Source organism: Anguilla rostrata, chromosome 4, assembly GCF_018555375.3.
Source record: "Anguilla rostrata isolate EN2019 chromosome 4, ASM1855537v3, whole genome shotgun sequence".
NCBI classification, from domain to species: Eukaryota; Metazoa; Chordata; class Actinopteri; order Anguilliformes; family Anguillidae; genus Anguilla; species Anguilla rostrata.
Window position 1 is genome coordinate 62,533,793 of NC_057936.1, and position 60,948 is coordinate 62,594,740.

Genomic DNA, 60,948 nt, shown 5'->3' on the forward strand with positions numbered 1-60,948 from the left:
GGAAACACTGTCTATTATTATTATTATTATTATTATTATTATTATTATTATTATTATTAATAATAATACTATTGTTATTATTATTATTATTATTATTATTATTATTATTATTATTATTATTATTATTATTTATTTTTATTTTTATTATTTATTTATTTATTTTTTGGGGGGGGGGTGGGGGTGGGCGTTTGGACAGTCCCTTTGATTGACAATAGGTCCTGAAATGCCACTGGCAACATTTTATTCAGTTTGGTTCATGCAAAGACTCTGAGTTCGTCATATCTGAGAAAAAAAAAGAAATATAATTTTAATTTCAAAACGTCAACATAACAGGTATGGGACTGTTTGATTTTAGCAAACAGATAAATGTATGTATGTTATGCTTGGCTGGTTTTTTTCTTAATGAATGCACAATGATACATATATTTGTCTTTTATTTCACAAAAATGTCAGTTGTTTCTATTTTAAATGACCAAAGCAATCTACCAAACATTATGAACAACATATTTACATAAATGTTAGGTAGATCACATTTAATTATGGCGATGTAAGTATCATAATAACGTCCTTTATACTAGATGTTGGAGCATTGCTGCAGGGATTTTCTTCCATTCTCCATTCAGCCAGAGGAGCATTAGTGAAGTCGGGCACTGATTGGGCGATTAGGCCTGGCTCGCAGTTGGCTTTCCAATTGATCCCAGAGGTGTTGGATTTGGTTGAGGTCAGGGCTCTGTGCAGACCAGTGAAGTCTGTCCCGTTATAAAAAAAAAAAAAGAAACATTTCTATATAGATTTTAATGTGTGCCCAGGGGGTACTGTCATGGTGAAACAGGAAACGGCCTTCCCCAAACTGTTGGGAAAGCACGGAATCATCTAGAATGAGTTATAATGCTGTAACATTAAGATTTGCCTTCACTGGAACTAAAGGGCCTAGCCCAAACCATGAAAAGCAGCCCCAGACCAAGGGGTGTCCAGATACTTTTGGCCATGTACACACATACATATATACATACGTGCGTACGTACATACATTCACACATACATACATAATATTCTCCAATATGTTTTTATTTTTATTTTTAAGTATTATTCTTGCAGGACACTGAGAGCATCCTTTCCTTAGAGCCTCTCCCCACTACAACCACTTCATCGCAAATGTGCTCTTCTTGATCGTTGATCTCTCTTCCCTTTTATTTCCCCTGAGTAAACGGCAGGCCACGTTGATAAAAGTTATCTTCGCTTTGCAGAACAACAGCGTGTCTGAGTCTTTAGGAAAGACGGAAATTTTAAAATGGGGGGGGGGTGGGGGGTTGGCGGGGGGATAGGAAGGTTGCTGCTTTCTTTCTACTCCCCTTTTTCACTTTCTTACGTTTCTCTTGATCTGAGAGCTTTGTTTACCTGCTTGGGGAAAATGGGATTTCTGCACGTCATGAAAGTAGTCTCTAAAAGACTTGTCCATTACTCTTTCAAACAGGTCAATGCATGCTCAACCACGGGATATGTGTTTTTGTGCACACCCTCGTTTATCTGCGTCTTCCCTTCTTACCCTCCTTTTCGGTTCTGAATTCTACAGGGGGTCTGCCGTCCTCGTCCTGGGGAGCCCCCGGGCTCTGCTGGCTTGTGTTGTTACTCTGCACTTAATGAATCAGTCAGAGCAGTTGATGACACAGTTGGGTCACTTCACCTGGTTTACTTTGGTCTGAATCGCGTGCTGATTTTAAGGTGAAAGCAAAAACCAGCAGACCGTGCGGGGCCCCCGCAGGGCCAGGGTTGCAGACCCCTGGTGACGTACGTTCTGCGGCCACTTCCTGTGAAGAAAAAAAAAAAAAAAAGTTGCCTCGTGTGTGGAATGCTGATGTGTCGACAGAATCAGCAGAAGTCAGCAGTGTAGAATTCTCTTTTCCTTTGTCCCGCCTCGTCAGTTATTAACAGGATCAAAGACGGGGTCCTGATATGGAGATCTGGTGCCAAAGCTGGTGATGGGTGAGTGTCCTGTGACTCCGTCTCCATTCTACACAGTAAAACGTCCAATTCATTGAACTCTAATAGAGTTCAATTAACAATTCACTGTTAATTGAACTCTGATATGGTTTATATGAGTCCAATAGGGACCGCAGGCACACTGTAAGAGTTAATTTAACACTGAACATTTAACACTGAGTAGGCTCATTGACACACAGGAGACGGCGGTGTGCATTTGTACATTTATCTCTGGGTAGCCAACCGCAAGTCAACAACACCTAATCTTTTTTTTTTTTTTTTTTAGGTTTACTTCAAATTTAGGCAAAGAGAAAAAAAATAAGGTGTAATTTAAGTTCGATTCGCGACTGACCCCCCTGCAACATGAGCGCGTAGACAGGAAGGGAAGGAGGGGGTGCACAGCAAAGCCAAACACCACGTATCCCACAATGCATTCACACACGTAAGATTTCACATCTGCATGCGGTCCTCCCTCCGCTCTCTGGGAGTGCGGTTCAGAAGTCTCTGGGGCACGTCGCTGTCTGCACGCATCTCAGCTTGCCTGAAGGGCCACCAGGGGCTCCGGGGTGCCCCAAGGTGACCGGCGTTACTTCTCCACCCACGTAGCCACGGTGAGTCAGCTTGCCAGCAACCGGTGGCGGAAGCGGGGTGACTTTACGTACTGGCGCCCACTGGTGGTGGGATGGACTTCCTACAGTGGCCGGGATGGCAGAATGACTGGACACCTTCCTGCACAGGCTAACCCACCTGTTCAGACTGCATCTTGGTTCCTCTCCCATTCAGTAACGCTTGCTTTTCAATTAAATGTGGAGAGGCCTAATGGTATTGATACATTAGTAGAAATTATGAGAAGAAGCACGGTCAACTCCGTATGATAATGACTAGAACTGGATGCTGAATCCTAGAAAAAGTACATGATCGAATGAGATCTAGGACAGCACTGCCATTGAGAATTAAAAAAAAAAAAATGCACAAAATAAAAATTCATTAATGGGAGTGCTGTCCCGGATCTCATTGATTGATACTTTAGTACACTAGATGGGCACCAAACAAAAGGGGTGGCGGGGTGGGGGACCCACATATCTCTGCTAATTGGTGGCCCCACTTGTCGGTCTGCAACCCCCCCTCTGTCAGCAATCTCGCCAATGGCTGCAGAAAGGCTGGAGCTAGGCCTGGTTGCACATGCATTGCTTTCGATGTGGGAGAGCTGTTAGCCTGGTCCAGGGGTGCGGCACAAAATTCTGGGCCCTATACATAAGCAAGTCTCTGTGGGCCCCCCTTTCCTCTCTCGATCCATGTCTCTCACGCATCATTCCAGGCTTTTCGAGGGCCCTCCCCCCATTCGGGCCCTGGGTAGTCAGTCCCACTTTCCCCCCCCCACTACGACGCCCCTGGCCTGGTCTATTGCTAACAGCGTTGCTCATGCAACTCATACGGATGCACCTATGTTCTCCGCCATTTTGGCTCTGGATAAGACTGTCTGGAAAAGTGAACGTAACATAATGTAAATATAGGGCATCAGCGTAGTGCAAAGTTTATTTGTTTGTTTTCTCTTTGTTTCACTAGCAGCCAAGCACCCCCCTCCCCCCACCCCCACCACCACCAGTGTAAACAGAGAGTGAAAATCTACATGCATCAGCTGAAACACTCAAAGGGGAAGTGTGGGGGTGGGGGGGTGGGGGGTGTCTGTGATCAATGAAGAATTTCCTTACCCAGGCAACTTCTCCAAAGGATGAGACTAACGGAATAAAACTGGAGCACTCAAAACACAGTGGCATTTGTAAAGCCTAATTAAACAGAACAGGGACCAGTATACCAAAATTATGTTTCAACGCAACAAGCATCTCTCCTTCTTCAGAGACTAACAACCCACTTGTTCAGATACTCTGTAAAAAAAAACTCTTGTTTTTCCTCAAAATGTCAGTCTGCCCTGTTTGTCCCTGTTCTGTTCTGATCAGTACCATTATAAGAATGCATACTACTGTTTGCAACTGGTCACTCAGACCATCTAAGCTCACTATTTTCCAGAGAAAACTAGAGTATCCAGCACCGGATTAAGCCTGCAGTCAGACTTTTTGAGGGTATCTGGCTGATAAGACGATCTTGCCTGCCAAAAAACTTTCCGACTTCAGCGTGGAGGTGGAGGTGACGGGTTATGTTGGCACACAGGGGCTGAACGGAGGGGGGGGTTGTGGTACGGGGGGGGAACAGTGAACAGGTGACGTGATGACACAGGCTGCTTACAGAAGGTCAGGCCAACCGCTCCAGTCCTCTGTTCCTGTGAGTCTGCCTCTTTGTGGGAGCGCGAGAGCGTGATGGTGAGCACTGCGCTTGGGCATGGAAGAAGAGGCCGGGAAGCTTGCCAAACTTCCTTGTACCCGCATGCGACAGCCATTGGTGTAGGACCCCCCCCCCCCCCCCCAACACCTGAGGTGACAGCAGCTTCCACAGTCTCCCCGTGATCCCACTATTCTGGGTCCTGCTACCCAGCTGCCCCCCAAACCCCGCCCACGCCCCCCAACTCAGTCAGAATGAGCTCATTTAATTTAACAGCCGTATCAGAGACTGGCATCGACATGTGAGGCTGGGACTGGTACAAATATAAAATGAATTTGGCACAATAATAATAATAATAATAATAATAATAATAATAATAATACATCTCTGGGTCAGGTGTATCCTGACTGGTGCATCCGCCCTGTTCATCAGCCATGTTGCCATCCGCTCATTGCCCGCGCGGGCGAGTTTTTTTTCCTTGCAATGCTTTAGTCTGCCTATTTTTTTTCTTCTTTTATCAGGGACTCGTGAGTGGGAGCCAATCAGGAGCAGCGTCCCCTCTGCTTTAGCGTCCCTGCCATCCAGCGCGAGGAGTGATGCAGCTGGGGCGAGAGAGAGGGAGAGAGAGAGAGAGACGCAGCTGTGGAGCGGATCGAAAGCTACAGTGATACTGCTGCAGTGAACGGATAAGCATCAGACCACTTAACAAGTACCGCTCCCCTAAGTCGGATTTCCAACTGCACTGAATATTGGGTGAGTGTTCCGTTATATTCGCTCTGGTCTTTCGGAGGAATTACGGGGAAGGGATTGCAGAATTTATTAGTAAGTAGCAGAAAGATGTTTAGCAAATATAACGGCGTGGGCTGTCCATGGCGTTCCTGTGACGATTTGAATTTATACGCTTACAAACGCGGATATGCGATGTGCATCTATACTGAAATAATTAAAAACAGACAGTAATCACCGATATTTTAGAGCGTTTCTGGTATAGTTGACTTTATACCTGCCTATCTGCGGCTACCGATAAGTTTATCGAAGTTGTTTGTTATCAGCTACCTCGTCCTCTATTCTGTTTTCCTGGACGTTTTGAGAAACTTCAATATGCTGCAGGTAACTTTAAAAAAAAAACATATGGTTGAGCAAATTGCAAGCATTTTACAATACAATCTAGAATATAAAGTATTCATCTTAATTTATTTATTTTTCATTTACGTTAAACCTGCTCTATTAGAAAAGCGTTTCCTGCTGAGTGATTCATTCAGCGTCTGCGTTCAGATAATAAAGAAAAGCTACCTTTACTGTATATAATAATAATAATAATAATATATATATATTTTTTTTAAACGCCCATATTATTATATATTATATGTGCTGCTTGTTCTACATGCAAAGTGATGTAATGTTGTTATGTTGAAATGCAGGGGAAGATAAATTGATTGACTAGGCTACTGTAAAAACTTGCATGGATTATGACAATTAATTTTGATTGCATTTTTGAACTTTGAGTTTATGTCACTGAATTGTATCGTGTTGTTGACTGAAACTTTCGAAGGGATATTCTCAACTGTATTTCTTTATTAGACTCTATAGTATTTCTTTATTAGGCTCTATCGTGTACATATATGTAATTCTGTTACGAGAAATCTGTTATGCTTTCTGACAAAAATGCGCTTAATGAGAGTGGCGCTTAATTCTCTCGCTCACCCACACTCTCTTTCTCTCTCCAAAAATCTTACACGGTAGCCTGGCTGCGGCTTTTCCAATTCCGAACACTACGGAGCACGCGCTCAATTTATTTCTGAAGATGCTTAATGTATGCAAATGATGCTCTGGCAGTGCATGGTGTATGGCTTCAAAAACAAGACTGAAATAGATCCGTTACAGAGGTGCGGGTCAGAGTTTCACGCGCGGACTTGTTGAAGAGACAATCCACCAATTGTATGTGCCATAATAAAAATCATATCAATTGTCAATCCAGTCCTTTGTGGCCAACGAAATCGGATCGAAATTTACATGTCGAGGTATTTTGAACAACCCCACTTAATAGATGCATTCTTTTGATTCATCCTCTCTCTGTAAGTAGCCCACTGTTGTACGGCTACAGTGTAGGCGTGTTCTGATGCATCTTAGTACGTAGTTACAGTATCTCCTCAGTATCTACAGTTTCTTTCACTTTTTTAGCCACAAACCTAAGAGTGCACACTCGCGGTATACATTCAGCATCATGCGTGTATAATCTCATGTAGGCCTGCTGTAGATGAAACCAGCAGGCGGGGGTCTAAACTCTCATACCGGGAGAAATGAACGCATACATGCGCAGGAATCTTGTCATATTCGGGCTAATCACTGTTGCTTGAGGAATCATCAATCACCTGCGCCACGTGAAGCTCTTACCGTTGGGTGCGCGTGCAGATGTAAAAAAAAAAAAAAAACTGTGGTAGCCTACTGTGAGTTACAGGGATGATGGGATTAGGGGTAAGGGACAATCGATTAAAATCGTCATTGTTGCATTAGTTTTGCACGTGAGAGAAAGAGTTTATTTGCGGCGCCAATGTTGCGCAACCCTAGAGTTGCAGCCTCTGTTCAGCGCAGATAACGTCGGGGATGGCTAGTTGGGTAATTACGGTCCTGGTGTTGTCAAAGCCTTCTGTTCGTTATAGATTGAGATACCAGTTTTAACGCGTAATCTTAAAGTTTATTGACACTTAAACGTTCGCAAAAATCTAAGTATCGAGACAGAACTGGACCACTGGGTTTCATGTTCCAAATTCCAATCCATTTAGTGTGACTTATCAGCAGATGTGGAGCGGCTTAACGCTCAGAGATGAAAGGAGAGGAGGCTTCTGATTCTCAGCGTGCGGAGGGGTGGTAACATTTTAAAAAAACGTGCCTGATCAAAGACATACAGAGGATATGACAGATGTTAAATATTTAGAAGGACTGGGAATAGATGGCAGCATGTGCACGCGGGTGTGCGTGGGCGCTCACCTGTGTTTATGTTCCAGTTATGCCAGTACGACCACAGTAAGAAATACAGGAGGCCGTGTTATTCATTAAATAATCAAACAGTACCGAAGTTCAGCACAGAAATGAACGCTTTCAGCCCAGTTCCACATTTATGGAAGAAAGATGCTTAATCCCTAAATCGTTTGATTTTTATCGTTTTATGTTCCTCCCTCAGACAGATGGGTAGAGATTTTGGTTTTAAAATAACCATTTAGACAGATGATTCATACTGAAATCCTGTACAGTACATTTTGGGCAAGCTTCAAAAAGAGAGTTTATAATATTGTGTTACAGAGGCGAGACTCACATAAGCATTAGTTTAGCCGATTCCAACTTCCATTTGGTTCAATCAGAATAACATTCACAGTCTCTTACGGATTTTAATGGGCTAAATGAGCTAGGTAATACAGACCACTATATATTATAAAATGGCTCTTTTAACCTACTGCATTAATTTTGGAATGGTGTTACAGAATACAGGGTGGACTGCCCACTGTCTGGTTCTTAGAGACCATATATACCAAAACTAGCCATCCTTTTTTTAATCCAGATGGGCAGGATTGTTTTCACATGTTGGTTTCTATGAAATAATACCATTTATAATGAACATTTATGAGGATACCTCATATACTGTAACTCAACACGGCCCATATTCATCTCTCTCTCTCTCTCTCTCTCTCTCTCTCTCTCTCTCTCTCTCTCTCCCCCTCTCTCTCAGAGGGGTACCTGTTTATTTGTGAGTTTTACCCCCAACACATTGCACATTGATCTGGTAATCTGTTCCCCTAAATCGCATGTCTACTTGCTTCAGTTTCTCAGCTGCTGCATCAGACATGGATTTTCACTTGGTTTCCAATAGGCTGGATCAATTTAAAAAGTGGCAGTCAGCCATCTTTTACCCTCAAAATGTGCTTATGGTTCATTTATGGTTTTTCCTTCTTCTTTTTGCGATTTAAATTTCATAGGTGTATGATTTTCGCTCAGATTTGAACGTCACAGACAAAGGAATTCCAGGAATTGTGCCCCCTTGTGGATTCTGAAGGTCCTGGAAACCTCAATTACTGTCACTGCAAGTAAAAAAAAAAAAATAATAATAATATATATATATATGTAATTATTTTGCTGTTGTTGTTGTAGTTGACAGTCTTTCATTAAGTACATGTTGATACATTCACAACATATTTTACGTTTTTTTTTTTTTTTTTGGGTTGTCATTGTAGTTGCCCATATTACATTTGAATGTTGAAAACCACTAGATGAACAAATTGCAAGGGCTTAAAAAAACAAAAACAAAACAAAAACATGATACTTCCCTTTACTATTGTAGACGTGGTACTGTAGATCACAATAAGAAAGGCCAGACATTGTATTGCAGTGCCACGTTTACCACAGCTTGAAGTGCAGAGCGATAATTTGATATTCTGAAGCCCTAGATAAATATGAGTGTAATCCTGGGCCTCTTTTCAACATGGCGGCATAGTGGTGCTGGAAGGATGTCCTTGTTTCACACCATCGCAAAGGGAAGGCGGTGGTCTGCCTCGCTCGGGCTTGCGATGTTGTGCAGAGGAGTGTAAGTGGGATGGCGTCCTCAATAATGAAGCAACTCAAAGAGGAGGATCAGAGGGCTGCTTTGTGGGAAAAAAAAAAAACGGGCTCGGATTTGGAAGTTTGACTTAATGAGCAGCATGTGAGGAGAGTGTCTGTTTCCAATGCCGAAGAGGCATTCTCCCTGCTCGGTTTGCTGTTTAATACCGTGCAGAATGAGATCATTAACACTTGATTTAACAATGGCTAATTGTTCGTGTGGTTCATATGAGGGGAAGCAATTGCACATATAAGGATTACGTATAAAGTCGACAGCACGTCTGTATCAAATGCTGCATTTTTTGGGGCTCAGGCACAATCTTGCTTAATTTTTCATACTTTCAGTTTTTGTTTTTTTGCGTGAAGAGCCTTTGTGACTGTGTCTTTGTAAAAAGCAAGTTACAAAAAAAACTGCATTACCCTGCATTATCTGAGTTGCGTAGTCACTTCAGACACACAGAAATCATTTAGACCACGCGGCTGGTGGCTCGGTCTGGGACAGGCCTTCTTAGTAAAACTGCAGAGGCAAGAATCACGATCAACATGATCAGCACAGCTCTGGTTGCTGTCCAGACACATTCTTCTCACAGTTTGGTCCGGCTGAGATAAATTACAGCGAAAAGATAAATAACGCCGACTGCCAACGTTTTTCATCCCTTCTTTTAAACACGGCCCAGGTTCACATCGTTAGCGGTCGGTAAATTGTTGAAGGAGAATATCGGGGTGCCGCGGAATGTTTCGGTCTTTAGAGCTGAAACGCAATTTTAGGTGAAACGGGTTTTGTCGAGTTTCGTCAGAGATCAGAGTTTGGTAGGTGGCATTTGAGGCCTGGGTGCAGTTGTGCTTGTGTTGTTACCCTCGGCACAGTGTAGCATGATTCGACGAGGTTCATCAGACCCTCAGATGACAGGACAAATGGGGGTGGCCTCGGTGTGGGTGGGGATCTGATAACCGACTTGTGATGTAAGCATGTGGGCTGGATGTAGCAATTCTGTTCAGTCAATTCACAAAACTGATTCAAAGTCAGTTTACGAATGAAAAAAAATTCCCACAACGTTCTGTAAGAATTTTGTTTGAATTCATGAATTGAATCTCAATATCATGAATAGACTGAATTGAGATAGAAGGGAAGGGAAACCTGTTAGACGTCATGACGACAGGGCAAGCTTATCTCTTGTTCTGTTGATGTACACAGTAGGCCACAGTAGCTGGGCTCCTTGGAGGGAAATTAGATGCCAGCTCCAAAAAAAAAAAACAACTGATGTTATCTCTCAGGATTTGCCCTGGAGAGGATGAACAGATAACGCTAACGACCGATAAGGAATACAACGTGAAGCGAGCGCAGCTCTGGTCTGTGAGCCAGACGGTCTCTCTGGAACGGCCCTGAGGAGGGAAGACCCTGTGGTGGGTCTCCTCCTCTGCAGCAGTTGTGCAGTACGCATTAAGGGAGCTCCTGAAGGTCGGAGGAAGGCGGAGTTTTAAGGGGTTTTAATGAGCGGGGGGGGGGTTTGTGCGTTTGAATAAAACGGATGATGGATGATGGATGATGTGTGTGTGTGTGTGTGGGCACGCATGGGCGTGGGTGTTTGTGTGTGTACATGCACGGGTGGGCGTGTGTGTGTGGGCACGCGTGGGTGTGTGTGTGTGTGTGTGTCGGCGTGGAGTCGGTGGGAGAGTGGGGCTGCCAGCAGGACGCAGTGATAACAACGCTCACTCTTCTCTGTCAGTGAAAAACTGTCAACTCCAGGGGACTGCTGTGATGCTGATGGGGGATGATGGTACCTCCCACAACCTTGAGGAAGTGTGTGTGTGCGTGCGCGCGCGTGTGTGTGTGTGTGTTTGGGTGGGTATGGGCGGGTGGTTTGCTAAACAGGCCTCTGGATTAAAGTAGCAGTCGATCCCATTTGACACGCAACACCCCAGGCCCAGTGGTGGCTTAGCAAGCGGGTGGTGTGTGTGTGTGTGTGTGTGTGTGTGTGGGGCAGGATAAGGCAGATTAGGGCCTCTTCCCAGGAGCCCCTCAGCTAACTGGCTGCTCTCTGGTGGAGTTGGCCGCTCCCTCGAACCCAGGACCGAGGTCACTGCATTCAATCTGCACCAAGGACCAGAGCTACACTGTGAATTTACCTCTCCTTAGGTATCATAAGGCCTGGTTCTCTCTCCATCTCTCTCTCTCTCTCTCTCTCTCTCTATTCTCTCTCTCTTTCAGAGGGATTCTGGGACTGGTCTGGTTTAAATCCGGATGAGGCAGGGCAGCTGTTTGGTTTGGCTTAAGGGAGATGGCACACGTTTGCTTCCCATACACAGTTTAGTCTCGCAGCGAGCAAGATAACAAACACACATGTTCCTCGCCCGGAATAACAGTCACGCACCAATGTTATCTTCAGCGTGACTGTTCATATATGCAAGAAAAAGAAAAAAAAAAAAAGGAATGGAATTTTGACAAAAAAAAAAAATGACAAAGAGTTCTATATATTATGATAGCGTGGAGTATTGGAGAAGACTTCAGGCTGTTAGAAGCAGGGTTCCCTGTCAGCCGGTAATAACGGAGGCCTCTCTCTTACAGGGCCCTGCGCGCGAGCGAGCCGCGACTCGCACCGCCGTGTAAAGGTCAGCCAATCGGGGCCTGCGACAGGTGCGCGGCGCGTCGCGTCACTCTTCCCTGACGCGCGGGGTTTTTCGGAAAAAAAAAAACGAGCTCCGCCGCTTCCAATTACCGCTGGAGACGGAGAGAGAGAGACTGGGCTCGTCACCTTAATGGGGGGGGGGCGCACCGTCTCAAAGTCACTTTTGACACGTCTGAAGGGGAGCCGGAGAAAAAAGAGAAAAAAAAAAACATTAATTGAGGCTTTTATTTAACGGGGGGAGACGCTTGGGAAGGTGACTGTTAAGCACTTGTAAAATCTGACGAATCGTAGCCTGGAGGCGGGTTAAATTAGCCCTGCTCTGTTCCCTCTGATAGACAGAAACTGCAGACAGACAGAAAGGGAGAACTAGCACTTATTTGTCACGTTGCTGGCACAGAACTGGCGTCAATTTTCACTGTTCTTGATGGGGGTGCTCATTTTATTGTCTCAATATTGTTTCTCAACCTCAACCTGACATGACTGGAAAACACTTAACCACCTGCTTTAATTATTCTTCCCCCGATTGAATGAGATTAATGCCTTCTCACCTATTTCCAGGAGTCCAAGTACTTTTAGCTAAGATCCCCTGGCGCCAGACGCGCACTTCAGAGGGGTGGAGCTCACCCAGACTGAAGCTCCACAGCGCCCCCTCTGGTGCTCTGAAGAAGGACACCGAGTCCATTGAAGGTCGCCTTGCCCATTGCAGTTAGCTTTACCTTATCGCCCTGTCCAAACTCTGTCAGCTTGTGCAAGTTCTGCCATGACAGTGGAAACCAATGGGACGTAATGCATTAAGATAACCACCTTGGGCATTGTGGAGGCCTTGTTTCCCCAAACCTGGCATCTGACAGATCCAAACAGTTAACTTTGTCTGGTGACTCAGCGGGGGAATGACTCTGTAACGGTTAGCATTGGCGGCGCATCCGCCGCGTCGCTGTGGGAGGAACGCAGGGGAAAGCAGCCCTTCCGAATAAACAGGCGCTTTCTCAAGCCGCCCGTGTTTGTAAACTCCCGTCAGGCCCCCCCTCAGAGCGCACGTACGCGACCCGCCGTCCCCTCCGCTCGTGTGGTTCGTCCGAGCGCCGCGCACTGGGTTATTTACTTTCTGTAACGGCGAACCAGCTATGGGGCTGTGCAGGTCAAAGATACGGCCCCCGGCCCCCGGCCCCCGGCCCCCGGCCCCCGGCCCCCCGGCCCCCGTCGCACCCGCGAAATGTCACAGGCAGCCGCCCAGGTGCACCTGCCACCTATCAGAACACAACGCTGCTTTTTTACCTGCACTGTCCTCACAGTTCAGGGTGAATCTCAAGGACATGGACTCAGCATAAACACACACACACACACACACACACACACAGACTCTCTCACACACAAACATGCACACACACAAAGACTCTCTCTCTCACACACACACACACACAGACTCTCTCTCCCTCTCTCTCTCACACACACACACACACAGACTATCACACACACACACACACACACACACACACACTGACACTAAAAAGGCGTAACTGCCAATGGTGAAGGTGAACAGGGGTCTGTACGGCTCCCTGAGTCACCGACATTGAGATTTTACCGTGCGGAAATCGCATGGGGTCGGGAGGGGAAGCGAGGGGAACGCTCGGCTTAAAGTACAAAAATACCAGTCGCATAATGGAAGCAGCGCCAGGAGAAAGTTCACCGCTGAATTTTAATTCTCGGCAAGCTGCGATTAAAAAATAAATAAATAAATAAATAAATCTTTTTCTTTTTTTGTGTACGGCTCAGCCCTTCTTACTTTTATGGACTCCTGGCGTTGTCATAAAGGAGGATCCGCGCTAACGACAGTAATGAAGGCGTAAATCAACAGAGCGCGCGTCTGATCTGCCTGGGGCCGCCCGCATCGCAGCGAGGACTGCCTCTGCCTAACTGAGCCCAAACAGAAAAGGGGAGGGGGGGGGGGTACGCATGCCCTGCCATCGTCCCCCTCCCCGGGCACGTGGGGGAATGGGGGAGAGGCAAGCCAGCTTTTTGTCAGTGATGATGTGTGTGTGTGTGTGTGTGAGTCTGTGTGATGTGTGTGTGTGTGCTTGTGCTTGTGCATGTGCGTGTGAGTGTGTGTCTGTGTGCATGTGTGCATGTGTGTGTGTGTCTGTGTCTGTGTGTGCATGCATGTGTGTGTGTGGGTGTGTGTGTGTGTGTGCACGTGTATGTGTGTAAGTCTGCGGGTGTGTGTGTGCGTGCATGTGTGTGTGTGGGTGTGAGTCTTCACGTGTGTGTGTGTGTGTGTGGGTGTGAGTCTTTGTGTGTGTGAGTGCATGTGTGTGTGTGCGTGTGTGTGTGTGCTTGTGAATGTGTGTGCGTTGATGTGTGCATGCTGTGTAGTGGAGTGTTGTGCTTGTGCAGCAGTGTGTGAGTGTGCGTGTGTGCTTGTGCATGTGAGTGTGTGAGTGTGTGCGTGTGTGCTTGTGCATGTGCATGTGAGTGTGTGTGTGTGCTTGTGCATGTGTGTGTGTGAGTGTGTGTGCTTGTGCTTGTGCATGTGTGAGCGTGTGTGTGTGCTTGTGCATGTGAGTGTGTGCAGAAGAGGAGACTATTGATCGTATGCAAGCTGTGCAAAGGGCACCACCACAGTTCACTGCGGCAGCAGCCGAACTCCCTCTCAGCAATTTTTTTCACAGACAGATCCCCCCCCAAATTAAAAAAATGGACGGGTCAGTCGTGTATTAGAAGCAATCTCCCGAAGAAGAGAAAGTTAGGAGTGGAAATGATTGGTTCAGGACCGAGTTAAAGTTTTCCATTCCCTCGTGAAATCGATAGCAATAAGGCCGACAATGAAGCCCGCCTGGTCACCTTCGCTATAAAGTGGGGTATTACTTTTCTTTTTTAATGCACTGAGTTCCAATCTAGGATTTTTAAAAAAAGACCTTCATATCACTTGACCTCAAACAAGAAGAAGAAGAAGAAGAAGAAGAAAAAAAGAAACTATGCAAGTAGATAATGAAAGACACAGTGCTGTCCTACATTTTTGTTATTGGGTCGGTGGTTCAGGGTTTTTTTTTTTTTTTGGGGGGGGGGGGGTTTGGTGGACGCCCTTAGCGTTTTTGCCGCATTATTATTTCCCCCTCCAGTCTCTGCTTAAGTCGCAGAGCGCTGCTCTGTCCCGTTTGATGTGATATTGATTTTTTTTCTCCCCTGATGGAACCGTGCCATGACTGTGGCCATGGCAGCAGGGCTGGGAGGGGTGGGTGGGGGTGGGGATGGGGGTGGGGGAGAGGGTGAGGGTGAGGTTGGGGGTGGGTTTGAGGATGTGAGGGGGTGAAAGTGAGGGTAGGTGTGGGGTGGGGGTGAGGGTAGGGGTGAGGGTGGGGGCGAGAGTGAGGGTGGGGGTGGGGTGAAGGTGAGGGTGAAGCTAGGAGTGAGAGTGGGGGTGAGGGTCAGGATGGGGGTGAGGGCGGGGGTGAGAGTGGGGGTGGGGTGAGGGTGAGAGCAGGGGTGAGGGTGAGGGTATGGGTGAGAGTGGGGGTAAGGATGAGGGTAGGGGTGAGGGTGGGTGTGGGGGTGAAGGTGAGGGTAGGGGTGAGAGTGGGGGTGAGGATGAGGGTAGGGGTGAGGGTGGGTGTGGGGGTGAGGGTGAGGGCAGGGGTGAGAGTGGGGGTGAGGATGAGGGTAGGGGTGAGGGTGGGTGTGGGGGTGAAGGTGAGGGTAGGGGTGGAGGAGGAGCAGAAATGCTCTGTGGCTTTTGTGGCAGTCAGTTTGTTGCTGGTGGGGGAGGAGGGGTGCGATTGAGGGGAGACATGCGTTCAGGCCAAAGTCAATCTGCCGTGTGTTACGTTGGGCGCGGCGGTGTTACAGACAGGAAGCCCTTAACGCTCCAGCGCTTAACACGGGGAGCGGGTCCGCGCTGCGGCGCGGGTCTCCCCGAAACGCCGGCGTGCGTTAGAGCAGGCGCGTAATGGACAGCGGTGTGCAGGAAACGTCCCCCAGGCGCCGGTTTCACCCGCGCGGGCGCGGCATTGTGGGTAATGCGCTTTCAGACCCCGCCCCTGCAGATTAACGGCTGTCTGCAAAAACAGCCCGATGCGTTATGAAGCCGCCTTTCCCGCCACTCGGATAAAGGCAGAGCTGCACTGCTGCAACATTTACAGACCCCCCCAGCAACGCAACCACAGACCAAGCTCACTCAAATCTGGCCCTCGGAGCCAGCGGCACTGCTGGAGTTCACTCCTCCCCTCCAATCAGGGCCTGGTTCAAACCTGACTCGCTAGGGCTAAGTTAGCTGGATAACTTGCACTTGAGTCAAACCTGCAACCCTCCCAGATCTGGAGCACAGAGCTGTTCCAGGTTCTACTCAGTTTCAGTGCAGTCATCCAGCTAACTCCTAGTCATACTGCTTGGTGAATTACCCCCCTCCCCAGGTGAATGTCCAATCAGTGACATTACAGGACTATCAGAGAGAAGAGAAAAAGCAGCGGTACTGCTGACCTGAAGGGCCAGATTTGAGTACCCCCGCCGCAGCGTTTGATGAGGACATGTAAATGCATACGTGAGTTGCCTGGTAATCCCGGCAACACAGAGGCCAAAGTCCTCAAACTCAGACCCCCGCTGGACCGCGTGGGCTCTGCACCGGCTTGTTCAAATTTTAATTTCGCCACACACTCAGAGAACGGGCCGGATGTGGGTGCGAAGCCATCCCCCCCCACTCCCGTTTATCTCTTTCACCCTGAGAGAGAGCAATGGGAAATAGGGGGGAAGGGGCAGGGGGCTTCCCTCCCATGCTAAAATTCAACAGTGGACTGTGCCATTCAGATTCATGGGTGGAGGGGGGAGGGGGGGGGGGGTGGATGAGTTCACTGTTAGGAATTTCAAATGGCATGGCTTTGCTTTTCAAACTCACTGAGGGCACAGAAAAAATAATTGCTTCTGGATATCTCTGCTGGCGAAATACAGAGAAGCACTATGCATTTAGGAGCACTGCGTGGCCTACTTTATTGTAGTGATTCAACACTCCTTTAACAAGTGCTGTAACTCAGAATAAAACTGTCTCAGAAAGACAGCAGACTGTTCTTCTAAATGCTTTAACTTTCAACATTATGCAGTCACATTTGTATGTGTGTCTTTGTGTGTGCGCAATTGTGTGTGTGTGCGTGTGCGTGTGTGTGTTTGTGAATGTGTGTGTGTGCGCGTGTGTGTTTGTGAATGCATGTGTGTGCGTGTGTGTATGTGGTGTGTGTGTGTGTGTGTGTGTGTGTGTGTGTGTGCGTGCATGTGTGGTGTGTGGGTGTGTGTGGTGTGTATGTGGTGTGTGTGTGTTTGTGTGTAGTGTGTGTGTGTGTGTGTGTGTGCTTGTGTCTGATGCATCATTAACATTGTAAAAACAGGTGTATTTTCTGCAATTCTGTGTTTCTCATGATGGCCTTCCAGGAAAATGCATTATTCCTGTCACAGAAAACACATTTTCTTTGCTGGTTTTTATTAGACTGATTTTTTTTTTCTTCCAGATTTGTAATGTCTTTGTTTTAGGACCATGAATTATTTAGTGTTGTGTGACAATTGGGTTTGCTGTTTTATTGCTGACCCGCTGTTACATCAATAGCAGCCCCGTGGAAATGGGTTTTCACAAAGGGCTTTTTTTTTCCCTGCTGTAATTGTTTAGAGCAAGTTGCACAGCGCACAGGAAACAAACGAAGGGGGCAAGACAGCCGGAGAGTTCCAGAATGGTTACGCTTGACCTCTGACCTTTGGGGGGGGGGGGGGGGCGTGGAATCGATGCGACAGCTCACACGCTACACCGGCTCTGAGAGAGACTCAATTATGCGGAGACGTTTTCATTGTTTATATGTTTAGCAATTCAAAGGGCAACTCGGAGTAATTAACCTTAACGGGAAATAGGGAACAGTGCAAATGATCTCAAAAGCTTTGCAGCACGCATTTTTTATTTTTTTGCACGTGCGCTTACAATGCTCAATACTTTATCTTCCTCTTTTCTCTACGTCTCCTGCTTGCGCGCGGCTTTCAAACATTAACGACGTTCGCCGCGGAACACTTCGGTCTGAACAATTCGGTCTGAAGAAACAGTTTCCAACTCCTCTCTTAATAAACTTCTCCTCGCAAAAAAAAAACACAACGGGTCCTGATTGGCCGCGCTGCTTTCACGGATGCGAACGGAACGTAGCGGAAAGAGCGCCGTCATCTTTCACAGGCCATAATGGCGGTGCCAGGGATATAATATGACTGCAGAGAGAGATTAGATCACTGCAGGGATGAGGCCGGGAGTGGGGCTTCGTGGTATTGCCGTAATAATCATGATTATTTTCCCTTTATATCGCACCCTTAATGAATCTCAGCGCACTTCATAAAGGGGGGGGAAAGGGGAGGGGGCTGTCAGTGATTCACCTCATTGCAACTATGCAGCTTCTTCCCTGATGAGACAGGGCGGCCATTTTGTGCCAAACCGCGCTCAACGCGCCATCTGAGGTGGAAACAGAGGGATTTGTTCAGCCGCTCCAACTGAGGGAGATGATGGGGTAGCTGGATTAATTCAGGCAGACTTTATTTTACTTTTTTTTTTTTTTTTTCCCTGGACGTCAGGGAAGCGCTTTCCCCCTGCAGTAAGTGGCACAGCGAAGCAGGGCCATTATTTAATGTCTCATCCAGAAGGCAGCCTGTCCTGCTGAGCTTGGCCCGGGGGGGAAACCTTCCCAGCGAGCTTCCCTGTGGGGTAACGCCGGAATCTAGACAACCGGAGGGGCGGAAATCCAGCCTGAGACATGAACAGACTAGGTTAGCCTCGATGTAGCTCAGCTTTTACCCGGACATGGCCCGCCTTCGTCCTAGTCGGCTAGAAAACGTTCGCTTTCCAACCGGACGTAGCCGGGTTTTCACCTGAATGCCACGATGCCAATTTTTCACCGACTTTTCACCACAAAAATGCACGCGAGGTTCTCCACCCACGGGGAAAGGCACAAGGGCGACACAGACGTAGGCCGCACCGCACGTCCCCAAACTAAACATCACCCTTCCTGCCGTGAAAGCTGCTGTATTTGTATTCTCACCGTGCAGCTTGCGCAAGCAACTCAGCGTTACCCCTCTGCGCAGTTCTGTCTGCAGAAATAAACAGACCCCCTCCCTCCCCGCCCCCCCAAGCCCCCACTGTAATGACACCGAAGCCACAGGGCGGGGCGCGGGGGCCCTTGTGCCGTGCGCCGCTGTTTCAGTGTTTAAGGAGCGGCTGCCTCCGCCTCCGTCGCCGCGCTTGGATTCGTTAAACAGACAGCAGGGCTGTCGGTGTGCTTAAAGGGAGCTGGACCAGCGCTCAGATGGTGCCGTTTCAGGTCCCAGATGGAACGCCGCCGCGGTTTGTTTGAGCAGAAGTGACTGTGGCTACCGCTAACGCTACCGCTCGCGCGCGACTGTGTGAGAATCAACGCTACCTCAGGAACGACAGACTTCCTGCGGCTCGATTAGCCAGCGAGTGGGTCGATCAGTCAGTCAGTCGGCAATTCAGGTATTCACTCAATCTTTGAAGCGAGGACAGAATTATTTTCTTATGCTGCTTCTTTCCCTCAAAAGCAGAACAAAAAAAAAAGAAAGAAAGAAAAAAAAACGGAAGAAAAGGATGATTTACTGTAAAAAAAAAAAAGAAAAATGAAAAAGATTATCTCTGCCGGCGTCTGTTCTCTTTTCGGACACCTGTGCTTTTCATGCTGCTTCCCAAATCCCGTCCCAAATTTACCCGTGACTGTGCACTTAGACGCCGGGCCTGTTTTTTTTTTAAAGGATACCTAGGGCTGTAACTGAGGGGGCGGTGGCGGGCTCGTCCCGGGCCAGACTGGCCCCATCGGGGGGGCTCATTTGCATAGCAATGCGGGCTCGTACCCCACAGTGACGGGACAATGACCAGACAGGAGGCGTCCTACCGGGGTCCTAAAAAAAAAAAAACCTTTACCGCCAAAGGGTGAACGCCCCCCCCCCCCCCCGCCTCTCCGACGGAGCGCGCGGGAATTCACCCGGCGGCCGTCCCGCGGAGAGAGGGAGAGGAAGAGAAAGAGAGAGAGAAAGAGCCGAAAACGAGTCACACAGGGGTGCGACAGGAAGGGCTGACGGAAGACCCCGGGGCCCACCCCTGCGTTTTACAGGGGGGAGGGGGGGGGGCTCGGAGACAAAAACACAGCGGAAAAGGTAAACACACCCCCAGCTCTGTGGTGGTCCCTCATGTGAGGCCTGGCCCATGATGCATTGTGGTGCATTTAGTTTGCATAATCCCTCTATTCTGGGGGGCTGAAGTACTATCGCTTGCATTTTAATTAGACGCCGAGAAATTCGTACAGCTGGGTATTTCGCACAGCTGGATACGAGCAGCTGTGTTTAAATATCTCGATTTTTTTTGTTGACATGGCTGTGCCCTGCCCGGGCATTGAGCCTGCAACCTCTGCACTGCCACACCTTCTGATTCTACGTGTCACGCTCTGCTAACGCCTACAGAACGTGAGCATATACACAGACCCATCACTCCTGTCGTGAGGCCCATCCAGTCATTTTTGGAGAACCTAAAAACTCTTGGTGTTCATTGTGAATATGTACCTGCCTGCCCCCCACCTCCCGTCCCCCCAAGGAAAAGAAAAGGAGTCACCCCTCCTTTCAAACACCAATAATCTGCTGCAAAGCCTGGAGACCGCAGGTTGCCATTTCAAAGTGTGAAAACTGAGGGGTGAAGAAACAGATTAATTTATTTCCCTACGAAAAACAGAACCAGCTGTTCATTACTATGTATGCAGCCATGTGTACAAGATGTGATATCATTTTGGACATTTTATGTAAACTATGACTATGTGTGAGTGTGTTTCTGTGTTTCTGTGCACCCTAAAATGTGTCTTTGTGATGTTTGAAAAAGTGTAACATGCAAATGAATGTATTTCATTTCTTTTTTAATCCAAGGCAATATAAGCAATGCCGCCATCGCAGAAGTGTTGAAACACACAGGATGAAATGTGCTAAATTTTACAGTTATAAAGAAATAAGGATAGTAGCTTGCAGTTCTAAACTTCCCAAATGACTCATTCCTTTTGGAATCAAATTCCTTCACAGAGCACATGCGCTGCATAACAGTCCATGTTTAAAAAAGTAATTTCATTCCGTAGCAGAAATTCAGCGCGCTCTGTCTTCACGAGTTAGCCTCCACATTTAACGGTCTGTTGAGTTTGTGAATCAGTGTGGCACTGTGTATTAGCATTGTGCATTATTACATATAGCAAACCGGCTAATGGACTCTTTGCGCTGAGGATGTTTCTGGAAAGGTGGTGCAGTCATTTATCTGCTACTGCTTATCTGCTTTTGGAGCCTTCACCTAGATCCAGGACAACATTCTCAGCAGTAGCAAAAGCAACATCGGTAACAGTGAACAAATAAGCTGACCTCTTTTCTTTTTTTTCTTTTTTTTTTTTAAGCAAACATTGGCTAGTTTTAAATGCATACAGTGCATTGCATGTTTCCCCCCTTCCTGGTTTCCTCTGTTATTGCATATTTGTCACACTGAATGATTTCAGATCTTTTTAAATTATAATTTAATTTTTTTTTTTTAAACTGACACCATTCAATGTGACATATATGCAAGAATAGTGGAAATAAGAAAGAGGGCCTGTATTTTTTCTTGGCACCGTAGGGCCTGATTTGCTAAGACCTTTATCCCGTGCAGAACCTAATAACATAAACAATGATTGGTGCAAAAAAAAAAAAGACCAATCATTGGTCAAGTTATTGGTTTGGCAAGTGCTGAAAGGTCTTAGGAAGACCTTTCGTTCAGTCTTGTAGTCTTAAACGCGTAGCCTCATTTTAAATGTAGCTACATTAGCGCTATGTGCAGTGTTGTGTAATGGTGGGCTGAATGCAGACATTTTGATCCAGCTGTATAAAGCAGAAATGCTAATGTTCAGCGCTAATATTTCTACCAGCCGTGACCGGAACGACCAGCCGTTGGATTTGTGGTTTTGTGCTGGTTTTTTTCCCTCCCCTATTACTGGAAGTTTCTACCTGCAACCCGTGAGCATTTCAGTTTGAAACACCCCCACCTCCCACAAAATAAAAAAAATAAAAAAAGATTAAATCGAGGCTCCCCGTGCATTCTCGCAAAGACATAGCGCACGGACAACAACACCATGCTGAAAAACGTTTCAGAACATTTCAGAATCACAGTGGCATGGTTGCTAAGCCCCCCCCCCCCCCCCCCACCCGCCCCCATTTCCAATTACATAACCAGGGAGGTCCCATCTGTTTCCAACAATGCACGCAGCCATTAATTGTAGTGGAGCAAATGGCTGTTCGATTCATGGAAGAAGAAAAAAAAAATGAAAAAAAACAACAAAATGTGGATCCATTAGCTTCTTCTGTGAAGATTAACCCTCGCTTACTGCTGGGGCAGGCGGGGGGGGGGGGGGGGCTTGGCGGGGGGGGGGTAATGGCTGGAGGGAGGGAAAGACGGCTTAGAGAATCCTCCGCACTACTATGGACCATGAATCCTCCAGCACTGATACCATAATTGGCCTCTGTTGGGCAGGGAAACGAGGGTTCTGTCACAGCTCTTTTCATTGCTAGATAATTTGTTTTCCTTGGAAGTGGTAGTGAAAGGGGGGGGGGGTGGGGGTGAGGTGGGGGGTTTAGCAGGCATCAAAATGGCTATCTCTGCTTCCTTTGGGAGACATAATGTTCTTGGATGTGAGGCGGGGACTCTGTGAGACCGAGCCCATGTGGCCTGGCACCGGGGGTCTCGAACCCTCACCCGCGGAGAGGCACCGTGGTGTGTGAGAAATAAATAAGGCTGAATCAATGAGCCACGTGTTGTGCTTGCTGCCCGATGTCCGAATCAGCTGAGCTGGAGAGTTGGGAGTCCGGGAACTTGGACAGCTAAGGTTTTTGCCTTAGTGTCAGTGTGGCGCTACAGCCGCTGGACAGGGACTGGATGAGCCACAGGGCTACATGGCTGTTAGCTGCTTTACCTGCCTGGCCTCCACAGGCCTGTCCACCTGTGTGAACCGATGATAATGTAAAAACCCGTGTGTAGTAAGGGGCCCTCGGTATGACTGTGTCTGAGTGAGGCTATAACGTCAACAATGTTCAAATTGCATCTGGAAAGAAAAACTGTTTCTGGATCCCTTTAAATGTATTGGGCTATGTTCTGTCCTATGGGCAGCAGCTCTTGGCAACAGAGTCGGACCGTTTGTCCATCTGCCCTAAATAGAACCTTCTTTGAAATGACATCACAGGCGTGCCTGTACGAACAGCGGTTTGGTTTGGTTCACAGGAACAGGGTTGAAATGGGTTCAGATAGTTTGAGATGCCTAAGCTCTCTCTCTCTCTCTCTCTCTCTCTCTCTCTCTCTCTGTCACTACCTCTCTCTTTCTGTCTCTGATCTGATAAGATCTTCTTTCTATAAGAAAATATCTTATCAGATCTTTTTTTTCCGTCTCGATGAGAAACCACCTCGCTGTTTCTGTCTGTTGAGTCCTCGTTCAGTAGCGGATTGCATTTCAGACTTCAGCTGCGTGTACAAACAGGAACAAACAGGACGCATGTCAGTCCAAACAGAATATATCAGACTGCCGTTTGCAGTCTTTGAAGGAGGATACGCACGCATGCACGCAACGCAAAGAGAATAGCAGTAGGAAAATAGCCTCCAGTGCTCCTGAAGAAGGAGTGCGCCAGTATTTGCCGCGGTATGTTTGCAAGCGTTCCCTCCTGACCTTTTCCGAGGAATGACGCTGAAGCAAACATTTTTTAAAGTGGATTATGAGGACCTTCGCGTCGACGAAAAAAAAGCTCACCTTAGCAGCGCGGTTCAGGGGCAATAAATGCCCCGCTGTTGCCAAGCTGAGAGCCGCCAATTTACCGAATCGCCCTCGAGTGTCCCGGAGCGCTTTATCTCGAGGAGCAGAGCAAACAGACGGGGGTTGCGTTCCGTCCCAGAGCAGAGCTGTGGAGGAGAACCGCGTCGAATATCCTCCCCCCCCTCCCCACCTCCTCATCCCCCCATTTTTTGAAGTGTTCCATCGCTTGCCTTGCTCATTAAGCTTACGGTGCCAGCGAATCGAACGAGCGTTTCATTTCGGGCGCACAGAAAGGACCGGCGAAGAGGAGAAGCGTATTTGTCACATCAGTCAATCCGAAGCGAGCGTTCGTGTGTTCGGAGCGGTGCAGCTGAAGAGATGAACGGCCAGAACGTTTCGCTGAGCCGAACTCCCTGTCTCAGATCCCTCATATTAGGTCTGTTTTCGGGAAAACTTGGGAAGCCGTGTGTGATGGCTCATTAGTCGTACATGTGTCCCTTTTTCTGTCTGTGCAGCCCATCTCTCTATCTTTCAGTCTGTCTGGATCATGGGTCTGCAGCCCTGCTCCTGGAGCGCCACTGACTCTGCTGATTTCCGTTGTTACTCTACGAGAGCAGTTCATAAACGCGGTTAAATCACCACACCTGGGGCCTGTTCCACAAAGCTGGATGACTGCACTGCGTAAAACCCGGAACCCTCCGAAATCTGGAACATGGACTGACGTAAAAAGAGCTGTTTGGGGTTTTACCCCGTGAAGTTATCCAGCTAACTCTAGTAATCCTGGGGGATGTTTCATGAAGCAGGATTAGTGAGTTAGCTGATTAACTGCACTGCACTGAGTAAAACCCAGAACCCTCTCAAATCTGGAACATGGACTGAAGTACTCTGTGCAGTTATCCAGCTAACTCGGCGATCCTGCTTTGTGAAACTGGCCGCGGGTAGCTTGGACCTGAACTGGCTGCTGATTTTCAAGATGAAAACAAAAACCAGCAGAGCCTGTGGCTAGCTGGGGCCAGGGTTGCAGACCCCTGGTCTCTACGGGCGGATAACCAATCGCGCTGTCCGAATGCAGAAGACCGCACATCTCTCTGCAGGCACTCAGAGTCAAAGGGCGGCGCGGAGAAAACTTATTTCAAAGCATTTCTCCAATCCCGCAGTCTGGACAGGACTACCCACCTACATACCCCCCACCCCCCCACCAGGTGGATCGATACGTATTGGAAAGCCACTGAGCCTGGAGGGAGGGAGCGAGCCGGACGGCCATCGCTGCTCTCTCTCTCTCTCTCTCCTCGTCCCTGTCTTCTCTCTCCTCTCTCTCTCTCCCCTCTCTCCCTCTCTCCTCCCTCTCTCCCCCTCCTCCCTCTCTCCCTCTCTCCCTCCCTCCCTCCCTCCCTCCCAGGCCGCTAGTGCTCCCCATCCTAATGAACGGTTTATGGAGTCTTGCTTCTCACTCTTAGTTTTTTTATTTTTTATTCTTACAACACCCAGGAGGCTGAAGCGTCACAGCCAACACTTTCTGGGCGCGCTCCCTCCAGCTCCAGGGGGGGGAGGGGTGGGGGGTGATGATTGGGGGGGTTGGTGGGGGGGGGGAGGTGGGGGATTGTGAGTGATGATAAATCCAGTCGCACATCATTAACACAAACCAAACACCAAGCGGACACCTTCCATATCACCTCATTAGTGTGGCTCGGGCTGTTGGGTTTTTTTCCCCCCGGGTGGCAAGGTGGTGCAGTGGATAGCACTGTCACCTTACAGCAAGAAGGGCCTGGGTTCGAATCCCGACCGCGACATGCTTGTTAGGCTATCGTAACATTCCCGTAGGTATGAGTGATTGCGTGCTCGGTGGATTGGCGAACTGTCCAGGGTGTATTCACCAATGCATGCTGGGATAGGCACCAGCCCCGCCCCCCCCTTCCCATGAACCTGATCAGGAATAAGTGGATAATGGATGGATGGATGGATAAACTTATCAATTAATTGAAAACTGTTGTGTGGTGGGGAAGCTCTGAGGCCAGTGTGTTGTGGAGGTTATGCAAGCGTACTACACACACACACACACACACACACACACACACACACACACACACACACACACACACAAGCGCACCCCCTCACACACCCGCCGTGCGGTTTCGTACCTGTCCGTCGGGCTGCCTGGCTGGCTGAATGGGGCAGACATTTTCCTCCCTCGTTTTTAATTGCCCCCCAGGGGACCCCCCCCCCGGCGGGTCGCCGCCGAGCCCGGAGAAAAAGGGGCGGCTCGGCTCCTCGTTAGGCGGGAGAAAGGAGAGAAAAAAAACCCCCAAAGTTAGAAGGAGGCGCCGGACTCCCCCCTGGTTTGTCCGCCCTGTTTCGTTTGTTCCGTTTCGGCAGGTGTTCTTGAAAGCGTCGCAGTGCCGCAGGGCGCACGTCCCTTTTTTTCCAGCGCGTTTCCGGAACATTTTATCTTTCATGTGACCAGCTACTGTACTACAGATACGCACTTGAGCCGTTGAAGTTGTTAGCCTTTTATTCACGAAACGTGTATTTTCTAGCACGACTGAAATAGTTTTCCGGGACATTTTCTCATTTCCCACGCCTTTTCCGTGACTGGAAAATGGCGACAGAAACCCCGTGCTGTCTCGTCTCTCCGTTCCTTCGTAGACCCCGCCGACGGCCCCGCCCGGCCCCCAGATCCCGGTTAAATGACGACTCTTCGGTCACGCGGAGAGTTTGCTACCTGAAGCCGTGCAGAAAACACAGTGCAGAAATGACACCGCCATACGTAGCGCCGGCAGACTCTGCGTGACTAGCAATTTTAAGCCATTTATTTGTTTTATTTATTTATTTTTTCAAACGCTGGGCAATTCAACGTCGAACAAATGGATCGGCAAAAAAATGAAAAATAAACGGTAAGCCATGTTGGGTCTATAAACACTCACTCTTAGGCGGACGGGGATGTAATTGCGGCAGCGTGTTCTGTTACCTACACGGCTTTGTTGTGAAAGCCCGGATTCATAATTCTATGTGTCGGGGGGGGGGGGGGGGGGGGAGTGTGATGGAGGGGGTGGGGGTGGCGGTGGCAGACCTCATTCTGTAAACGAGAGAGCGGACATTTTGTGGCCGGCTACCGTGGCCGTGGTTTTGTTGTCCTCGCTGTCTGACGTGTGATTTGATTTGATGTAACGAAACGGCCTTGGATTCGGCCGAGCTGCTCCTGCGGGAGTCAGTCCGGCCCCTTCGTCGGGTCGGGAAGGGGGGGGGGGTAAAATGGCCTGACAGTCGCCGTCGGGTGGGGGGGGTGTTTCGAGGTCTGCTGGGAGTCTCAGCGACGTAAAAGAACAGAAGTAAAAGGACGAGTCCCTCGAGCCAAAAAAACTTGAGGTTTTATAAACCACCACACAGACCCCCTCGAGACCGTGTGGTCTTTTCAACCGCGCTGATTTCTACAGCTAATCAATAGCCCCCCCCCACCCCCACCCTCCCTGAATCCCACCCCCACCCCCGTAACCCTGCAAGTCTAACAGCACATTGTAGTCCTCAATTAAGGAAATTGATAAAACAGAATATAACTGAAATCTGAAAGGAAAAAACACAAAGAAAACAAGCAAAATAGACAGCAATGGAGCTCTAGGCTGAAAATACTAACTGTGTTCGCACGGTCAGTCATCGCCGATGCCTCCTTCTTCCTGATCCCACACTGGTATTTTCACCCGGTCCACCAAAACGGGATTCCGTTGACCTCCGACCTTTTCCTCCTCGTGGCGATGCACGCAAAGGGAACGTCTGCAAAGTGACAAGGGAGAGCAATCTGCCGATACTGAACGCCCTCATAAGCACCAACGGCAAGAGAGAAATGCGGTGTACTGTACTACCAACCCACCCCCTGCAAAAAAACAAAAAACCTCTGCCTCTCCCCTCTCCCAGCCCTGTCCCATTTGCAGTTTGCCTGACAGGGCGTAAAGGGGTTTGGGCGGATAGGTGGGGTAATTGATGGGCGGGACGGGCGAGCTGAATATCGGGCCATTTCTGCCTTAGTCACGGGTCAGCGGCGAGCTCGCGCCCCGGCCCAACTGAGCTCCGGGCGACCGTGTCCACACACAGGGGTGTGTGTGTGTGTGTGTGGGTGTGTGTGTGTGTGTGTGTGGGTGTGTGTGTGTGTGTGTGTGTGTGTGTGTGTGTGTGTGTGTGTGTGCATCTGTGGGTGTGTGTGTGTGTGTGTGTGCGTGTGTGTGTGTGTGTGTGTGTGCGTGTGTGTCTGTCGCTCTCTGACCGTGGTCAAGCCGTCGGAAGCCGGAGGCAGTGGGAGCACCTCCACTAAGGATTGTGGGATAGCACGCTGGAGAGCACGCAGTCTTCCCGCCACAAATGACCAGGAAACCCCACGATGCTCTGGAGAGGGCAGAAGCTCAATCAAACAACTAGGTGCCATCCCCCTCCTCAGTGTCCCTGCGTTCATTTTCCCATTAGTCTCTGATTATGTTCAGTACTGAGAACTACTGTATTACCCCCCCTTATTCTTCTGTGGTGGAGGGCTGGAGCCCTGCATTCTCCCATTTAATTCAGCACCCTCTTTCCAGTGCCTGGCCCCCCAGGCCCCATAATGGTAGACAGACACACCCGAAAGCCAGCATTTGAGCCGCTCCCTCTCCTAACGACCTGATTGTTTTTTTTTTTGTTTTTTTTGTTTTTTTTACAGGTGGCGCCGGACCCCGGGAGCCAATGGGAGAGTAGAAGAAGGAAAAAGGTGAAGACTATGAGGCCGGCCCCGTTTCCCTGACCGAAAAAAGAAAGAAAAAAATAAAAAAAACGCCCGAGAGGAACGCCGGCGAGACGCAAGCAGCAGTGACGGGGACCCCCGGGGGGAGAGCTGCATCACGGGATACAATGAGAACTCAGCTCCTGCTGCTGCTGTGGGTCGCCCTCTGTCTCCACGGAGACGCCGTGGCCTTTTTTTTCGGGAGGACTGCGGGGGGTGCTTTAGCGGGGTCGACGGGACAGGGGGGTGGCGACGGCGCGGCCCTGCGGCGCTCCAAACGAGGCTGGATGTGGAACCACTTCTTTCTCCTGGAAGAATACACCGGAACAGACTACCAGTATGTGGGGAAGGTATGCCATGATCTCCCTCCCTCTCTCTCTCTCTCACTCTCTCTCTCTCCATTTCTCCATCTCTCTGTCTCTCTCAATCTCCATCTCTCTCTGTCTCTCTCTTTCTCACTCTCTCTCTCTCTCTCTCTCTGCTCCACTCTCTCTCTGTCTCTCTCTCTTTCTCTCTCTCTCTGCGTGATGTGCACATTACTTCACAGTCTACTGAAATAATATAAATATGACTGAATGCACTGGGTGGATATTGCCTTGCAGAGCACAAGCTTGCAAGCGGTAGTGATCCAGGGTTCTGGATCTGGTGGTAGACTCTATATGCTAACTATACTGATGGGTACCGAGGGTGATTGCGCATTGGCGAAAACAGACAGATTTGTAACCTTATGGGAAAGATAAAAACCCAGTCCCGCCGATTCTGTTCCTGGCGCACCTGCCGCTGGAAAAATCAACAGCGACGCGGAGGGACGGCCGCAGACCAGCGTCACTCCGCCACCGTTTTCCCGCAGTTATGTGGAAAATCGCTTCTGTGTTTGTTCCAGATGCTGAGCATTAACACGCCCGGGGGAATGGTCTCTGCAACCTGATGTTTTCCTGTTAAAGGGATCACAGTTCTTTCTGCTGGGACAAGCCCGTTGCGACGTGTGAGGGAATAGGCAGCCTATAACCTCGGAGTTGTTTTTGAGATAGATTCAACATCAGGTTTTTGCCAGACACCTCCTCCCCCCCCTCCCCCCCCACCCCCAGTGATGTAGAAAGAGAAGCAACAGTGAATGGCTTCTTTCCATGCTTCATTTAATTCAGTGCAATTCCATTTTATTTCATTTCATTTCTGCGGGCATTTTTTATTTATTTATTTTTTTCTTTACAAGAGAGACCATTATAAAAAATAAAAAGAAAACCTCTTTGGAAAATGTAAAATGTGATAGATTCCACCCGGGCCTGGATTCCATCCCCCCCCACCCCCCCCAAAAAAAAAAAAAAAAAAACCCAAAACTGCAACTGAGGTTAAAAAAGAAAAACCTCCCCAGTGAAAAGAAAATCTCTGGCAAGAAAAACACTCCCCAGTGGGAAGCGATCTTAGGTGGGGGGGGGGGGGGTGTCTTGCCTAGAGGAGGAGCTCGTCCTCATCCCAGTGCCCTACCCGTGAATCAAACCTATGACATTTAGGTCACAAGACCAGTTCCTTACCCATTACACTACTCTGCCGCCCTGACTTGGATTAATGAATCGCTGGCCGGGTCTAAAACCTGAGAGAGATAGCGCATCTCTTTGGAGGTTCTTTCTACAGGTCTTCGCTCTCTCTTTCCCCGGTGGGGTTAGCTAGGCCGAGGTGCCCGTCCTCCAGGCCCCTGGCGATCAGATAAGAGGAGAGCGGCAAAGGGAATGCATACGTACGAGAATGCAGATTTTATAGGCATCTATAGGAAATACAGGAAGTACCCCGGGTTCACCAGGTGACCAGTTTCTCCACCTGTGATCATGTGATCGTGGCTTCAGTCTGACCTGTTGATCCAAAATGGCGTCTTTACAGCACGATGGGACATCCAGACCTCCAGGTGATTGGCGGTGGGGACCAAGAACCAGGAGAGGGTCAGGGCTCGTCTTCAGCGAATTTAAGTACGCGGATATACGTGAATTATTTAAAGTGTTAACACGACAGAAGTCGCAGGACGAATCACAGATTTGCTCCCTGCTCTAAAGTTTGTACCTGAACGTACATGTTTAGCATGCGTGTGTCGGGCTGCGGTGGTATTATGGGAGATGAGACGAGACCACGTATGGGAGATGAGATGGAGATGAGACCCCGTAGCGGCATGCTCCATTCATGAGCGTCTGCCAGCGAGCTTTGATGTGTCCGTCCCATAGGCACTGAGCCCCCCCCCCTGCTGGGTCTGGGCTGCCGTCCATGCTGTCCATATTAGACCACCGTGGGGAAAATGTGCGTGCTGCCAAACCGTAGCATTGGTATTTATTTTTTTATTTTATTTAGCTTTATTTTATTTTTCTGTTTTTTCATTCATTTTTAGTGGGGGGGGGGTGGGGGGATGGGTTCTTGATTGTAGTGGGAAAGAAAGACATAACATCAGCTAAGATTATGCTTTGCCAAAAGAGCCCCATCCACAATAAAGGAACCCAGTTTATGATCTTATTACATGTAGTCACCAAGGTCAGCTTGTTTCGCTTTTTTCTCTCTTTTTTTTTTGGGGGGGGGGGCGCGTCTGGATGATGCTGGCACTTGACATTCCTCCGGAGCGCTTAGAGGACTGGGGGGGTCCAGATTGATGAGATTCTGCCGACAATGCCCTCTACTCCGTCTTGACTTTCAGGATTACTCTTGAACATTTCAGAAAAGTTCTGTGCCTGAGTTTGGGCTGGGGAGCGTGGGACCAAAAAGATGGTGGAGATCAAGAGTTGCCTCTCTGTCCCTCTCATTGAACAAGAAATTGCCTTCTCTTATAGTTTTTCTTTTTCTTTTTTAATAAATTTGCCCCACAGCATGGTAGAAAATTTCCAATTTCCACCCCAAAATGGGAATACCGAATTGTCTGAAAAATGGAGCCGAGTTCAAATGCGACCCCCATCTGCCGTTTTTGGAGAGTGTGATCGTCCACGGTTATCTCCTCCAAAATACATGGTGTCGCCAGCTGCTTCTTTTCACACCGCAGACGACAGCCAATCGGCATAGAGCGGAGTCAGAGGAAGACCTTCCATACGCGGCTTTCGCATGCAGTTCGCGGGCGCTCGATTGACCATCGGGTCGCTACATAGCTGACCCGCCCGTACCCTGGGCAACACACTCACCAGTTCCACATCGCCCTCTGGACGTGCCGGCCGCGGTCGGCACTGGCATAGTTCCAGATTTGATCCCGAGCCAAGCGAGCCGCCCAGAAGCCCCATCTCTTATTGTTTTTAATGTGCAACGTGTAAAGTGAGATTGTACTGTTGAGCCCAGGAAAGTTCCGGGCCCTCCTGTCTCCACTCAGAGAGAAACCATTATAAGCAACTGGACGAGCCAGAGTGCATTCCCGTCTAAAGGGCTTTCATGGTAGAGAGCGTGGTTGGGAAAGAGCTCTCTGAGTGCTCTGGCAAAAACAACCAGGGGTGAATTATCACGTTTAAGCATGAAGGTGCATCCAGAAACGAGACTGCGTCTGAGGACATGACAGTACAGTACATTTAAACAGGCACTTTTATCCTGAGCCACTTGCACTACTGATGCATTTTCGCATGTATCCTAATCAAACATTCAACCAACTGCCGCCCAATGGAGTGTAGTTAAGTGTAGTTGGTTAAGTCAAGTATTTGTGAAACTGGGTTCTCATCGTTAGCATTTAGCAGTGTACCTGCTTGTGTATGAAGGTAAATGGGTGATTATTTACTGTCCCCCACAACCCTCAGTGGTGGGCTCCTGCACCTGTACACACACACGCACACACACACATAAACACACACACACATATAAACATTAATGTACATGCACTCATACACTCTGCCATTTCATTTATTTACAATGTGCGCATATGCTGTCCAAAAAACGTAAAAATTGAAATCGTAAAACGTGCTGTTTCAGATTGCATTAGCGAGGCCTCACTTGAGCATGCATCGTGTGAATGAAAGTGCAATTCATTTCGCTCTAATCTCTTGCTACAATCTATAATGGGAATTAAAATATCAGATATTTGAGATGTCTGATATCTGAACTACATTTCCTTCTTGGCACCGCAAATGATGCGCCAGTATTCAAATTGAAATGCTTTATCGATTGACTGTACATTTAATTTAACTTTGCAGTACCGTAATGCCAAAAGTGAAAATGGAAATGGCGTTTGGGTTAGAAATTTAATTTCCTCTGTGGGACCGGTCCAATCGTCAGAATGAAATATTTTGGGTCCGATGTGAACACTTTGGTGAAACCCGAGAAGCTCCATGTGTATTGCAGTCTTCCATTATTAATGTTTTCATTGCTAACTTCAGTTCTTCACTGCTCATTCACAGATTTGGGTAAAGATATGGATCGTTGCATTTGACTGTAGTTGTATTTGTGAGGACGACTTGCGGTGTGGAGAAGAGAAAAGTATTTAGTTAACGCTGACTATGGAGGGTCCTTCACATGAGCTATTCAACTCCATAAGCGCTGCATAACACCATTACAAGCAGTGTGCGGACGTTCATCCTGTAAATGCCGATGTCAGTAACTGTGAATAGGCACACGGTGAATGGGAAACTGGGAGATGGAGCCAGTACAACGCGCTTCCTGTTTCTCGCAGTCGAAGAACCAGAGAACCCGAGGTCAAGCTCCCGCTTCCGTGACCGCGTGACCTCATCGCCCGCTGGCCGACGTGCTGCGAGCGGTAATTTGCGGGGGATAAATAGCGGTGTCTTTTAAACGCGCCCGGGGACGGGTCGGAGCGCATAAAGGGAGGGACTGAAAGGGGAGCAGTGCGGTGCGGATGGCCGGCGAGAGAGAGAGAGCCTGATAGCGTTCCATTAGGAGTGACAAACAAGGGAGCCCTTTCGAAAAGCTCGCGCTCGGACCCACGGACGGACGGACGGACGGACGGGAAGGGGGAAAGGTGAGATCGGGGGCTTCCGCCCCGCTTGATTGGACAGATCCGTCTCCGGCGCGGCGTCCGTGAACGCTTCGTCCGCAGCACTGAATCTGGAGAGAGAGAGAGAGAGAGAGAGAGAGAGAGAGAGAGAGAGAGAGAGAGAGAGAGAGAGGAGAGAGAAGGGAGAGAGAGAGAGAGGAGAGAGATAGAGAGGAGGTAGAGAGAGGGAGAGAGATGAGATGGAGAGAGGGGGTGGAGAGAGAGAGAGGAGGTAGAGAGAGGGAGAGAGATGAGATGGAGAGAGGAGGTGGAGAGAGAGATAGAGAGGAGGTAGAGCGAGGGAGAGAGAGAAAGAGAGAGAGAATGAGCGAGAGAGAGAGAGAGAGGGAGGGAAAGAGAGAGAGAGACAGTGTGAGTTGGGGGGCAGCCCCAAAAGGAGAGACAGACCTTTTATTCCCCTTTGTTATTTAACACTTAGGGGAGACAAACAATTTCGTGTTACACAACATTTCACAAAGCGCAAAAACCAGTAGAAACACAACAGAAATCACAAAAACCCCTAGCGAAACACACACAAACTAAAGTAAACCCCCCCCCCTACCCCCTACTGAAAATGTGTGGTGCTCATTTTCCTCGCTGATGAGAAACCCAAATTCAGAGCCTCATTAGCAAGCGCACTGTGTGTGTGTGCTGATTCAGTGGGCTATAGTTGAGGGGGATTCTCTTTTTACCTTCTTTAAAGTGAATATTACTACTGAAAAAGAAACTGACAAAGGGAAAATAGCCACTGGTTTTTCGAGTACCAGCATATCTGATAAGGTGTACGGAGTTCCAGATAAGGCTTGGTCCAGGCCCAGTGGGTGTGTTCTGGGGGACATTTGAAACAAGCGTTTTGTTTTTTTTTTGGGGGGGAGGGTGGGGGGGTTAAAATTCATTTTCACTTGCTCTCTGATAACATCCCTCTGGTGGAGCTAGAGATTGCAGGAGGGGGGATGGGGGGGGGGAAGACGAAAAGATGGAGAGCCCCCACCCCCAACCCCCCCCCCCTGGGCTGTGTGACTCAGCTCTTGAGCTGGGATATCTGGGGGTAGCTGAATCCTCTGAGCCCCTCTGGGCTTTGGGCTCCACTCATGTTCCTGATTACCAGCTGCTCACCTCCACAACTCCTTAACATTGCAGAGACCCTGAACCACAGCGCTCCCCAGTGGACACGCAGGTAGACAGGTACCCAGGCCAGAGAGACAGACAGACAGGTAGACAGGTCCCAGGCCAGAGAGACAGATATACCAGTAGACAGGTACTCAGGAAAGAGAGACAGACAGACAGACAGACAGGTACTCAGGCCAGAGAGACAGATATACCAGTAGACAGGTACTCAGGAAAGAGAGACAGACAGACAGACAGACAGGTACTCAGGCCAGAGAGACAGATATACCAGTAGACAGGTACTCAGGAAAGAGAGACAGACAGACAGACAGACAGGTACCCAGGCCAGAGAGACAGATATACCAGTAGACAGGTACTCAGGAAAGAGAGACAGACAGGCAGGTAGACAGGTGCCCAGGCAAGACAGACAGACATACCGGTAGACAGGTACTCAGGCAAGAGAGACAGACAAACAGATGAGCCAGGCAGGCAGACAGACAGACAGACAGGAGAGGCAGACAAGCAAGTAGACTGTCAGGCCAGTTTGTGACAGAATCATTTCCATGAAAATAGCTGTCTGAGCACATGCATGTGTGTGTGCACGCGTGTCTGTGTCTGTGTGTGTGCACATGCGTGCGTGTCTATGTCTGCTGTCTGACAGGATCTATATGACTTTATCTCCTTCTGTCCAGCCAACCCCGTTCTAACAAGTAAAAGACATTCAGCTGAAACGGAGGCTGAGCCGTTTAAAAAAATAAATAAATAAAAAAGACTTAATTAAAAGATAACATTTTAATGTATTGCTGAACAGACAGACAAGAAGCATAGCGGTTTCGGCAGAATGCGCTTCCCCGATAGGTGACCCCGAAGGTCAGGCCCCTAACCGAGGAAATGGCGGCTGTTGTAATTAATTCAATTAGTGAGGAATGGGACAGATAGCCTCCGCAGATAGCAGGCTAGCCTGGGTGTGAGGGTGCGGGAGGGGCAGAAGCTGTGCGTTTGGAATATGACCGTGCTGGAAACAGGACGTTCACATCACCTCCATTAACAGCTATGGGGACTGCTCAGGCCTACGCAGTGCAGTGACAGGTGAGCATGTTGTAGGACAACCCTGGACTGAAATCATGTAAACCATGACTGGCAGATGTAATCTGCATCTTGGAAATTATTTATGTTTTATTTAATTTATTTAAGTTATTTTTTTTAAATCAGATCAGAAGTAAGATGGTTTGTGTGTGTGTGTGTGCGTGTGTGTGTGCGTGTGTGCATGCACGTGTGTCTGCATGCGTGTGTGTGTGCGTGTGGTCATGGTGGGGGGGGGTGGGGGGTTGGTGGTTTGATTGGCAGTTCACATGGGGCGGGTCTCAGGGGATTTTTTTTCCTTCCGCCAGGGTTTAATTGTATCTTCGATAAAATCGATCGGAGGACGTAAATCTGCGTGGGCGACCAGATTGATTTCTGAGAGTTTTTTTTTTTTTTTCCCTGACGTGAGTGACAGAGCTACAGTAAATTTCTGTTGCCATGGGAGACGATGAGGAATGAGGCCAGATGAAGACCCAGGGTGTGGGAATGGAGGGGGGGGGGGGGGTTAGGGGGGGCAGAGTGCACAGACATCTACTACAGCAACTTCCTGTACATGTCAGCCACGCATTGCTGATGGGACCATCACACCCCCCCCCCCCAACCAAGCTTAAAACTAAAATAAAACCTGCCCTCCCCCACATCATGGTAATTCCTGTAATTATTGTAATGTACTGTGAGAATTTGAATAGCGGCCTGAGCTGTTTCGGCGGCGCTCATGCTGTAAAAATAGCGGTGTAATGACAGGCTTAATCAATTTCACTTTGCACCGAATCTCTCCCAGAGGCACACCTAGCTGGACCAGAGCTTTTTTTTTTTTTTTTTTTCCTCTTTTTCACTCCCCTGCTGTTTATTTCCAGTATCTGCCGTCGAACCTGACGGTGATAAAGGACTGTTTATACGAAAAGACACGCTCCTTCTCCGCCGCGCCGCCCTCTCACAGCGTAATAAATGAATGAAAAGGGCCGCCGGCAGCCGAAGTGGAGCGGCGCGTGAATCTGGTAGGAGGACCCCGAGGCAGCGGGGTGACCACTGCAGCGGAGCTCCGCCCACCCGGGGGGGCAATGAAAGAGTCAGCAGGGGAGCCCCCCATACGGGCTCTGTTTAAGAAAACAGCCTTCCTTCCTTTCATTCATTCATTCATTCATTTCAGTGGTTCTTATATAAGGGGATTCTTACATCTCTTCCCTCTCCCTGTGTGCGTGTTTGTGTGTGTGCGCGTACATGTGTTTTTGTGTGTGTGTGTTTATGTGTGTGTGCGTGCGTGCGTTCATGCGCGTGTGCGTATACATATTTCAAGTCTTTAATAATATTGTAACTTTTCTGATGGTGAGCAGTGTATTGTCCCAGTGCGAATTTGTCAACCGTTTTATTTCTTGATTTGTTTTTAAAAGCTAACGACACTTTCTCTATTTTCTGCGACGGCATAAACACGTTCACGGGTTTTCATGTCTGAATTAAGAGGTCGCAGTCCGATGAGCTGTTGCTCAGGCAGGGATGTATTTCTGAGACCTGGGCTGAGACTGTGACTGCCCTTGACCATGAATGGGGATTTTCACCACTTCCTGTTTCCTCACTGTTTCTGAAATAAGGGATGTATGCTTTGAGTGTGAGTGAATTTGAACCAAATTAAAATCTAAAGCACTCAGTGCATGGCTTAAAATGTGGTGGGGGTGGGGGGGGAGGGGGGTGTGATGTTGTGGGTGTGGGGAGGGGGAATCTGTGTTAACAAACTATCTGGGACCAAATCAGACGCTTTGCAGAAGTCATACATCATAAGACACATTAAGGATGCTTGTTTCATTTAAAGAAACAGTTTTAAAGGTTATTCTTACACAACTGTGCAACTGCAGAGGACAGGCTAATTTATCACAGTGAGCCACAGACTTGTGGAAGAATTCCACAGTTAAAGTGGCCTTTTCCACAAGACAATGTTGTAAATGAGGGTAAATTCTCCTGGACCGGGTACAGGTTTAGAATTTACAACCAGAGAGTCGTTCAGACGATTGATTTGCTTAATATTTTGACCTATGAGGACTCGTCAGGAAGAACATTTCATTGAAATATTAATCAAAAGGACCTTGAGCTCCAGCTGAGAATGTGAACTAAAAGATATTCTTCAGTTTGAGTTCTGTTGATAGAACGAGGGGACATTGGAAGTTAGCAAAAGGTAAATTCTGTACAGACATTAGGAAGAATTTTATTCATGCAGAGTTGCCAATGTGTGGAATAGCCTGCCAGGTCACTTAGTAGAGAGAGAAACTCTGGGGATTTTCAAGAATAGGCTTGATACTATCTAGTCTGTTGATAATCAGAGCACTAATTTAGTCAGGAAATTGACGAGCATAGTTGGGCTGAATGGCCTGTTCTCGTCATTATGTTATGTTAGGTTAAATATTCGACTAAAATCTCAGCGTAAATTGAAGTGATGCTGATGTTGAGATGGTGACCTTCAATATGTCATTGCACTTGAGTATTACTTTAGTTTCCACATCTGCAGTCTATCTGACTGTGACTCGCACTCAAGTCACAGCTGTAGTCTATGTGACTGTGACTAGGTCACTGTGAGTCTCTCACTGAAGACTCCTTTGCAGTGGTCTATGTTGCTCCGAGGCTCTCTCTAGTCTCCACTGTTAGTGTGTCCGCACTTGTAGTCTATATCGTTGAGATTCTCACTGCAGTCTCCACACTTTTAGTGTATATCATTGAGTCTCACTGCAGTCTCCACACATGTAGTCTATGTCATTGAAAGTCTCACTGTAGTATCCACACTTGTGGTCTATATCATTGAGAGCCTCACTGCAGTATCCACACTTGTGGTCTATATCATTGAGAGTCTCACTGCAGTCTCCACACTTGTGGTCTATATCATTGAGAGTCTCACTGCAGGCTCCACACTTGTAGTCTATATCATTGAGAGTCTCACTGCCGTCTCCAAACTTGTAGTCTATATCATTGAGAGTCTCACTGCCGTCTCCAAACTTGTAGTCTATATCATTGAGAGTCTCACTGCTGTCTCCTCTCCACAGCTCCACTCAGACCAGGACAGAGGGGACGGCAGTGTGAAGTACGTTCTCAATGGAGATGGGGCCGGCACCTTGTTTCTGATCGACGAAAACTCGGGAGACATTCACGCCACCAAGAGGCTGGACAGGGAGGAGAAAGCCTACTACACACTGCGTGCTCAGGCAGTCAACAAATTCACCAACCATCCCCTGGAGCCCGAGTCTGAGTTCATCATCAAGATCCACGACATCAACGACAACGAGCCCAAGTTCTCCAAGGAGGTGTACACCGCCAGCGTCCCAGAAATGGTAGAAGTCGGTACGTTTCAAACACGTGGTTTTACTTCTTAAAATCTGAAAACTGTTTTAAATAGCGTATCTTGTTTCTTTATCCTGCAATCAAGCACTCAGTTTAACTTAAGTGTTTGCGGGTTGGCTGTGAGAGTAGATGACAGAAAACAGAAAGGGAAAAAAACTGTGCCCTAAGAACCTGATTTACTAAGACATTCAGCACACACTAAACTAGCAACATAACCGGTGATTGGTGTAAAACAAGTACCATGACCAATCATTGGTCATGTTATTGATCTTTCATGTGCTAACAGGTTTTGCATGTTCTAAAGCTTTTAGTAGGCCCTAAGGGTCCAAAAAAGAATAAATGAAGGCAAATCCAATACCCTGGATTATTAACGACTTCAAAAGAAGCATCACCTTTTTATTATTAAATCTATAATATGTATAATGGTTATGACCTCCTTTCAGTGGTAACAGTGTCTCGAGGTTGCAGAAATTGTTTGTGGTCAGTTTATGTTTACAGCTAAGAAAACAAAAAAAAAAGATAATAAACTTATCAATGTAATATTGTTGATATGTAATCTCAGTCAGATTCCTAACGACAGAACCCTGAAACATGGAAAGAAAAAGAAAAACAAAAATGTAAAAATATATTTCTCGTGTCAGAAAAGCATCACTGCATTCTCCTTTAAGAGCATTACATTGTTTTGCTGTTTTGATCCCAAAAGCTTCCCTCTGACGTATTGAGCAGAGTCAGAAAAACAGGGCCTGATGGAGCCCTAAAAAAAAAGGGGGGGAGGGGGACAAATTTCCCCACCGATATCCCATGGTGCCATATGGCGGTTCTAATGCCGCACAAAAACACTATCCACTACGGGAGTTTGATCCTGGGAGTTCAGTGTTTGGGAGGAGTCCCAGTGGCAGTCGAGGGGTTAAACTGATTAGTCAAGAGATCAACAGACAATTTACAAGCAGATACGTAAAGTAAACAAACGATAATAACCAATTGGGTTTAATGGGAGTGGGGGTGGGTGGGAGGGGGGGGGGGTTTGCCTGTGTGCTCAGCAGAATTGTAGGTCAGACGTTATTTTCCCTCCCTTTAATGGTTCAGGGGATGCGGACGCCGGCTCATTAACCGCATAAACAAATTGAATTCGGCAGCCAGGTTTAACGAGCGCGAGGAGCAATCGGACGCGGCGGAACGCCCGGCCGCGCCGCGAACACGGATGACATCATTCCCCGCGGAACGCTGAGATGATCACCTGATAAGATGTAAAGCAAAGGAAAAGGGGGGGGGGGGGTGCTTGGACACTGACGGATTTCTATCTGTTTTGTAGATAGCATGTTCCACTGGAGGCCAGAGAGGAAGAAACAAGGGAAAGAGGGAGGGAGGGAGGGAGGGAGGGGTGAGAGAGAGGTAGAGAGGAGAGAGAGAGAGAGAGAGAGATTTAGCTACCCAGCTGGCACCGAAATATTCCAGGAATGTTGCTGAGCATTCTGGTTGAATTCCAATTTGTTTGTGAGATAGCATTGCTTTATCCACAGACAGAGCACTAGTGTCTGATGTTCCAAAAAAAAGTTATGTCAAAGATTCAGGGGAAATGTTCCATTGACGTCACATACGCAGATACTGAATTAGCCAGGAAAAACATCACGGTCGATAACAATTTCAAAAAAAACTTTTTGAACATTTTTGACTTTCCCATTAACTCAATTTCAAATAATTCAATTGAATCATCGAGAGTAAAAAGAAGTTCCATGAGACGTAGCAGATGAAAAGCAAACTGTGTGCTTGGTTCTATGAAAGATAATTTACTGGTCATGTGCTTTCAACTATACAAGTGTGATCATATGCAGAAATATCACGACGCAAGTCTTGATAAGTCCTGAACGAGATTTGAGTGGAGCGTCTGTAAGTGACGTCAGATTCACAACCTCAGTTTCCTCCTCCTCCTCCTCCTCTTCCTCCTCCTTATACTTCACCTTCACTTCGCTGGCTCTACGCCAAGCAGACATGCCGAGTTAGGATTTTATAGGATTTTATAGGATTTTATTTTTTCCTCCGCTCAGTGCCAGGCTTAAAATTTGTTTTTGAACTTCGGGTCAAACAGAAAGGCGCAATACGCGCCACTGCCAGCACAAATTTTAAGGAACCCGTGACGGTTCCTGGTGAGGGAAGTATCGACAGTTCAGAAAACGAGGGGAGATTTCTTAACACAGAATTTGCTCATTGTTGAACCACCCTGAAGACACACTGCCCTTTTCTTCCTTTCCCAGGCACCAATGTGGCACAGGTGACCGCGACGGACGCGGACGACCCCACGTACGGAAACAGCGCCAGGCTGGTCTACAGCATCCTGCAGGGGCAGCCCTACTTCTCTGTGGAGCCCGACACAGGTCAGCAGGACCGCCGACTCGACCGCAGCCTTTGCGCAATATCCACGGGCAGACATATACGCGAGGATGACCGCCTCCCTTCTCACCGGCTACAGAAACTCAGAAGGATCGTTTAAATCGTCTAGTCCGTTTCCTTTAATACACGAAGGATGCGATCGCGGTCCCGATACCTGGCCACCACCAGCACTCTGAGATAGGCTGTAGTCAGACCGGTTTATGAGAGGAGGAGAGAAAGAGAGAGAGAGAGGGGGGGTGGAGAGAGATTACAACATGAGAGTGAGAGAGGGAGGGGGAAGAGAGATGGAAAAAGACAGATTAGAGCACGAGAGAGAGAGAGAGAGAGAGAACAACGTACAGTCCCATGAAAAAAGCATTTGTCTCCTTACTGATTTCCTGTATTATGGCATATTTGTCACAGTGAATGGTTTCCGATCTTTAAACAAAATGTAATTTTAGACAAAGGGAAATGAGGAAATACAAAACAATGATCAAACACCCTTATCACCCATGTGAAAAAGCAATTGCCCCTTCAGATACTCAGTCAACCAATTAACCAAATTTAATTGATAATTAGATTCAGCTGATTGAACACTGGCGGGCTTGATTGCAACCTTCCCTGTTGATTCTAAACCTCGCTCATATTGAACCTAACCGTCAGAGTGATGTAGCCGCCGCAAAGTTTCTACAAGCACACTATGTCACGTTCAAAGGACATTCCAGAAGAGATGAGAAAAAAGTTGTTAAAATATATCAGTCTTATATATATCAGAAAGCGGTACAAAGCCATTTCTCAGGCTCTGGAACTTCACTGAACCACGGTGAGAGCCATTATCTCCAAATTGAGAACACTTAGAACGGCAGTGAATCTTCCTGGCATGCCAAAATGTCTCCAAGAGCACAGCCACAACTCACCCAGGAAGTCACAAAATGATCCCAGAAGAACATCCAAAGAACTGCAGGCCTCTCCAGCCTTAGCTAAGGTCAGTGTTCATGACTCCGCAATAAGGCAAAAATGGGATTAATTTGGAAGTAGCAAGGTAGAAACCACTTCTAGCCCAAGAGAAGCATCTCACATTTGCAAAGAAGTAGCTGTATGATCCCCAAGCCTTTTGGGATAATGTACTTAAACAATAATAACGATGTACTTTTTGGATGGCACACGTCCCATTGTGTCTGGTGGAATGAAAATGCAGCCTTTCACAGGAAGAACCAACAGTCAAACATGGTGGTGGTAGTGTGTAATGTTGTGGGGATGCATTGATGCCTCAGGACCTGGACATGCCATTATTGCTCTATACCATAAAAGAAGGGGACTGCGCAGTCTTCTGTGAGCTGAAGCTGAAGCTTAATTGGCTTATGCAGCAAAACAATGATCCAATACACAAAAGCAAGTCCGCGTCTAAATGGCTGAAAAGAAACAAAATTAAAGTTTTGGAGTGGCCTAGTAGAAGTCTTCAACCCAATAGAGACGCTGTGGCAGGTCCTGAAACAGGACCTCAAATTAGCAGCTCGCGCTCAGAAACCTACCAATTTGTGTCGTGTGATGTTTGGATGTCGCTCTCCCGTAGCGTTTTCACTGATGGAGGAGCCTCGGGGGGTGTTCTATAAAAGGCAGACATTTTGAGTCGGGCGGCTGGGATCACAGCCTGATTTGCGGGTCCGCTTTGATAACCGCTGCTCTTTGATAGACAAGCGAGATGATCATCGCTAAAGGAGGAAAAAAAAAAAAAAAACGAACGAACGAACAAAGTTGGAACCCTCAAAATCCCATGTAGGCACTTTCACTTTCCTGTCTTTGATATTTTTTTCATATTTAACTGTAATCCCACCGTAAGGCAGGCGCCGCGGAGTTCCGCGGGGACGTTTGAAACGCGGAACTGTGATGTGAAACCGACGCCGCCGCCGCTCCGGCAGCACACACACACACACACACACACACACACACACACGCGCGCGCTCGCTCTTTTAATCTGAACTCAGTCGCTGCCGCTGCCGAGAGCTGCTGCCACTTCCTGTGATGAGGCCATCAAAACAAAAAAAGATAAAACGCTCGTCTGAGTGTCTCTACGAGCGGAGGGAAAAAAAGCACGAGAGCTTCTGACACACTGCAACACCAGCCTGGGCCGTGGGAAACACGAGGAGATAGAACTGTATCACACACACACACACGGACAGGCATACACACGTGTGCGGACGCACACACACACGCACACACACACACAGACACACACACAGAAAATACTGCATTTGAATATACAGAATTTGAATAAAAATATTTCTTTTTGAATATTGGAACATTATATACTTTTTTTAAATCAATTTTTTTTTATTGCTGGAGGTTGAGTGGCTGGGGTGTTACATTAAGAGGAGCGTTTGTGATTTGAGTCAGTCTTCACGAGCAGAATGCCTTGTGGTATTACATTTTTGAATAGCATTGAAATGTTGCTATAAATGTATAGCGACGTTCCCCATATGCGATAAACAAAATTATAAATATCATTCCATTTGCAAATAATATTGAGGCATTGCTATGCTCATGCAGAGTGGCACTCCCGATATACTTACCGTATGGATGTACCCCATTACGGCTCTGTCTGCGTGCGGTTTCTGAATGACTCATTCGCTCAATCAGGGCACGCCGCGCACAGGCATTCAGTGAGCGATTGTGACATCACATCCGCCTCCTACGCGGCGACGAACAGCCGCCCCGAAACGACGGAGAGATGCACGCGCTCGCTCCACGCTCTCCGCTCCCCTTTCACATTAATATATATTTTTTTTACCTTGTTTTGTTTTTAAAAAACTAATATTCTGGAGGAGGATTAGTATGACTAAGGATCAGATTAATCTCAGGGGCAGCCTGAGGTACAGCATCTCTCCCTCTCATAAGTTATTGTTTTTATGTATTTATTTTTCTTTTCTTTTTTTCTCATCCCGCACGCTCTCTGGTTTTGGGATTACATTTTTCGGTTTGGTGGACCGAACAGGAGCCCTGGCCGTAAAGTTGGAAAGGCGTTATTAAATATTTAACCCCCCCCCCCCCTTTTTTTACAGGAGTCATCCGCACGGCCCTGCCCAACATGAACAGGGAGAACCGGGAGCACTTCCAGGTGGTGATCCAGGCCAAGGACATGGCGGGGCAGATGGGCGGGCTCTCCGGCACCACCACCGTCAACATCACCCTCAGCGACGTCAACGACAACCCGCCGCGGTTCCCCCAGAGTCAGTACACCCCCGCGCCCAGCCTCGCCCTCACCCTCATCCTCACCCTCACCCTCACCCCCAGCGTCATTCCACCCCCACCCCCACCCGCACCCTCACCCCCAGCGCCCCGTGAGAAGGCTGTCTCCATCTGGTCTCCATTTCAGAATGAATGTGGATTAGTGTAGGGAGCGGCGGGGGGCGGGGGGCGGGGGAGGGGGGGAGGGGGGTGGCGGGTGTCCTGGGACAGGGCCCGGTCCCGTTATTGTGTCGCTGTCTCTGTCTCTTGAAGTCAGGGAGTAATTAAATGTAGAGCCGTATGATGGAGCGCAGGGTCCTGCGAAGTGCATCAGATCAGTCTGGTAATCCCTATTAAATGAAAAGCGCGCACTCTGTGCATTTTATCTCTCTCCCTCTCTCTCTCTCTCTCTCTCTCTCTCTCTCTCTCGTTCTCTCACTTGCACTGTCTTCCCCACCATGTTAACAATCTCTCACCCTGTCTCTCTCTCTCTCTCACATGCTCTCTTTCTCTGCACGTCTTTCTTTTAGTCATTCTTTCTCTATCTCTCCCTCCCTTTTTCCCTTTCTCACTCGCTCTGTCTTCGCCCACGTTAACGCTGCAACAGATCAAATTCAGAATGCTTTATTGTCCTGACTAGATATATCTTATGTTGCCAAAGCACGGAAAAGAACATATACAACCGAACGCATAAACGTAGATCTAGACATGCAGCGTACAGACAGAGGCCTGTCCAGATATGCTCACTGGTTGTCCCTCTGCATATGGGCTGTAACATAATCTGCCAATACATTTTCTGTGTTCCCCTAATAAATAGGGGAGCTCTTGGTGGCAAAGTTTTAAATTCAAGGCATATTTTTATTTCTCCCTCATGTTCTGGTAATTTCCTCATGCTGTGCGGACGTGTAGCTGTGTCTCCTCCGCTCCCTGGCTGTGGTGTGAGCAGTCTGTCCTCTCTGGGCAGCCAGGCCTGCCTGTGTCAGCCTTCAGCAAAGCCAGGCTGTGCCCACTGAGTCTGTACACACTCTCTCCCTCTCTCTCTCTCTCTCTGTCTCTCTCTCTCTCTCGTGCTCTTTCTCTCTGTCTGTCTCTGCATGTCTGTTCATCTGTACATTCACTCTCCTCTCTCTCTCTCTCTCTCTCTCTCACGTGCTCTTTCTCTCTGTCTCTGTCTCTGTGTATGTCTTTCTGTCTGTCATTCTCTCTCTCTCTCTCTCTCTCTCTCTCTCTCGCTCTCAACCCCCTCACACGTTCTGTGGCTTGTGAATCTTGTGAATCGCGGCTCTGCTGAGTCAGACTGGCACGCTGCCACTGGCACTCCGCGTGCCCGCCGTAAGAGCGTGGGAGTGGGGGTGTGGTTTGGGGGGGGGGCGAGCGCTTAACAGCTCCTGATGTGACCGCTGTTCCCCACACTCGGTTCATTTGAATAAGGGGGGGGGGGGGCGTTGCTGGGGGGTTAGGCACTGAGCAGACACAGAGATGACTGCTTATCAGACTGTGATAGTATTGTTGTCTAGCACAGTAATGCCTCTCTCTCCATCTCCCATCTCCCAAACTCTCTCTCCTCCCTTGCCCCCATGGACACCTCTGCATTCTGGAGAGAAGGGATTTTGTTGCACCAATACGGGGCCAAACACACATGCACACACCCGCACGCACACACACTCACACACACACACGCACGCACACACGCACGCACGCACACATGCACACACACACGCACACACACACACACACGCGCACGCACGCACACATGCACACACGCACACATGCACACACACACACACACACAAACACGCACGGAGCTGGGGTCAGGGGAGGCTTGGGTCAGTCAGATGTCCCCAGGTCTACGTTATGTGTGTCAAACTCATGTGAGTTCTAACCCCCTCGTGCGCCAGGTGTGTATCAGTTCAGCGTCCTGGAGTCGGCAGAGACGGGGTCCCCGGTGGGACGGATCAAAGCCACGGACGCCGACATCGGGGTCAACGCCGAGATGGACTACAGCGTCATCGGGGGGGACGGGCTCGACGCCTTCGACATCGTCACAGACAGCGCCACGCAAGAGGGGGTCCTCACCGTCAAAAAGGTGACTAAAGCCTCCTCAAATATAAATGAAATGCAAAAAACGGGAGAGTGCTGTGTTTGAAAGTAAAAAAAAATAAACTGTAAGGCAACCTTCCATTACAGAAGCTGAAAATACTGCAGTATATTGAATAAAATGTACTATCAAGAGCATAAAAGGTATTGTGGCACTTTACAATAAATGGCCAAATATAAAAATTGCTGGTTCTTTCAGATATTAAAAAAATACCTGTATATTGTGGTGAAGTATATTTATCATTTCATTTTATAAGAAGGTACACATATTTCTGTAATGGTTGTCAGGGAAACTTCAAAAGGACTACCGCTTAGTGAGACTCATACTCATTGTATCACTGTACAGAATATGCACTTTGGTGGAACAGCGTTGGTGGATAATGTTTTTGTCGTTACTGTATCTTGTTCAGGCTAGAGGTTTCTGGATTCTGATGTTGGATATTATCATATATCGTCATCAGTGATCCAAGAAAGTTTTTATAGTCACAGATAATGCAAAGTATCAGTTCTCAAACTTTGCCACCATTTTGTAAATGTTGTTCTGAGGCTGAAAGCTCCTACTGTTTTACAGTCAGAGGCTTCACTGGGGACTAGCCAATAGGAAGCCAGTTCACAGTGGAACCAATCATCACTCTGTGACTGGACAGACTGTGTTGCCATTGCTTTCACCTACCCCGGCCTGTTCTGATGATATATGGCTCTGTGGAGACAGCAGTAAAGTTACTGACTGCTTCTTTCAGCACCTTGGAGAGCGCCAAGGACAGCAAGAATCATGCATCCATCCATTCTCTAAACCGCTTATTCCTTGTCAGGGTCATGGGGGGGGGTGTTGTGGGGGGGGGGGAGGAGGGCTTGGGAGGGGGTGGCATGCACTGGTTGAAAGGCAGGAATACACCCTGGACAGCTCGCTAATCCATCGCAGGGCACACACCATAATTAATTCACGCACTCATACCTAGTCTTCGATTAGCCTAGCCTGCATGTCTTTGGACTGTGGGAGGAAACCGGAGTACCCGGAGGAAACCCACGCGGACACGGGGAGAACGTGCAGACTCCACACAGAGAGGCCCGCGGTTGGGATTCAAACTCGGTACCCTCTCGCTGTGCGGCGACAAAGCTACCCACTGCGCCAGTGTGCCACCAGCAAATGCCAGTGCCAGCTGGAAAAAAAAAAGAGAGAAAAATAACTGTTTAGTTACATAACACTTGATGGTAAATCATAGCCCTTACATTTAAATAATGAATAAATATGAAACGTAAGTGTTAATCAGATGGGGAACGGGGGGGGGGGGGGGCACATTTACCGCCTGTCGCTCTGGCTTTCCCTTTCCCTCCCTCTCTTAATTCGTCTTTTTGACATTAATTATCTAAACAAAGACTGATGTTAATTACACATTCCCTCAACACGTTCTCGTTTTCCTCTTTTTGCGTCCGGGACGGCGAATAACGGACGCGCCCATCTCTGGATTACGAACGCGCGGCACATTCGTTCCCCGGCCTGGCTGAACGTCCGTTTGTTTACTGTGTTTGGAATCTGAGGGCGGGCGCATTAATATTAAAATGACGTGCGTTACAAATACTGTACAAAAAAAACAGAAAAATATAAAATGATGTTTTTCATTGCACACTTGTGGCATTATTGCACGTTTGTCATAATGGAGGAATTATTGTTATAACCAAATTGATTCAGATGTAAAAAAATATTAATATTATTAAAGGGGAACTGAGGAAACACAAAACACATTTTTTTTTAATTATTATTGAATTTATTTAATGAAACGTTGTCGAACAACCGTATCACCCACGTGGAACCATTCAGCGTGGCAGATATGCAGTAGCAGAGGAAATCGGGAAGGGGGCAAACACTTTTTCATGGCGCTGCGTGTACATCAGCGCAGTCAGAGTTGGGTCGCGTGGACGGATTATTTTAATGGCGGGCATCACCCGAGCTTTGCTCTCTGTTTACATTCCTCCCCTACACAGGAAAAGAGGCCTTGTCCTTGGCTTTGAATCGATCCAGAACTTTCAGGCTACAGTAACAAAAACAAAAAAAAGAATTAAAAGAAAAAGAAAAAGAAAGGAAAAGCACACATAATTGCCTTTTTTGCAAGTGTTGGCCCTCGCCGAGCCTCCCGCCATGCGCCCAGCTCCATAATCCAGCCTGATTGCGGAGATCAAAGTCCGCGTGACTTCAGACGCGCTTTCATTCCTGACACCGAGGCGTCCAATTAAACGCCGTCGCCTTATTAGAGGGGGAGCCTCTGCCTGCGGAGAGCGCTCTCTCTCTCTCTCCCTCTCTCTCTCTCTCTCTCTCTCTCTCTCTCTCTCTCTCTCTCTCTCTCTCTCTCTCTCTCTCGCTCTCTCGCTCTCTCGCTCTCTCGCTCTCTCGCTCTCTCGCTCTCTCTCCCTCTCTCTCTCTCCTCTCTCCCTCTCTCCCTCTCTCTCCTCTCTCCCTCTCTCCTCTCTCTCTCTCTCTCTCTCTCTCTCTCTCCCTTCTCTCTCCCCTCTCTCTCTCTCCCCTCTCCCTCTCTCTCTCTCTCTCTCTCTCTCTCTCTCCTCCTCCCTCCCTCCCTCCCTCCCTCCCTCTCTCGCCCGTCAGTCAGGCGGGGTTTGGGTCCTGGCACAAAATCGTTTTAATTACAATTGCTGCATTATTCACACGTGTGTGCGCGCACACACACACACACACAGACACACGCACACACACACACACACGCACACACACACACATGCGCACACACACACAGACACACGTGCACACCCACACACACACGTCCAAAGGACCACCAGAACAAACTGTGGTCCTGTTGAGTAACCCAGCACATGATCCTTTGTGCTTGTGCACATGGCTGCTATAAGAATAGACGCGTGATTTCTACATGCCTGGCTGCCTGTCCTTGTCTGTGTGTGTGTGCACCTGTGTGTGCGTGTGTGTGTGTGTGTGCATGCATGCGTGTGTGTGTGAAATACAGTTTTGTTTCCTCATTGTATTTGCAGCACGGACAGCAGTTAGACTGCACTATAAACCCATGTTTAATGTGTTGATGTGATTATTAATAGATGTCCTCTTCTCTGTGTGTGCATGTGTGTGTATATGTGTGAATGCGTGTGTGTGTGTGTGTGTGTGTGCGTGCCTGTGTGGGTGGGTGCGTGTGTGCGTGCCTGTGTGTGCGCGCGTGCGTGTTTGCGTGCGTGTCTGCGTGTCAGCCTCTGAACTTTGAGAGGAAGAGCGCGTACGTGCTGAAGGTGCAGGTGGAGAACACGCGGCCGGACCCCCGCTTCAGCTCCGCGGGGCCGTTCCGCGACACGGCCACGCTCAAGGTCACCGTGGAGGACGTGGACGAGCCGCCCGTCTTCGAGCGCGACGGCTACGTGATGGAGGTGAAGGAGGACGCCGACGCCGGCACCACCGTCGGCTCCGTCAGCGCCTCCGACCCCGATACCAGCCGCAGCCTCATCAGGTAGGTCACCTGTGTGGGGCAGGGGTTAGAGTGCAGGACTCTGTGGGGTAGGGGTTAGAGTGCAGGACTCAGTCACCTGTGTGGGGCAGGGGTTAGAGCGCAGGACTCAGTCACGGGGCAGGGGTTAGAGTGCAGGACTCAGTCACCTGTGTGGGGCAGGGGTTAGAGCGCAGGACTCTGTGGGGTAGGGGTTAGAGTGCAGGACTCAGTCACCTGTGTGGGGCAGGGGTTAGAGCGCAGGACTCAGTCACCTGTGTGGGGCAGGGGTTAGAGCGCAGGACTCTGTGGGGTAGGGGTTAGAGTGCAGGACTCAGTCACCTGTGTGGGGCAGGGTTAGGCAGGATCAGTCACGGGCAGGGTTAGAGTGCAGGACTCAGTCACCTGTGTGGGGCAGGGGTTAGAGCACAGGACTCTGTGGGGTAGGGGGTACAACTGGGATCTTAAACTCAATTCCTGGAGGACCGCAGAGCCTGCTGGTTTTCAGCGAGCTTGGCCTAAATGCTTCATTGATTTTGACTGAAGAGTCCACCCGCCTTATTTCCAAGGCCAAGGCTGACCGCCGATCGAAAGGAAGCCACGAAAACCTGCCGTCACCGTGGCCTCCTGCCTGTGGCCTCCGGGTCTGAGTTTGAGGTGTGTTTTTAGCGACGGACCCCACACAAGGGGAGCAGTGTCTCAGCTTCTCTACCTAGCAACTATAGCAAGGCAAAAGCAACGTTTGTTAGAACCAACCGCCCCTCTGCCCTGCACCTCTCCATAGGAGGCAAACACCCCCCCCCCCCGTGTAAACACGAGTGGAGAAAAAGGGCCAATTACAAGTCCTGGCACCGGAGGAGAACAACACTTAAGGGCCAGCATTAAAGCGGAATTATCTCCCGCGTTCAATCGGGGGAGGGGCCGGACCGGCTGAATTATCGACGATACAAGAGAGGCAATTAGCTGTCGGACAACGGCGGACTAACGAGCTTACGCCGCGCAAGAGACGGGGGGGGGGGGGGGGGGGGGGGGGGGGGGGGGGAGCGAACATTTAAAAGAAAAGATTAAACGGAGAAGAAGAAAAAAAAGAGAAGATTGTTTTGGCTTCTCTTTTTTTTGGCAGAAAAAAAAACACACAAGGGAAAAATAGATAGAAAAGAAAAAAAAAAAGGACGGTGTCTGAAAAAGCCGCGCGGAACTTGGCCGGCATGTTACTGGGAGACTCTAACACCCACCCCCCCCACCCCCCCGGGGGTTGAAACTTCCTCCTCCAGTTCTGGCTAACATCCTGCCCGTCTGCTGTCCATTAATCACGCTGATGTACGACACTCTGCCAGTACAGAGTCTGCACGGCCCCTGAGACACCAGCGTGCCAGGGGGTCACGACCCGCATATCCTGGGCTGCGGGCAGGCCAAAAAAAATAACAATAATAATAAAATGAAATAAATTAACTAATTAAATTAAATAAATACTGTTTTTTACAATAACAAAAAAAAAAAAGACCCTCAGGTGCGAAACATTAATTAAGATTTCCTTCGGAACATCATAAAAACAAAACGGGATCGTCAATCTTTTATTATCGCCGAACGTAAAAACTGGCAGCTTTCAGAGGACGTGCTGGAATAGGGTATGCTATTGACCGAGTGAGTTAGCTAGGGGAATAATTTGGCTTCATAATGCAAGGCGGTGAGGTCCTGGAGGGCGGCAGCGTCTGCTGATTTCCAGCGTTTAAGAGATTCATTTATTCAACCGATTGGCTAACGAGTCCGCACACCTCATTCCCAAGGCCCAAACTCGCTTTAGATTGAAAGGAAGCCAGAAAAGGACTGCGGCCCTCCAGAGTTCAGGATTCCTGCTCTCAGGGAGAATAGCTGGATTAACGTTTGTTCATTTTGACTTACAATCAAAAACTGTAATTTTTTTTCTTCTTCACAAACACAGTTTGGCTAATTTCTAAACTGCATTACAAAATGAAAAAAAAAAAACCCTTGCGTAATGCTAACGTTTACCTGCAAGCCATAGTTAAGCTCAAATGTTGACTGAATACATGGCAAAATGTTTTCAGCTGCCAATCAAAGCCGGTCTTATCAATCTGTCTCGACTCATCTTCCCTCAACATGATGTGCAATTGAGTTTGCACCTCTAAATTAATAGATTGTGGACCTGCTATGAAGTCTTTATTGTTAGAGAGTGGATGGAACAGTGTATTTGAGTCCTATTGAGCGTAGATTCCATGACCTGTCAATCACCAGCTGATTTGAGCCAATGGAAACAACGTTCCGGTATAGCCAATCCGGTGACAGTATTCACATGGCCTTAGCCCCAGTCACAGGCCCTCCGGTGGAGTCTTGACCGGGTGACTCGACTGGTGAGAGCTACAGGTCAGTTCATTTTATATTTAATTTATTTTGTCTTTTTTTTTCAGGTACTCCATTGACCGCCGTACGGACATGGACCGCTTGTTCAACATTCACCCGGGAAACGGGACCATCTTCACCCTGAGGCCCCTGGACCGCGAGGAGACCGCGTGGCACAACATCTCTGTGACCGCCACAGAGTTCAGTAAGTACCACCATAGAGTTCAGTAAGTACCACCATAGAGTTCAGTTAGTACCGCCACAGAGTTCAGTAAGTACCACCATAGAGTTCAGTCAGTACCACCATAGAGTTCAGTAAGTACCATCACAGAGTTCAGTCAGCACCACCATAGAGTTCAGTAAGTACCATCACAGAGTTCAGTAAGTACCTCCGAAGAGTTAAGTACTGCCACAGAGTGCAGTAAGTACTGTTACAGAGTTCAGTAAGTACTGCCACAGAGTTCAGTAAGTACCATCACAGAGTTCAGTAAGTACCATCATAGAGTTCAGTACATACTACCACAGAGTTCAGTAAGTACCATCACAGAGTTCAGTAAGTACTGCCGCAGAGTTCAGTTAGTACTGCCACAGAGTTCAGTACTGCCATAGAGTTCAGTAAGTACTGCCACAGAGTTCATTAAGTACCATCACAGAGTTCAGTAAGTACTGCCACAGAGTTCAGTTAGTACTGCCACAGAGTTCAGTTAGTACTGCCACAGAGTTCAGTTAGTACTGCCACAGAGTTCAGTTAGTACTGCCACAGAGTTCAGTACTACCACAGAGTTAAGTACTGCCACAGAGTTCAGTAAGTACCGCTGGACATGGGGGGTCATTCAGCACAGACACCACATCATAGATCGCCATTATGTCCTGCATTCCACCCCCACTGCTGTGGATAATCACAGACTTGCACACACACAAGCTGCTCTAAGCACCAGTAATTGCTTGTTTGCCTGGAGAGACTGTGTGTATAATCCCATTTCTGTATGCTAAACTTTGAACTCTCCAGAGCATTACTGTTCTTTAACATAGCCTGCAAGGTAGCTGAAGAGATCTGTCTTGACACAACAGATTGATGTGTTATACGGAAAAGGTGAAAATTATACAGTAGTTCAAAATAAGCATCGAGTGCAATATTTTCAGCATTGTTCATGCAGTGTGTGATAATTTTGATGGCAACTCCAGTTCACGAGCTCTTGCTGTCTTCAGTCTTATGAAGCTGCTGATAACTTCCAAGTGGAAGGCAAATATAGAATGTGTGTGTGTGTGTGTGTGCGCGCGCGTGTACAGGTGTATTTGTGTGTGTGTGTGTGTACAGGTGTATTTGTGTGTGTGTGTGTGTGTGTGTGTGTGTACAGGTGTATTTGTGTGTGTGTGTGTGTGTGTGTGTGTGTGCGCGTGTGTACAGGTGTGTGTGTGTGTGTGTGTGTGTGTGCGCGCGCGTGTACAGGTGTATTTGTGTGTGTGTGCGAGCGGTGTCCTGGGCCGCAGTAAAAATGGCCTTTGCTCTCTGTCCGTCTCCCAGGCAACCCCAGGCAGTTGAGCCGCGTGCGCGTCTTCATCAGGGTGCTGGACGTCAACGACAACGCGCCCACCTTCGCCACCGTCTACGAGACCTTCGTGTGCGAGAACGCCAAGCCCGCGCAGGTGAACGTCACGCCGTCCCTTCGCGGTCTACACCGTGACTCACAACGACGCCGTAAAATGTTGAGTGTTAAGCCAACTCCCTATTGGGACGAGCATCTAAACTATTAAGAGTCGACTTAGCGCTGGACGTGTTAGCGTGTACCTGCTCAGACGATGATGGGGGGGGGGGGGGGTTTGAAATTGCGATATAATGCATTGTTGTCTTGAAAGGCAACCTTTTCAGCAGGACTTAAATGCCTTTAACATGGCATGGAGATGATCAATAAGGCCCATTATGTATCGAACTGGCATCAGCGTGGCCTCCCAGGCGTACGCGCGCACCCCAAAAGACCACGCTGGGAAAATGGAGCGCGGGCTACTTCTGAGCCGCCAGGACCCCTTTCATTGTGGGAGCGCTATTGTGCTCGCCACCTGTGTTTTACAAGAAGCGCCAGGCAAAATGCGGTTTCATCAAAATCCATAAAGGCGTAAGTGACAATTCAAGAAGTACAAGCCGTGAAAACCTCGGCGCGGGGAGCGCGAGAATCGGAGGCCGAGAGCGCGTGACGTGGGAAAGCCTTTCAAACTGTAATCTTGCAAAGGCCGGCCAATTTTCAGAAAAAGCCCTTTTTTTTTTTTTTTTAACGCCGTTTCTTTTCTCGCTCCCCATACCCGGGCATTATGATGTCATAATACAGTACGGCACCTTTGGCAGAATGCTAGGCGTAGACAATCGCTCGCGGCTGCAGAACAGAAATGGAAGTCGACTCCTGTATGAGGTTTTTAGCGCCTCGCTATGCGCGAAGCTTCCGTGCATTTCTTTTATTCGAATAGGCCCCGATAAATATGCTATTGTGTGCTCTAGCGCACCAACAACCGAGGAAATCCAGAATAAGCCGGCCGGCACACATGAACTGTCTTGGTCAGTCGCCTGTGTGTTCAGATTTTTACACAGATCACGCCAACTTGGGCGTTTGATTTCTGTAAGCCTTACAAGGACAGCCTTTTAGGACAGTTTTATAATAGTGAGGGGGGGGGGGGGGGTGATTTAGCAATCTCCCAGTGGGATGTGTGCGCGTTTAAACGAACCAGATGTGAGTTGGTCTGAAGGTCCAATGCTGCGGTCCCTATTTCTACAGTAAGGATGCTCGGATCTCACCCTCAAAGCCAGTAGTTCTGCTGGTTTCCTTTTCTAGCTGATGGTCAATTGATCAATATTAATTGATTAGAGAGGAAGAATGAAAACCAGCAATATCACTGGCCCCAGGGGACAGATTTGAGTATCGCTGCTGTAGAGGTTACATTAAGTTCTTTGGTAACTCGTAGAAGTGCAGTAATTATTTTACAGGATGTGTCTTGGTTCTGAAGGCCCAGTTCTGTAGTTGGTATTTGTAGAGGCTATCTTGGGTGCCATGGTAACCCATACGGATACAGTAATAATGTTTCTGGATGTGAGGTGGCCCTGAAGGCCCAGTTCCATGGTTAGTATTTGTAGAGGTTACACTGGGTGCCATGGTAACTCATAGAGATACAGTAATAATGTTTCTGGATGTGAGCTGGTTCTGAAGGCCCAGTTGCATGGTTGGTATTTGTAGAGGTTACACTGGGTGCCATGGTAACTCATAGAGATACAGTAATAATGTTTCTGGATGTGAGGTGGTCCTGAAGGCCCAGTTCCATGGTTGGTATTTGTACAGGTTATACTGGGTGCCATGGTAACCCATACGGATGCAGTAATAATGTTTCTGGATGTGAGGTGGTCCTGAAGGCCCAGTTGCATGGTTGGTATTTGTAGATGTTACACTGGGTGCCATGGTAACTCATAGAGATGCAGTGATAATGTTTCTGGATGTGAGCTGGTCCTGAAAGCAGTGTGGTGTTGGTGTTTCCAGAGGATACAGACCGTGAGCGCCACAGATGCAGACGAGCCCAAGGGTGGGCACAGGTTCTTCTTCAGTTTGGCACCAGAAGCTTCGGTCAAAGCCAACTTCACCGTCAAAGACAACAGAGGTGAGCTCCTCTGGGTCCGCACACACACGCACGAACGCACGCACGCACGCACGCACGCATGCACGAACGCACGCACACACACACACACGCACACACACACACGCACACACACACAAAGCTGCTTTATTCACTGTCTGTGAGTGACGAACGAGGTGAGCTATCCCAATCACATCACACACGTGCGTACGCGCACACGCACTTCGTTAAATGTGATAATTGGAATTCCTTTTCCATATGAATATGCATACATTGCATGTTCAAAAGGGAATAGCTGAAAGCATTTCCCTTTTTAAATCACGAGAAACGTATGCATTCAGCCAATTCAACTCTTCTCTTTAAGGTGTAAACTGCCTGATAGGGGTGTCCCTCTGTCATGGAAAAATATATTTTTTAAGTTGACAGCTTTCCTCTTTTTATATACCAAAATAGATATGTTCTTGAACCACACATTTGATTAAAAAAAGATTTGTATGCTTTTTTTTCCTTTTACTTTATTTCTTTTTAAAAAGCATCCTGGCACATGCATCCTTTCAAGTGTTTTCATTAACTGTATTGTTTCCAGAAAGGCTGAGCTTAGAAGTGCATTTTTTTTGAGAAGCCGCATATTCTTCACAAAAAAAAAAAAACACTGACGCACTGAAGTACATTACATTACCGCCATTGAGCAGATACTCCTACCCACTCCCGGCGATGTGTTTATCCTGCCATTTCATACAGGTTAATGAGAATTCTTTTTAAAGAGCGGCATTCACACAGGTTAATAGGAATTCATTGAAGAGTTGGTTGCACAAACACTTTATGTGGCTACCTTCATCGTTAAAACCGCACACCCAAAAAAAATCTACAGAACTGACGAGTTATTTCAATTTTGCGTTTGTGCGCTGTTTGACACGCGTGTGCGTTGTGTGTGAATAAGTCTGACGCACGCGTGTGCGTGTGATGCGTGTGAATAAGTCTGACGCACGCGTGTGATGCGTGTGAATAAGTCTGACGCACGCGTGTGCGTGTGTGATGCGTGTGAATAAGTCTGACGCACGTGTGTGTGTGTGTGATGCGTGTGAATAAGTCTGACGCACGCGTGTGTGTGTGCGATGCGTGTGAATAAGTCTGACGCACGCACGTGCGTGTGATGCGTGTGAATAAGTCTGACGCGCGCGCGTGTGTGTGTGATGCGTGTGAATAAGTCTGACGCACGCGTGTGCGCGTGCGATGCGTGTGAATAAGTCTGACACGCGTGTGTGTGTGATGCGTGGAGAAAGTCTACGCGCGGTGTGCGTGGCGATGCGTGTGAAAAGTCTGGCTCAGCCGGGTGATGCGGTGAATAAGTCTGGTCGCGCGTGGTGTGTGCGATGCGTGTGAATAAGCTGACCGCGTGCGTGCTGCTGTGCGTTGCGTGCAGACACACGGCGGGATCTGAGCCGAGGGAGCGCTTCAGTCGCGCGCAGAGAGCGTGACCGGGTTCCCTGGTGATCCGGATGCAGTTCCCCATGCAGAGCAGCACCAGCACGCTGACGGTGCGCGTGTGCAGCTGCGATCGCCACGGCAACATGAAGGCCTGCAGCGCCGAGGCCTACGCCCTCTCCGCCGGGCTCAGCACCGGGGCCCTGGTGGCCATCTTACTCTGCGTCATCATCCTCCTCAGTGAGTGTCTCTCTGTCCCAACCTCTACACTAACACTAACCCTGATCCCAACCTCCACACTAACCCTGACCCTGACCCTAACGCTAACCCCAACCCGGACTCAGCACAGGGGCGCTGGTGGCCATCTTACTCTGCGTCATCATCCTCCTCAGTGAGTGTCTCTCTGTCCAAACCTCAACCTCCACACTAACCCTGATCTCAAGTGTCAGGGGCTTCTTGTTTAGGTGAGGGGGTGTGGGTGTGGATGACCTGGAAACATTCAGGAATTCATCAAGGGATTCAAGCCTCTGCTGCTGAACTCAACAGTCTGCCTGCCTGTCTGTCTGTCTGTCCATCTATAAAGCTTGTAAAAAAAAAAAACACAGATCTAGAGCAGTCTTTTTGTTTGACAAAAAAAAAAAAGTAAAATAAATAAACACCTAACAGAGACGGATTCGTATCCAAATAATATCCATTCAAGCACATGACAGGAGCGCCACTGAACCAGCATTTAAAAATGTCATTTGAAAGTTGAGTTGTTTTCATAAATGCTTCCTGATACATTTAAAACTAGCAGGGTAATACTTTGTATCCAGTTATTTATTTTATGATGTATCTCTACTGACAGAAACATATTATGAGATTAGAACAGAATTGATTACTTGCTTTGGTTCAGGTGCAGATCATTAGTATTGTGAGGCTATGGCACAGCAATTACTGTAGTATACAGTAACTGTTATTGCAACCCAGTGTCTATGTTTTGATATACAGCTAGGAGAATCCTAGCCAGAAGTAGTGCGTGTACTTTATAGTTTAAAAAATAACTTTAAAGTCTCCTTTAACCCTAAGTCTCCTTTAACTAAGCTTGAAGAGATGAAACAGATTTTATCTTTCAGACCAGGAATCAATTTGGTTGCTCTTCTTTGAACCTTTTCTAGAGCCTCTATTTATTTCTTGTAGTACGGTCCCCAGAACTGCACACAATGCTCCAAGTGGGTCTAACAAATGTATTGTATAAATATAACTTCCTTGGATTTATACTTAATACTTTTGCCTGTATATTCCTGCATCCTGTTGGCCTTTTTACTGCTACTGCACAGCGCCTAAAACCTGAAAGGCTTTGATCAACCATTACTCCGAAGTCTTTTTCAAATTGAGCACATTCCAATTTTGTTCCTTCCATAAAGTAATCCTGCCTAATGTTTTTCCCACATGCAGAACTTTACATTCGGCAATATTGAATTTCATTTGGCAGGTTTTTGCCAACTTCCGGATTTTATTTAAATCTTCTTGGATTACTTTAGTAGATTCCAAACTATTGGCTGGGCCTCGTGTATGCAACGCAGGTATCGTCTCTCTGTGTAACATTTTGTAGTGGTCTAATTAACGAGTCAACCATCACCGAATTATACACCTGTGAACCATCAGGTGCTTGAACAGAGCTGAAATGCACATAAATAAATAAATAAATAAAAACAGAAGGCCAGGTTTCTCCGATCCGCGTGGCCCGTGCTATTTTAATACCTCCACATAGCGCGCGCTTTTAATTACGCCTAAAGCGAGCGTTGATTTTCCGAGATGCGACTGAGGCAATTTACACCTCGACGTTCCCCATGCAGTGTTGTGACAGGCGGACGCTTCGCGAACAGCGCGAGCGATTCGAATATCGTTACGAGGTCGTGAGGGGCCACCGCCTGTTCTCGCTAAAACAGCGCCGCAATCATCCAGATACCAGATTTTTTTTTTTTTTTTTTTTTTTTAAGTCAGCTCGCGACTTCCGCACTTTCTCTCCTTCTCTTCAGTTCCCCGCGACCGCGTTTCTCTTCCCGTTTCTCTCTCGTCTTCCAGTCGCTGCGGTTTGTACTTTTCTCTCTCTCTCTCTCTCTCTCCCCCCGTGTTTTCCAGGAATTGTGGTTTTGTACCAATCTGTTTTATCCAGGGATTTCTGGTTTGTTCTTATTTTTCTCTCTCTCTCGATTTTTCGTGATCTTTTTTCTGTTCTTCCCTTCCCCCCCTCTCTCTGTCTCTCTCAGTGCAGCGCAAGCACATTTTTACAGGATAATATAAACGGCATGCACTGTACAGCTGTGTGTATTAAACATGGGTATGTTGTGTAAATATACAGTAAGTACATGCATATGAATGTTTTTGTGTGTGTGTTGCAGTGATCGTGGTTCTCTTCGCCGCCCTGAGGAGACAGAAGAAGAAGGAGCCGCTGATCATCTCCAAGGAGGACGTGCGGGACAACGTGGTGAGCTACAACGACGAGGGGGGCGGGGAGGAGGACACGCAGGCCTTCGACATCGGCACGCTGCGGAACCCCGAGGCCACGGAGGACGGCAAGCAGCGGCGGGACATCATCCCCGAGACCCTCTACCCGCCGGCGGCGGCGCGTCGGCCCCCCGCCGGGCCGTCCCGCGACAACGCCGACGTGCGGGACTTCATCAACCAGCGGCTGCAGGAGAACGACGCGGACCCCACGGCGCCCCCCTACGACTCGCTGGCCACCTACGCCTACGAGGGCGCCGGCTCGGTCGCCCACTCCCTCAGCTCGCTGGAGTCCGCCGTCGCCGACGGCGACCAGGACTACAACTACCTCAGCGACTGGGGGCCGCGCTTCAAGAAGCTGGCGGACATGTACGGCGGGGAGGACAGCGACAGGGACTCCTAACCGGGCCCAAACGAACCCGCTCCTTAAGCCGGGCGGACGAAAACGAAAGAAACGTGCAAACAAACGAACAAACAAACGAAAAAAAGGAAAATAAAAATTAAAAAAACGCTTCGGAGTTAATTGTTCCGACACACAATGCGGTCGTCATGCGGGAACCGGAAGCGAAGGAAAAAAAAAGGAGGAGAAAGAAAAGCGCAGTCACTGTTTTACAAAGTGCTCTTTTTAGTCCTATCAACTACTTCTCGTTTAACTTGTAGGTGACCTTGAGTAACTTCAGTGCTTCGTGTGTCAGTTTTCAGCGACGGATCTGCCAAGCAGAGAATTCAGGAACGAGCAGCGGACTCGCCAAAATCCTGGGTTCACGTGTGCCCTGAAAAATCTCTTTTTATAAATATATATATATACACACATATATATATACACAATTTGTTTTCCTTTTTCTTTCTTTCTCAAGCTGCTTCTCCATATGGTGTGTGGGAAGGAAGCGCAAGTCATTTCACGAACTGACTGACAGATTTTTTTTTTTCAGTCTTTTAAGAAATATCTGCAAACTGCGAGTTCCGTCTTTGCTTGTGTTTCTACTATACACTCAGTACGGTGTTGCTGTCATTTGCATTTTAAATATTTGTCATACAATCAGCCCTGGAAAGAACTGTTTTTTTTTTTTTTTTTTTTCTAGGTTTCTTCTTCTTGGGTTTGTGAGCTCAGTGACACCCCCTTCTCTAGCTGCATTTGTGAAAGGAAAAATCACTGTCTCCTTATAGCTTTACATGCGTATTATCACCAGAGAAAGCAGGAAAGAACTGTATTATTGTGTATTGAATGTTTCTGTACAAATGTAAAAGGCTGTGATGGACTAAGGCGGGAGGGGTGGGGGGTTGGTGAACTACACTGTTGGACCGAAGCTCAAGGATCCCAAAAAAGCAGTCTATGAAATATAACTGCTTCCTAAATTATACTTGATTTACCCCCCACTCCCACCTCCCCATAGTAAGTCCCCCCCCCCCCATTGGCCTGCCACATGCATTACAACTTCCTGTTCATGTATCTCTCTGGGTATTTTTCTGAAACTGCGAGT

The 60,948-nt window shown here is 48.1% G+C and overlaps 1 protein-coding gene across 1 annotated transcript; it reads left to right on the forward strand.

Annotated features, from left to right (window-relative positions):
• Positions 1-4,708: 4,708 nt before the first annotated feature.
• LOC135254162 (cadherin-10-like) lies at positions 4,709-60,051 on the forward strand. Its single transcript, XM_064334142.1, has 12 exons — positions 4,709-5,009; positions 27,956-28,365; positions 38,165-38,459; positions 40,712-40,831; positions 43,886-44,053; positions 45,950-46,137; positions 49,356-49,609; positions 52,012-52,148; positions 53,469-53,590; positions 55,462-55,593; positions 57,061-57,220; positions 59,365-60,051. Exons 2-12 carry the CDS (start codon positions 28,144-28,146, stop codon positions 59,868-59,870), a joined length of 2,304 nt encoding a protein of 767 aa, XP_064190212.1. The 5' UTR covers positions 4,709-5,009; positions 27,956-28,143; the 3' UTR covers positions 59,871-60,051.
• The last annotated feature ends 897 nt before the right edge of the window (positions 60,052-60,948 follow it).

What these genes read in the sequence shown, in the direction of transcription:
- LOC135254162 (XM_064334142.1), top strand. Translation starts at nt 28,144, where the DNA reads ATGAGAACTCAGCTCCTGCTGCTGCTGTGGGTCGCCCTCTGTCTCCAC. An exon ending in CTCTGTGGAGCCCGACACAG is followed by an intron (nt 40,832 to 43,885) that starts GTCAGCAGGACC and finishes CTTTTTTTACAG; the next exon opens with GAGTCATCCGCACGGCCCTG. An exon ending in CCCGCCGCGGTTCCCCCAGA is followed by an intron (nt 44,054 to 45,949) that starts GTCAGTACACCC and finishes CTCGTGCGCCAG; the next exon opens with GTGTGTATCAGTTCAGCGTC.